The sequence below is a fragment of the Haliotis rubra genome, unplaced genomic scaffold (genome assembly GCF_003918875.1).
Source record: "Haliotis rubra isolate DU_JTF1 unplaced genomic scaffold, ASM391887v1 Scf723, whole genome shotgun sequence".
In the NCBI taxonomy this organism is placed as follows: Eukaryota; Metazoa; Mollusca; class Gastropoda; order Lepetellida; family Haliotidae; genus Haliotis; species Haliotis rubra.
The window spans coordinates 414,732-486,820 of record NW_025767439.1 but is presented as its reverse complement, the minus strand read 5'-3'; the positions used below and the strand labels follow the sequence as shown (position 1 = coordinate 486,820).

The 72,089-nt window shown below is 41.6% G+C and overlaps 1 long non-coding RNA gene across 1 annotated transcript; it reads right to left on the bottom strand.

Annotated features, from left to right (window-relative positions):
- Positions 1–33,834: 33,834 nt before the first annotated feature.
- Positions 33,835–53,741, bottom strand: LOC124259477. The gene is made up of 3 exons (XR_006893846.1): positions 53,657–53,741; positions 40,120–40,125; positions 33,835–33,845 (listed from the first exon to the last, which is right to left on the bottom strand). It is a non-coding gene; the product is annotated as an uncharacterized LOC124259477 (long non-coding RNA).
- Between the last annotated feature and the right edge of the window lie 18,348 nt (positions 53,742–72,089).

Sequence of the window (72,089 nt, the reverse complement as noted above, 5' to 3'; positions counted from 1 at the left end):
AATACAGCTGAATGACGGGCAAAGGTTTCTGGATGTCCTGCTGTTGAAGGTGGGGAGAAGTATCTGGGAAGGAAATTTAGGCTTTTCAATGAGCAGCATAATCGTTTTAGTATCTGTGTGGGGCCATTAGTCTCGTGTAAACGGCTGTCACATAACTGTGTTCCAGTGTCATCGTATTCAAGTTCAGATTACACTGATTTGGTTATTATGACAACCCAATCTTTAAGTTTTCTTTTGCCATGATCAAACCACGGTTCATATCCGATGAGTCTGAAATGAATGGGTAGGGCTGGTTGGATCCACATTTTCGTAAATGCCTTGAATCATCACAAGTGATTCACAAGTCGATGCTTATGACACAGCGGAAATAAGAAGATCACTTCAATACAGGTTTCCTATGGAAAGGTTTTGTCAATTTTATTACTATACGCATGCAAATCCATGCATTGGCTAAACACATTCTACATTTTTACAGCATAATAAAACCAAATAGAAATGGGTATGCATGTCTGATTTTAATACATAATAGACGCGTGAAGATCCGGAATTGAATTGGTCTTCAGCAACCCAAAACTTGTCGTAAGAGGCGACTAACGGGATCTGGTGGTGAGACTCGCTGATTTGGTTGACACGTGTCTTTGTATTCCTATTCTGTAAGATTGATACAAATGGTGTTAATCACTCAATTGTCTGGTCCAGACACGGTTATTTCCAGACCGCCCCCATGTAGCTGGAATATTGCTGATAGAGGCTGTAAACAACAAACAAACAAACCAAAATATACTGTAACATTAATACCTGGTTTATGTTAAGATATTCAGTCCCTTCTCCATGTGCCTGCAGCGGGTACAGGGACCATGTAGCTTTGCAGACCAGACTTTCTACCAGAAATACACAGTTGGTGCAATGGGTGAATTGACGACAATGTTCTCTGCACATAATAGGTCCTACAGGCTGTCTGACTTGGTCAAAGGCCCAGGTGTCACTCAGGCGGAGTGCTGTAAAAACTGTCTGAAGAACACATACTTGAAAGCTGGTCTGTAGCATCTTGCTATGCTGTTTGGTGTGGCTGAAAGAAAGGTGTGAAAATATTGATGTATAGAATCAATAACCAAGTTGGTCTTCTTTGAAAAAGTAATATTAGAAGTTGTAATTAGATCGTCTATTGTATATAAGAAATTATAGTATGTGTTTCATTACATTACAATGGTGGCTACATTGAGACACAACTTGTGACTGGTGGGATATTGCCATCATACCCTCATTATATAGTGTTAAAAACTGGAAGGTTTCCCTATGTATGGTTCACGAACAGAATTGTACTGGAAGGCAATTATTAAATGGAATATCACTTACAAACCACCTCTTCGTACGAAAATAACACCAGACAATGGTTGTTATGTTAAATTTGAATCCAGTTACTGTAATATGGTATTTTGTTTCGACTTACCTTTTGAAACGTCTTTCTTCCTCACGTCTTCAAGCCCTCTATAAGGAGACGAAAAGAAAAGATTGACTTTCAATAATTTATGCCTCTGGCAACTCAGCAGAGAGTGAACTATTACAATGTGAAAATAAACATTCAGTGTACTCATGTTAATGCTTCATGAACCTCCACCTGACTGGAATCCAAATATGTACATGTTAGCGGTCCTTGTCTCAAGAACCCTTGAATTTATATCAAGCCTTTATATTGCATTTAGAAATCATACACAAGGGAAATAATTTACGATGTCATCTTTATTACATAAACTGTAGAATATATTCCATCCGCCTAGGAATGAAGAAATACGCCGGAACTTTGTGTTCTTCATAACTTCAATGCGAGTGTACAGTGACACACGTTCAGACTGTGTATACTTCTTAAATACGTGAAACTTGTTTTATTGTTTCTTCTTTGAAACAACACTATACACAGATTCTATCCTTATGAACAGCTATAGCTTTTAGTAACATTGTCTCCTTTTTAGCTTTATCTGTAACATATGACTGATGGTTTAAATTGTCTCTGAGGTCATCCTTTTACTTCTTTTGTTAATGTGCGAAAGTTGGAAGTTAGAGGTACTGGTTCTCGCTGCGAATGGCTGGATCATTGTTGATGCGGCGTTAAGTTATATTCATTCTTCACAATAGAAAAGTGGACAACCAAAACTTCTCCCCTTTTGTGATTTAAGGTCTGTTTGGTGAATAACCATACATGTTGTCCATAGATTTGCCAACTGTCAACTGTGATGTGTCAACTAAGTGTACATTCATCCTTCCCCTGAGTCATACCTTTCGGAATCATAAACAAAACATCCATTATTCTCATGAAGTTGAGAGTTGAAGTTTCCGTGTTAGATATATTCATAGTCCGATACACAACAATAATCTATGAATCGGACTCATATGCTACAGATACATGTATATCTGGGGACAGAAGATGCCCATCTAACTATGAATAATCACCTTAACATATGTATTACCCCACAAATGCAACGACATACAGTTTGTGAAAAACTGCTGAATCCTTTTTTTAGTTTACTATGCTGGTGTTCCTTGTTTTACTGAAAGCTGAAAAGGCAGAGGACTCGAAGATAAATACATACATTAAGCTTCAGCTGCTTTTTTCAGAACGTAGCTGTTTCATTTGAAAACGTATTTGTATCAAATTACAGCCCCAGGCATTAGACCAAACTGACAGAAATTCATCCTCTGGAATGTTTCTTTTAAATATCCAAATGTCAATTTATGAAAAATAGTACACATCATAATGGCTTACATTGCATATTTTTAATTTTATTTACCTTTTTATCTAATTTCCATAAACGTGTCTTCAGATACAATAAAATACCTCTGTGCGCCCGTGAAGAGCCACCTCCTTTTGGTGGGTGCTTGATAACGCTAATAGCTCATTCCCTGTAAACAGGGCAATCCGTTTGCCGTGGGTTGCGTCCCTGTGTCGGCAGAGGAAGGGAGTCTGGTGGTTGAAGCTGACGGAACCGACAAGAGCCTTTCTTAATCTAACAGACTACTTCGACCCTGACTTCGTTCCAAATCCTTATCCCCGGTATGCAGGTAATGTTAGCTTCCTTGCTGGTGCAAATGTCAGTAATTGCACAATAAACTGCTTCGTTGGACTTAATAAGAAGGATGAAAACAGATGTTGTAAAATGGCGGCAATGTTGTCCAACATAGATATAAAGCAGGCCAAAGCAATGGTGTAGGCCAAGATTGAATGTCGTCACACTCCATAATGACGTCATAAATGTTGTTCTATGTTGGGTCAACAGCCCGTTGCGAGTTGTAAACTAGCAATTAAATTGATGATACTGTTTAGTCTTTTTTTACCAGATATTCCATCCATTTTAGCTACAATAGCAGTAATGCTGTTTTTCAGAGTATTATCTCAAACATCCGCTTTCTCGCATGAGCGGGCATCTCATTGTGATCTGTATCATAAATTGTAACTATGTAATGTCAATAACGAATTGCTTGCTTTTGAAATGAGTGCTTGATATTTTCTGTTCTTAAAAAACAATGTAATGAATATATTTGCTTTGCAAAATAAACTCATATGGACTTTGTACTTAAAATGTGTATTAATTCAGAGTTGATGTCGTCACTATAGGGCTGGAATAATGTCGATGTGACGTAAAACCCAACTCAGCTAAACTCAGCCTGTCTTAGAAAACAACTGACAATTTGATTTTCAGCAATACAGTTGCCACCATTCATTATCCCCACCACATGGTCCCTGGTATAGTGGTCTACCTTCAATTGCTAACGACCTGTAGCCCTTCATTATAATGTATTGTTTTCTAAAGTAATACATTTTATTATAACATGGTTTTTTTAAACCGAATCTGGTTTTATTTAGGTTAAATGTATAGATATTGTTCTCGACGCGGTATTGCTAAACTATGTGATGTTAAATATTAATTCACTCACTCCTATATGAAGTTCGATGACCTTTTACAAACATAGATTTTGCCTCCAGTTGAGTTGGAGACTATTCAGGTGTACTACATCCCAATCAATACCGCCTTAATGGCGATACTTGACCATTTGTGAATATAAATAACTCAATGTCAGTCGGGTTCTCATTAATATAATATATATATTCATCTGAAGGTGAAAGTGGCATAGGTTTTTGGAAGTCAAGTAAAGGCAATCATCACCTGTATGCATACTTTTCTCTATACGTAAGCCTGAAGAAGGAAGACATTTCAAAAGGTACGTCTGAACAAAATGGCATACGACTCTACCTTTGTCTGATGTCATTGTGTTTTAAGGAGGTGCTTTGTACGTGATTTGTTCCTTTAACATTAGCAGGAATAAAAATTCTGTTATGAACAGTCACTTTCTACCGGAAGGTCTGGAATCGTGGTACCTTTATTCTATCAACAGTTATTCACATTTATAGTAATAGGCATAGCAATATTGCACCCATGCTTTGTCTTCATGTTCCACATTAATATATGAAAGGAGAATACCATTTCCTATTCAGTATATAGATGTAATAACTTTTGAAATCAATTGTCAAAGGAGAAAATGTGGATTTCAAATGTTCTCATTTTTTCACAGACATATCCAACAGCATAGCAAGATGCTTCCGACCGCATGCTATGTATATATTCTTCTGACAGTTTGTATCGCTCTCAGTCTGACAGACACCGGAGCCTTTGACCAAGTGAGACAGCCAACTGGACCTATTATGTGCAGAGAACATTGTCGTCAGTTCACAGATTGTACCTTTTGTGTATTTCTGGTAAAGAGGCTCGCCTGCATAGCTACATGGTCCCAATACCCCTTAGAGACACATGGAGAAGAGAATATGTGTCTTGAAATGAACGAGGTACTAATGTATTGGACGGGCAATGTCCCAACAAATATAATTCCCATAAAGAAACCTTGTCTGAACTTATCTGGCATTTCTCATTACCTTATGCATCAGGACATTGTGGAATCTCTTGTACATCACCTTGCTGTATTATGATCATGCGGAATGTGTGTTAGTGAGTTTAGTTTATATTCTAACAATATTCTAGCTGCATGGCGGGGGTCTGTAAATAATTGAGTTTAGACCAGACAATCCAGGTATCAACAGCATGAACATCGATCTACGCAATTGGGATACGATGACATGTGTCAACCCAGTCAGCGTGCCTGACCACCCTACATGCAATATGTGAATTTCCATTTTATTTTATAAGCATGGATTCCTATTTCACATTCTCGAGGACGGAGCCCATAGCTCCAAAACTGGTATTAAAAATATGTGATATTTTAGTTGTTATACCGTCCTTTGAAAATAGATTTTTTATAAAATCTATACAAATATATTTAATGTTAATTTATGAGTTTCTATCGTCACGACATGGCTGAAATATTGCTAGTGTGACGTAACTGTTTTTAACTCACTCACCTATCAATTTAAACAACTACTGTCGTTTCATATTATATAGGACGGAGGTGGAGCTAATTTCACAAGACGAACGCAGTGCCCCGACAGATACTCCAGGATTCTTTGTACAAGAACAAGTAATCATCGGTGTATAAAACGTGAGTAACTTCTTGTTATAATGTATAACAGTTCACATGTGAAGCAGTTTGTGGGGATTCCAGGTATACAACCGTCATTTCCATTACCTGGATGTGTGAAGGGTGTAAGAGATAAAACATTGTTATTGACACAACTGGCAGTAAGTTGATTTACAACATGCTCAGTGTTCAGTGCCCAATAAAAATTAAATATTCTTTTTTACTGCCCTTCGTTGATAGGTTTTATGCAATTCCTTATGTATCTTGCACTTGTTTTAGTCACAATATGGCTGATATATTGTTGATGTCAATTTGATTAATAACTCACTCATGGTTAAGGGGTGATAGGGCAGCCTTGTGGTTTAAGCTTAAAATGTGAAGCCCATTTTTGGTGTCCCCCTTGTTGATATTGCTGGTATATTGCTAAAACCGGCGTCACTCATGTACGGTTTAGGTTTATGTTATAGTTAGTTTCATTTCGGTTCAGTGTGTTCGAGACCGCCTCCTTGGTGTAGTGGTTAGACTGACTGACTGAGTTTGCTTTTACGCCGCTTTTAGCAATATTCCAGCAACATCATGGCGGGGGACACCAGAAATGGGCTTCACACATTGTACCCATGTGGGGATTCGTACCCGGGTCTTCGGCGTGACGAGCCAACGCTTTAACCATTAGGCTACCCCACCGCCCCCTGTAGTGGTTAGAGCGTCCGCCCGAAGAGCGGAAGGTCGCGGGTTAGATCCCCGACCGCGTCATACCAAAAGACGTTAAAATATGGTACTTGGTGATCCCTGCCTGGCACTTGGCATTAATGGGTACAACAAGGACTGGTCGGCTCGGAGTCAGTATAATGTGTCTGAGTTGGGTATTCATGCTTTACTGCAGCATGGTATCTCAGTGGGCTAGCATTATAAAACCAGCTTCAGTCTGGGCTCGTACAAGCAGACGCACATACACATACACATGCATGGACGTCGTTGTATGAGCGAAATATTCTCAATCACGACGTTAACCCAATTTCACCTCACCTCACCTCACCTCACCTCAGTGTGTTCGATACATGTCTGTGTGTACCTGTTTTCTTACAGTGAGGAGGAAAATAATGACGCGACTATTGTTGGCCCCAATCCATAAGAGACTGAAGATGCCCTTCATTGAGATGCACCTTGAAGACGTCTCCACTGAACAGCAACCGTATGTACAAGCCAGTAACGTCATGGACATTGCATATGTACCAAGCACCCACAGAGTTATTGTGGCTTTTCAGACGAAAAGGTACATCCAGTCCTGCTCCTTAAACAAGAACGATTGTGTTATTGTACGACGCCAAATTAAGGCAAGACATATTGAAGTTGACGACGCTCTTAATCTGGTTTTTTATAGCTGTGACATCACCCTATGTAGGTGTAGCTAAGATGAACCCTGATGGTAGATATTTCGAAAACATCGTCAGAAAAGCTGGGTTTCCCGCTGTCTTATGCCTTGATATACCACAGCGTACGTTGTATGTTCGCCTGCCAAAGTCTATTACAGCGTTTTCGTATGATGGAGAGGTCAAGGAAGTTAGAAGTGAATTTGTAAAGTCCTCCTTTACCTTGGCACTGGATGAAAACGTTCTTTATGTGGGCTATATAAGGTCCGTCAAGTACATTCACTTGCCTTTGTCTAATGGATCAGTGTCAACACTCACACACATTATGAAGACCCCTTACAACATTCTGCATTATGGAGAACAACTTTACATAAGTTATGGCTCATTGGCGCCCAATATCATCTCTGTATTTTGTCGCAATCGTCTGAGTACTAGACAAATGAAAGGAGACATAAGACAAGGACATGTGATGACTCTGATACCTTAATCACAGATAAAATATGTGCACTTGCGGCTTCTACCAAACTATACTAGGCACATAAAGAAACTGTGCATACAAAAGTTTAAAATCTAAATTTATCAAACCTGTGTAGACACATAGGGATTTATACTCAGAGATTAGTGACATGTATCCAACATGCATACACGTGCTACGTTCCGTGATGTCAGTGGGTTCGTCCTTGAGACGTGCCATACGTTGTTGCATGTGCATTCCGGGAAAGAGAAACAGAGCAAATGAATGCCACACAATACTGTCACTTTGGAAAGCTCACCACTGCCCTTGCGATCGTTCAAAAAATTAAACGGCTATTGAAACGCATAGCATGCCAAGGCTAACGTCTGCACAACGTCATGAGGCCATTGGGAGGGTCCGTGGGGGAATATCTCAACAAGTGGCTGCACATTTCCACTGCCACCAGAACACCATTTCTGCACTGGTGAGACGCTACCAGAACACAAATGACGTCATCGATCGGCCACGTTCTGGACGTCCACGTGTAACAAAGCCAAGACAGGACCAATGGATAAGGGTGACCCATCTTCGCCACAGGTTTCAGACTGCAGTGATGACTGCAGTGATGACTGCCCAAACCATCCCAGGACTTCGCCGTATCCATCCCAACACACTTCGACAACGTTTACGTCATCACGGGATCAAACCACGACGTCCCGCCATGCTGCCTATCCTGACACAACGTCATCGAGAAGCTCGCCGAATGTGGTGCCGAAATTCCTTTGGTGGAGAAATGTTGTTTTTACAGATGTGTCCAGGTTTAAAATTTACCATAGTGATGGACGTCAACGTGCCTTTAGACGCGTGGGAGAACGTTATGCACAGGCCTGTGTCTTGGAGAGGGATCACTTTGGTGGTGGTTCCGTGATGATTTGGGGTTGAATAACAGCACGCTAAAGACCTCCTTTGGTGATTGTTCAGGGCAACTTAACTGCTGTGGGCTACAGGGATCAGATTCCTCGACCTGTGGCAATTCCTTTTCTGCAACGTCATGGACCTGGGTTAACATTCAAACAGGACAATGCCCGCCCTCATACAGCAAGGGTTGCTATGGGTTTCTTGCAACACCACAAAGTTGACTTAGTGCCTTGGCCTGCAAATTCACCGAATATCTCCCTGGTAGAGCATGTTTGGGACGAGATGGATCGACGTCTACGCCGTCTTCCTCATCCGCCAGATAACGTCCTTGACCTTACAACAGAACATGAGAGAATCTGGCGTGACATCCCACAAGCCTTCCTTGCACGTTTGATAGGCTCTATGTGTCGTCGATGCACTGCTGTTCTCAATGCCGATGGTGGACATACCCGTTATTGAGCTTGTGACATGGTCGTTTGACCCCTGTCCCGCTTGTGGACTCGTGACGTCATTGTGATTGACTTTTCAATTGAAATTCTCCCGGTTTGTTATGGTCTCATGATCCCTCCATTAAAGATTATATGTACCTTTGACATTGTTACCGTACTTATCAACTGGGATAATATTTTGACAATGCATAGTTTCTTTACGTGGCTAATATATATTATGAAAACTTGACAGATCCGCAGAAATATTGATGCACTTCCATGTCTGTATAATCACCACATATATGTCCAATGACTGAAAGTTAGTAATGACACAATGTGTTCGCAAAAACCGTCAGCATGTCCTGAGAGGAAGGAAAGAAAGAAACAGAGAAAAGAATCTGCATTAACATCGGTCACTCAAACCGTTTTGTTTTCGTTATATACGCTATCTCTGAACATCTGGGGTAAAATTGGTGTTTAGCAAACGATGCTTGTCGCAAGACCCTACAAGGGTAGGTTGGTCAGGACCTCTGAATTGGTAGACACATGTCATCGTAACAGTTGTGGTAATATAGATCCATTGGAACTTCCAAGGCAATGCACAAATCAACAGACCATGCGATCCAAAGATGGTCGTCAAATTATATAAGGGTAACGTTGCTCTACCATGAAATTGACGGCAGCATGTTTTATAGAATAAAGAACGTTGCCCTGTCATGAAACAGAAACATCGCTGATCTGGGACGGAGATTTCCACCAACTTTGAGATTCCTGATTGTTGTTCCATAATTAGACCCCACCCAGTGTGGTAATATAGCGTTTTGTCCACTGTATCAAAGACTATATGCCGTTTGAGTTACACAAAGCATCAACTCCATCACGCTTCATTTTATTATTAGTGATTCTAATTTTGGTGTCACTTATGATATAAGTTGGTAGTTTGGTCTGAACTGCTATGTTGGAGAAGTTTTGATGAATATGTTTTGTAAATATATAAATAGCACAATCTCCAAGGGCTAAGGTGAGGGTGTAAATTCAGCTGGGGTAAGTGGTTTTCAGATTGTTTCTAATGTAGTGTTCTTAATAGGTTTTTATATTGTACATGTATGTGTCATTAATGTATAACTTGTTTGGGTCACAGTATGGCTGAAATACTGCCGATGTGACCAGAAATCTTAACTTACTCACCCACTCACTCACTCACTCTTTAACGGGCTGAATCTACCATGAAAATGACGGGAGCATATTTTTGGTGAATAAACAACGTGGCTCCTGTCATGAAACAGAAACATCGCTGATCTGGGAGGTATAATTGCAACCAACTTTGATCTTCCTGATTATTTCCCCATAATTAGGCCTCCTCACGTTTCATAAAATAATAATTTGTCCATTGTATCAAAGACTATGCCGACATGATAAAAGGGATCATTTCAACACATCGAGCAATAATATTCCCACAGCTCCAGTTTTTGGTGTTTACATTCAACAACTTTGTATGTACAATCAAGCATGGGCTCTTTACCAAGATGTGAAGGACTCATCAACCTTTGCTGGGAAATCGTTCCACCAATGCTACAATATTCCAGGTATTAGTGAAGCTTCAGTGGTAGACATGTGGAGGACATCTCAATATCCAAGGTATTGATGAAGCGTCAGTCGTAGACATGTGGAGGACATCTCAATATTCCAGGTATTAGTGAAGCTTCAGTGGAAGACATGTGGAGGACATCTCAATATTCAAGGTATTAGTGAAGCTTCAATGGTACACATATGGAGGACATCTCAATATTCAAGTTATTAGTGAAGGTTCAGTGGTAGACATGTGGAGGACATCTCAATATTCAAGTTATTAGTGAAGCTTCAGTGGAAGACATGTGGAGGACATCTCAATATTCAAGGTATTAGTGAAGCTTCAGTGTTGGACATGTGGAGGGCATCTCAATATTCAAGGGATTAGTGAAGCTTCAGTGGTAGACATGTGGAGGACATCTCAATATTCAAGGTATTAGTGAAGGTTCAGCTGTACACATGTGCAGGACATCTCAATATTCCAGGTATTAGTGAAGCTTCAGTGGTAGACATGTAGAGGACATCTCAGTATTCAAGGTATTAGTGAAGGTTCAGTTGTACACATGTGGAGGACATCTCAATATTTGACGCGGCAGTGGCATTAATCGTAAAGAGGTTACATTAGTTGAGTTGAGTTTACGTCGTATTGGCATAAAACAGCGACAAGTTCGTGTTTGCGTTCGTATACATTTTATGTATAAAGTAAATGAGTTTCTTAAAATACATATGTGGCAGTGTTGTATATGTATATCTGTATTTTACATATTTGTATATGTTTAATGTTCTATTGAAATAATGTACTAACTTTTACTGTGAAGTACAGAATAAAATAAACCTGCTTTCTAATTAGTTACTAACTACAACGGTCTTTATTTCAGTTAATATTATTTAACTGCCTTTGAGTAGCTGTCGGGTAGGATTGCATAGCTTGGTTCACTCCTTTGTTAAAGACAGCTTACGCCTGATTGGCCTTGCTTAAAACACTAATGTTGAGCACTTCACCAGCATAACACACAAGCCATTGTAGACTAACACTGACCATTCCTACAGGTAAGTTATGTATTTTGTATGTTTTAACAATTATATATTGTTTATAGTGCTTAATCAGTTATAGCAAAATCATGATTTAATATTTTCACAGTGTTTTGCACACACAGATTCTGATCTACTTAATTTTGAAAAATACCTTAAAACAGCAATTAATACAGAGTAATTAAGCTGCTCACAGACGAAACTATACATTGAATCCTGGAAATTCCCATTGTAAAAAAATAGAACGTATCCTGCAGCCAGATGGCGCTTTGTTGTAACAGTGGCTATGACTGGTTGACACATTGTTTGAACAATTTACAAGTGAAGTGACACCACACAATCATCATGTCAAAACAACAGGCGTCCATGTTACGGTTTATCTCGACTGGTAGATCTGATGCCGATACATGCACTAAGAAATACACAGCTCTCAGTGCGGACAGTGTAGATGATAAATCTAGTGACGCACTCACCGATCCTATATTAGCGGGCCTAAATCTTCATCAAGTTGTTCAGAAATTAAAAAGCCTCGAAAATTCCCTGACTTTGTGCCAAATGGTCAAATGAATTTCAGTGGTTGTGACAAACATCGGATTGTCATGTTTTGCACAGCGTGTGAAAAAGCCGGCATGTCTAATACCTTCAGAAGAGTGAGTGATTGAGTTATGATTAATAGTCACATCGGCAATATATCAACCATATCGTTTAACAAATTATTATTTCATGATCATAGTACTTGCAATTAGATTATTAATAAAATATCGACGATGGACAGTAAAATTAAAAGTAGCATGTACTTGTAGAAATAAAGAAATGTTATGAACAATGCAATATAAGAACGGGCCAAACATGACTAACAACTGAAGATAGGTCACCATGTTTGGGACCATGGGGACTGTGACAGACTGCTGGGAAAGTTCCTGGACAATTTGTTCCTCAGTCATGTCAGACAGGCATCGAGGTTTGTCACGTTTAAGGCCTGAACACGTCTTCAGTGTTCCACTTTTGAGAAGTGAGGTTGACCAAGTGAAAACCCAAGTGCACCTGGCTCAGAATGGTCTTCTATCAAGAGACAACACACAAAACTCCAAGAAGATCCACGAGAAACTTCTGGACACAGTACACGGACTAGGAACTCTCCACAAGTTCATTCCTGTCCAAGGCAGCTACATGCTTTGGTCACTGAATGACTTCACCCGATCCACCACAGTCAATATGGACTGATACAATTATTCAAACAATATGAATATGCTGTTTATATATAGATGAATATTGAAACAATTTTATAGTTGATAATGATAATAATTATTTCCTGGGGAGGCTCGTTGTTCATTGCATCAACTACTAGATTATCTGACCCAGTCTCAGACATTTACAGTCGCTGGTATTTTGCTGAAGACAAGAACGAACAAACTATCATGATATTCGTGACACGCATGTCATATCGTCCACAGTGTCTTGAAACAGAGATCGGACAGGATACACAGGGTAGAAATGATTAGAATCGGTCTACAGCAACCCATGCTTGTCGTAGGAAGCGATTCACGGGAACAGGTCTTGGTTGACACATGTCATCGTATTGCAATTGCGAAAATCGATGCTCATGATGTTGATAATTAGATTGCCTGGTCCACATCCGATTTATTTACAGACCGCAGCAACGTGAATGAGGGAATTAGTTAATATTTAGCGTCGATATTTCAGCCAAATTGTTCCAAGAACAAATTGTTTTTATAGATTAAAATCTAGAAATGTAAACCTTTCATGTATGGACAGCATATAGATGGAATATTACTGAGTGTTATAACATTAAAATAAAAAAAACCTTTTCAAATGACTATAAATTTTAACTCACTCACTCAGATTTACACACATAAACAAATGTATTCCCACCGTCTGACTTCAATGTAAGTCAGAATAAACATGTCATTGAAGCGGAACTGAAAGCGATAATGAATTCAGCGTTAATGTTCCTTGGATCATTTAGTATTCCGAGACCATAATTAAAAAATACCTAAATAAGCAACGCCTGTGTTTATGGAATGTCAAATATGTCTTTAATGGCCATTTGTACAGATATATGGAGCTAAATGTAGATCTGTGCACTGAAACATGTATTGAAAGCCGATATGTCTGAAATATTGCCGATGTGACGTTAAATAATAACTCACTCACTCACTGTATTGAAAGCAAAAAAAGGAATTCTGTTTTTGTCATAGAAGTATCCACCAAGACACTTCAATGATTTACAGATGGCTAAATGCTGTAAATACGATCTAGAAACAGGTTGTCCATGTAAGAGCGAACAAGTGGGTTTTCTTATCCTTGGCGACACATAAACTAAGTCACACTATCGGTGTCAGGTATCTTTGCCTGTGATAAGATTAAACAAGTTAACTGTCTCGAGGAGCTCAAGGATAGAATTGATCCCCAGCAACCCATACTTGTCAGAGGAGGCGATTAACGCGACTGTGTGCTGATTTGGTTGACACATTGAGTTAAACAAACTATCGCTCTGAAACATATCCTGAATGACAGTGATGTACAATGCCCATTTGACACATCGTGGCTGGGTTGCTGAAGACAAATCCAAACCCGCTTGAATAAGCAATGTTGGGTCACAAATGTTTCTCTCGGTATTCAGTGATTATGCAAATATTACAGTGCATATATTTCTTCATACATTTTTATATTTTGAACACATTATTCATAACAGAGAAAATTCGTATACGTGCAAGTCGCAGTGCATAGTGTGTCTTGTTTATAGCCCCGCATGTCAAATGCAGTAGTAGGCAATTAGCAAACGCATCCACGCCAACCTAAACTAAGTAATCAAAGATGAAGCTAGCGAGCTGTGTCGGCTCCAGCCTTTCTTCTCGGGTACATCCCTTGTTCAAGCACAGATAAGTAGTCCCATCCCAGCAGGAGCATGTCTACCACCAACTAAGTCGTAATCGAAAATCAACTTTTGTTGAACAAGATCGAGATTACCATCATGCCATCCTCTTTGTCCTGTCGTAAATGCCATGGTCAAGCGCTGACAGATATTTTGTTAAGCAGCTGGCGCAAGCTGACCGTGGCTACACCATAAAGAAAATCAAACCTTGTTAGGTAATCATCTTCTTACCACCTACCTCGTGTAGTAAACCTTGTCAGCATAGGGTAGATAACGCATATGAAAACTTCAACTTTATAGAAACTTGATAATGACAAACGAGTAGAGCTGTGGGGTATAAAATCATGGGTTCTTCCATCTCAGGCACACTTGCTTGAATAAACCCTGGATCTCACAGCTCTGCCTCCTTTCTTGTTTCAAGGTTTCAAGGCTTGCTCCCTATAGCTAATTCCCCAAATCGAGGCCTGACAGCACCTTTAGCACACATAGCGCTAAAGGTCGTCCTAAAGACACAAAAATAAAAGCTGTCTTAATTGGTGGAGACGTTCGATCCTCGATGCCTTGAGCCAACCCTGAAAACTACAAGTTGAGACTGCGCAGTTTCCGTGAGAAGTTCCAAACACCTAAGCCCCCAACACCATCTCCACAGCCCAATACAAGCACACTATGTCAGACGACACCATCACCCACTTTATCAACGGATGAGACAAGGTCAGATATTCACCTCACAGACCCTTGACAGTTCGCCTCAATGCACCCAGCAACATCCCACAACAAAGGCGCAAGTACACCTTCCAAAATACAATGGACAACAGGATGCTGAAAGTTGGTGGGCAGATTTTGCCAACTTTAACATCCTCCATGGACATTCAGACTACATCTCCTGTAGAATTCTGTCATTCTACTTGGACGACGCTGCAAAGGTATGGTTTCTCTGCCTGCCTGAAACCACACAACGCGACATGCAGTCACTGAAGGCTGCCTTCAAACAACGTTTTCCGCACTCCTTTGACGTGGGTCTTCTACACATGGCACAGAAGGAGCAGGAAACGATAGAAGACTACATCACCAGGGTGCAATCATCCATGTTGCACTCCACATTTCCACAATCTGTGATAGTAGCTATTGCAATCAATGGGCTACTCCCACAGATTAAGCAGTGGGTGTACATGAAGGAGCCAGCAACCCTGGACGAGGTTCGCCACCAGGCACAGCTGGCTGCACAGTTGCAGGCTCCAAGCACAGCAGGGGTCGGCTTGGTCCAACAAGTTGAACAATTAACAAACTTGGTGGCCATGCTGATCACAACAAACAGGGCCTGTGCTGTACAGTCAGCAACTGCTTCAACTGGTCTACAGAACACAACCACAGACAACAGACACCCTTCCCAGCAACACAGCAACAGTAGCAACCACCACAGCTACAGCAGCAGTACCAACCACCACCACAGCAACAGCAGCCGTACCAACCACCACCACCATCACCATCACCACAGCAACAGCAGCAGTACCAACCACCAACATCACCACAGCAACAGCAGCAGTACCAACCACCACCACAGCAACAGCAGCCGTACCAACCACCACAACCATCACCATCACCACCGCAACAGCAGCAGTACCAACCACCACCATCACCCCAGCAACAGCAGCAGTACCAACCACCACCACAGCAAGAGCAGCAGTACCAACCACCACCACCGCCACCACAGCAACAGCAGCAGTACCAACCACAGCAACAGTAGCAGTACCAGCCACCACCACAGCAACAGCAGCCGTACCAACCACCACAACCATCACCACCACCACCGCCACAACAACAGCAGTATCCAACCCCACTTCATCAACCATACAGCTCAGCGCAGCAACACCCACCGCCTAGCCCCAGCAGCCGACTATCGACTCCACAGCATCTTTAAGGCAGATGTCGCAGATGTGGTGAGTTTTTTCGGTTCCCTCACAATTGCCCTCATAGAAATACAATATGCAGCTACTGCTGTATAACTGGTCACCATACTAAAGTTTGCATGTGTGCATATTATGCTCAAGTCAGTCACAAAAAGTATGCACGCCTGATTCTCAACATTCTGGGATCAAGCAAGAGTCAGATTTTGTATCTCTTGTGGCACCCTTGACAAAGAACACTGTTCATGTCAAGGTGAAACAAGTTAGAACTATAGCTCTTGTTGACACAGGTGCCTCAGTTAGCTGTGTCAGCATGGGTTACTTATCAACATCTATCTCTCTCAAACCTTTCATGTCTTCCATAACCTACATCACTCACACATCTTAGTCATTGACTTCCTTGAGTCCAACAAAGTCACCATAGACCTGCCCTCAAAGTGCTTACACAGAGGGCACTTCAGTTTGCATGAGATTACTTAATGCACGTGACAGCCATGTCACACTGTTTTCTAAAACTGTCATTGCTGTTGCCTCAGAGATTGACCCTACATCTGTCCTTGACATCCCTGACACGTCTGATTCTGACTCTCCTTCTACAAGTGCTAACACAACACATTCAAAAATTTCGAGTTTGATCTCAGCGATGCTGATCTCACACAGGAACAACAAAAACATTTACATGCATTTCTACACTCACAAAGGTCAGTTTTTGCCACAGATTTGTCAGACTTAGGACACACTCACTTACATAATTACAAAATAGATACAGGTGATGCCAGACCCATTAGACTCCCTTTTTACAGACAAAATGCAGCCATTAGGAAAGAATGCTCTAGGCAAGTACAAGAAATGTTAGAAGCTAATATCATTCAGCCTAGTTCTTCTGAGTGGCACTCTCCTGTTGTCATGGTTAAAAAACGTGACTCTTCTTACCGTTTTGCCGTAGATTATAGACGCCTCAATGCAGTTACCAAGCCCATATTTTTTCCTCTACCACGTTTTGAAGATGTCGTTGATGCTGTAGGCGATAGCTATGCCAAAATTTTTAGTGTCCTTGACTGTGCTAGTGGCTTTTGGCAAATACCACTTCACCCCGAAACAAACACAAATCAGCATTCATTACAACTGATGGTGTGTTTGAATGGAATCGCCTCCCCTTTGGTCTCAAAAATGCCCCAATGGCTTTTCAGCAAACAATTTCAGAGGCACTAAAAGAAATGAATTGGCGTTACATATTGATATATGTTGACGACATCATAATAGTTTCCAAAACCTTTTCGGAACATCTGAGTCACCTCAAGGCAGTATTTCAAAAGATCAGAGAAGCAGGCCTCACTCTAAAATCCAGCAAGTGTAAATTCTATTTAGGTCATATCTTCAGCAAAGACGGCATCCATGTTGATCCTTCAAAAATAGATTCGGTCACACAAATCCCACCTCCTAAAAATGTCCATGATGTGCGCCATTTCTTGGGCTTGGCATCATATTATCGCAAATTTGTGGCCAACTTTTCTGGTATAGCCTCCCCACTGTTTAACCTTCTAAAAAAGATGAGTCATTTGAATGGTCTGACCATTGTCAGCAGGCATTTGAAAAGCTGAAACAAGCTCTTACAACTGCACCTATCCTTGCATACCCTGACCAAACAAAGCCCTTCACACTCACAACTGATGCATCACAAACTGCAATAGGGTACATTTTAGGCCAACTTGATTCACAGGGCAGAGAACGAGTAATCTGTTATGGCAGTCGCTCTCTCCACACTACAGAAAAGAATTGGGGAATCACACATTTAGAATGCCTAGCCGTCCTAGAGGGTATCAAAAACTTCAGAGTGTATCTTGCCAATGGTTCATTTTCTGTCTACACAGACCACAAGGCTCTTACTTGGCTAAAGAAAACGAAGCATGACTCTGGTCAGCTTAGAAGATGGTCCCTGATGCTGCAAGAATATGATTTCGAGATTATACAAAGACCAGGCAAATCAAACATAAATGCAGATACCCTATCTCGCATTGCACATGCAAAACAGGTACATGAACCCAACACTGAAGACATACCTTCCCCACCCATTTCAACAAAACCAATCTCTTCACCATGCCAATATGCACACGTAACTGCCACTGCTTCCTCCCCACTCTTACCCACTCCATAACTTCACATACCACATCCCAGTCAAGCAACCCCATCAAGCAAGTGTCATTTCCACACCAGAGCAACATGAGGTCTACACCCTCGACTGCCTCCTCTCAACATTATGCTCATTCCAATGCAGGCATCATGAGGTCTACACCCTCGACTGCCTCCACTCGCAATTCTTCCCATTTCAATGCAGGCAACATGAGGTCTACACCCTCGACTGCCTCCACTCAACATTCTACCAACTTCAACGCAGGCAACACGAGCTCTACACGCTCAAATGCCCCCCCTCATCCACATGCTCATTCAAAACCAGGCAACGTAAGGTCTACACCCTCGATAGCCTTATTGCACAAACATCAACAAGGTCGACAATTCATGTCTCGTCCCTCCAGTCAACTAGTGTCTACATGTTCAGACAAATCATCTCTTTCCTCTCAAGAGACCATTCTACAGCACACTCATCATTCCAAGTCCAAAACTACATCACATTCAAATACAGACAATCCACGACTTCATTCAGACAATATTTCTACAGAAGGCACCTGCATAGATGACGTGTCATCCTCTATATCTGTAGACTTTGTCTACAAATCAGGTCCAACCCCCCCTGGTCCTATGGTTTTCACTATAGGCACTGATCTAGACGATGAAGGCTTGGCAGAAAAACAACGTAAGTCATCAGACCTTCGTCCAATCATTGACTTCATTGAGAAAGGTGAAATTCTTTCCACCTATACAGATGCTCAAGTAAAGGGTCTTGCAGGCCTTTCCCAGGAGTATGACATTCGTGAGGGTATTCTGTACCATTTCTATCATGCCAAGCATAGAGGTCAGAAAAACAACCGCCCTCCCATGGTCACGCAGCTAGCTGTCCCCGTTTGCTGTCGCAAAGAGCTTCTTTTTGCTTACCATGATTCCAAAGCTGGTGGTTGTCACTTTGGACGAGATGCTACACGTCAAACAATACTCACTAAGTATTATTGGCCAGGCCTATACCAGGATATTGAGAATTATATCAAGTCCTGTGATGACTGTCAATGCTCCAAAAGAAGGACAAATGCCAAGCCAGCACCAATGGTGCCTATGCCTATTGAGGACACATTCTCTCGTGTCCATGTTGACATCCTCTGTCCACTACCTGAGACTAAATAAGGCTACAAATATGTTCTCCTTGCCGTTGATTCCTTCTCTCGCTGGACTGAAGGTTTTCCAATGCGCACTCAAGAAGCATCTGAGGTTGCATCAATCCTGTTTAATGAGGTGTTTTCACGATTTTGTGCTCCTCGTACACTTCTTACTGACCGAGGTAGGCAGTTCACGTCCAAGTTGGTTAATGCCCTCTGTGAACTCTTGGATATCAAACACTATTACACTTCATCCTATCACCCCCAAACCAATGGCATGTGTGAGAGGAGAAATAGTGTAATAGAACAGGCTCTCCAAACATATGCTGACCCTGATCAAACCAACTGGGCCAAACTCATTCCATGTGTTATGATGGCCATGCGCAATGTACCTTGTCAATCAACTGGGTATTTGCCACACTACCTTCTGTTTGGGAAGGAAATGAATCTCCCTTTTGACACTACCTTGCTGCCCAAATCTACTCTTGGCAAGGATGCACAGGGTCATCTGCAAGATCTCTTAAACCTCAGTGTGGCTAAATCACTTGCAAAGGACAACATGTCTGCTGCACAGAACAAAAGCAAGGGTCTTCAGGATATCAGAGCCAAGGAACCTTCCTACTCTGTTGGCGATCAGGTTCTAATGACTGATCCCACAGTCAAAACTGGCCTTTCACCCAAACTATCAACGAAATGAATAGGGCCTTACAGAATCATTCGCATTGGTCTAAACCACACATACAAACTCATGAATTCAAACACAAACAAGGAACATAAATCATTCATACATGCCAACAGACTCAAGCCTTATACACCTCCCACTCCTCGTATGCAAGTGTCACAACCCACCCAGCATCTGGCAACACCTACTCAGTCAACATCCTCTCAGCCTGACAATGCACATAGACAAGGCTCACAAACAGCTACTCCAACTCCGTCAACATCCTCACAGCCAGACAATCCTATCACAACACAGCACATGTCAAGCCAAGAACCAGATAATGAACCAGACAACACCCACCCATCATCTTTCCAACAAGATGATCAACTGTATGCAGTAAAACGAATTCACAAAGCCAAAAAGCGATCAGGAGAAACCATTACTTAATTGAATGGGAAGGTTACCCACAGCGTACCTGGGAACCAGCCTCTAACCTTAGTCCTGAATTGATAAGTGATTACCACACTTACAGAACCCGATCAGGTCACAGACGAAAACGGAAACCCAGATATTTTGCAAAATCATAGGTCATGACCTTCCAGGGTATTCCTCCTGACGACATGTCATCTTCAGTCAAGGCAGATGAGCTCTGACCAACCCTTACAGGTAATCAGATTACCTTGTGTTTTATAAGTGCTACGCTGTGAAATGTTCTGGCCACAACTGTCCTGCATTATGGTCATCCCATCTGACTTGTCCCTTGGTTTCTTGTTTTGTCTTAGGTCGATCATGGGGAGTCACCATCCTTTCGTAACTGCTGATATCTGTGCTTCCTGTCCTTTTGCCAGCAATTCTCATCTTTGTCTTTTACACGCAACTTTCGACATAACAATTGTCTACTCCTAGAACTCACTTCTGGTCCTGAGTATGTCACTATTGCCTATTTCTTTTCGCTCACACCGTGTCTTTCCTACTTGCACACCCAACCGCCTTATGTCAAAGAAAATGTTCATCTCTCATTATATCTCTTTCCCACTCTAACTAATTACGCAAACTCTATCAGCAACCGTTTGCCGCATATATTTGACTAGTAGACCATGGGTATTTTCAAGTTTTGGAACCAACTGGCATGGTCTTTTAAAGGTCTTTTAAAGGGCAAATTGTTAGGGAACGCTAAAAACTCCCTCATCATTCAACCTGTCTCAATTATATACTATGTATCTTTTCACCTTTTTGAGGTTCCTTTTGACTTGTCCATCTTTTTAAATTGTACCTGATTTCTTCTACTGCAGTGTGTATTTGTATTTCAGGTCAAATAATTGTATTTCAATCCTTGTACCATAATGTTTTTAAATGTGCCAACCTTATGTCCATCCTATTTTTTGTTTTGATCATTGTGTATACGTTTGTCAAACGCTATCATGCGCACCTCTTTGATTCTCATTGTACACCTCGGTATTTGTAACCCTTTTTCTGTTTTTGTAAAAGCTTTTGAGGACAATAGCTCCACGACGCATAGGGGTATTATTACAATGCATATATTTCTTCATACATTTTTATATTTTGAACAAATTATTCATAACAAAGAAAATTCCTATACGTGCAGGTGCATAGTGTGTCTTGTTTATAGCCCCGCATGTCAAGCGCAGTAGTAGGCAATTAGCAAACACATCCACGCCAACCTAAACTAATTAATCAAAGATGAAGCTAGCGAGCTGTGTCGGCTCCGGCCTTTCTTCTCGGGTACATCCCTTGGTCAAGCACAGATAAGTAGTCCCATCCCAGCAGGAGCATGTCTACCACCAACTAAGTCGTAATCGAAAATCAACTTTTGTTGAACAAGATCGAGATTACCATCATGCCATCCTCTTTGTCCTGTCGTAAATGCCATGGTCAAGCGCTGACAGATATTTTGTTAAGCAGCTGGCGCAAGCTGACCGTGGCTACACCATAAAGAAAATCAAACCTTGTTAGGTAATCATCTTCTTACCACCTACCTCGTGTAGTAAACCTTGTCAGCATAGGGTAGATAACGCATATGAAAACTTCAACTTTATAGAAACTTGATAATGACAAACGAGTAGAGCTGTGGGGTATAAAATCATGGGTTCTTCCATCTCAGGCACACTTGCTTGAATAAACCATGGATCTCACAGCTCTGCCTCCTTTCTTGTTTCAAGGTTTCAAGGCTTGCTCCCTATAGCTAATTCCCCAAATCGAGGCCTGACAGCACCTTTAGCACACATAGCGCTAAAGGTCGTCCTAACGGACACAAAAATAAAAGCTGTCTTACAAACATGAAAATATATGAACATTTCTGTGGATATGACACGGATTATATATAGTTTAGTAGAAGCTGAAAGTGCAAATATCCTATCTGTGTTTAAGGTATCAGAGTCATTACATTACTTTGCTTTCCGCCTGCTTTCATTTTCCTTTTACTCCAACGATTGTGATGAAATACAGAAATAATATCAGGCCCTACTGGGGTATAACTTACATAAAGTTGTTCTCCATAATGCAGAACGTTGTAAGGGTTAAGCTTAATGTATGTAAGTGTATTCAATCCTGATCCAGTAGACACAGACATGTACTTGACAGTCCTTGTAAAGGCAACATAAAGAGCATCTTCATCCAGTGCCAAGGCATAAGGCCGTTGAAGGAAACTTGTAACTTCCCTGACTTCGCCATCATATGAATATAGTTTAATATTTCTTATGCAGCTGACGTATACAATACGCTGAGTTGTATCAAGGCATATTGCACTAGGGTACGCAACGTCTGTGGTTATGTATTTGAAATGTCTCCCGTCAGGTGTCATCCTTGATATACGGAACTGAGGTGACACCGTAGTTAGAAACACCAGATGTAGAGCATCGTCAACTTCAATATATCTTGCCCTGGTTTGGTCTCGTACTGTGACACAATCGTTCTTGTCTAACGAGCAGGACTGGATGCACCTTTTCGCGTGTAACGCAATCAGAACTCTATGGGTGCTTGGTACATATGCTATGGCGTTAACGGAACTGGCTTGTAAATAGGGGTGCTGTACAGTGGAGGTGGTGTCAAGGTGCATCTCAATGAAGGGAGTCTCCTCATTCTTTTGAAGAGGTGCCACCAGTAGTCGCGTCATTGCATATCTCCTCACTGTAAACACGAACACATTTAGTAAAATACTAAAGTACTTGTCATACATAAACACGAATGTTTTAATAATACCATGAATCAGGGGAAATCTGGAATACGTTCACAAGTTAATTAATTACAAGCTCAGTTTGTGCAACTTGCACCGCATTAGTATAGTTTCAGTTTACTGCTGTTCTGTATGAACCTTTCCTGGACTTTTCCTTACATAATACTACTAACAAATTGTTCTTCCAAGCTTATAACTGGCACATCACAAACACTGTTATCTAATTTCTACTTTTATTCATTCACACATTTTCTAAAATACCGCTGACTTTTTTGGTTTATAGCGCATCAGTTGCTGTCCCATGTCCAAGTAAAAAAGTTCAAATGTCAGTGAGAATATATACAAAGTTGAATAAGTGAAGGCGTCCGTTCTTATTTGGGTTTCGTCTTCATTATCTGGCGTGATCACCATGAGGATATTGACGACTATTTTCAAGGCATTGTTCACCCATGAAGATATCTTTGAAATCATAGTGATACTGTCACACTCACGTTTTAGGCACCGATAATTACATGTTCTTGTACGAAGAATCCTGGAGTACCTGTCTGGGCACTGTGCTCGTCCGGATAAATATGCTCCGCCCTGGTTCTATATAATATGAAACATCAATCTCATCATTATAAAACAATGGAAACAAAACAACCACCGTGACCAATACACACGATAGCAATACAGCTGGACGATGGGCAAAGGTTTCTGGATGTGCTGCTGTTGAAGGTGGGGAGAAGTATCAGGAAAGGAAATTTAGGCTTTGCAATGAGCAGCATAATCGTTTTAGTATCTGTGTCGGGCCATTAGTCTCGTATAAACGGCTGTCGCATAACTGTGTTCCAGTGTCTTCGTATTCAAGTTCAGTTTGCACTAATTTCGTTATTATGACAACCCAATCTTAGAGTTTCTTTTGCCATGATCAAACCATGGCTCATATCCGATGAATCTGAAATGAACGGGTAGAGCTGGTTGGATCCACCTTTTCGCAAATGCCTTGAATCATCACAGGTGATTCACAAGTCGATGCTCATGACACAGCGGAAATAAGAAGAGCACTTTCTTCCTATGGAAAGGTGTTGTCGATTTTATCACTATACGTATGCAAATCAGTAACCCACACTTGTCGTAAGAGGCGACTAATGGGATCGGGTGGTGAGACTCGCTGATTTGGTTCACACGTGTCTTAGTATTCCTATTCTGTAAGATTGATACAAATGGTGTAAACCACTCAATTGTCTGGTCCAGACACGGTTATTTCCAGACCGCCGCCATGTAGCTGGAATATTGCTGAGAGAGGCTGTAAACAACAAACAAACAAACCAAAATATACTGTATCATTCGTACCTTGTTTATGTCAAGATATTCAGTCCCTTCTCCATGTGCCTGTACCGGGTAGAGCGGCCATGTAGCTTTGCAGACCAGACTTTCTACCAGAAAGACACAGTTGGTGCAATGGGTGAATTGACAACAATGTTCTCTGCACATAATAGGTCCGATAGGCTGTCTGACTTGGTCAAAGGCCCAGGTGTCACTCAGGCGGAGTGCTATAATAACTGTCTGAAGAACACATACTTGAAAGCTGGTCGGTAGCATCTTGCTATGCTGTTTGGTGTGGCTGAAAGAAAGATGTGAAAATATTGATGTATAGAATCAATAACCAAGTTGGTCTTCTTTGAAAAAATAATTTTAGAAGTTTTTATTAGATCGTCTATTGTATATAACAAATTATAGTATGTGTTTCATTACATTTCAATGGTAGCTACATTGAGACACAACTTGTGACTGGTGGGATATTGCCATCATACCCTCATTAAATAGTGTTAAAAACTATACTTCTTAAATACGTGAAAATTGTTTTATTGTTTCTACTTTAAAACAGCTCTATACACAGATTCTATCCTTATGAACAGCTATAGCTTTTAGTAAAATTGTCTCCTTTTTAGCTTTATCTGTAACATATGACTGATGATTTAAATTGTCTCTGAGGTCATCCTTTTACTTCTTTTCTTAATGTGCGAAGGTTGGAAGTTAGAAGTACTGGTTCTCACTGCGAATGGCTGGATCATTGTTGATGCGGCGTTAAGTTATATTCATTCTTCACAATAGAAAAGTGGACAACCAAAACTTCTCCCCTTTTGTGATTTAAAGTCTGCTTGGTGAATAACCATACAAGTTGTCCATGGATTTGCCAACTGTCAACTGTGATGTGTCAACTAACTGTACATTCTTCCCTTCCCTGAGTCATACCTTTCGGAATCATAAACAAAACATCCATTATTCTCATGAAGTTGAGAGTTGAAGTTTCCGTGTTAGATATATTCATAGTCCGATACACAACATTAAGCATTTGTTCTATGAATTTGACTCATATGCTAGAGATATATCTTGGGACAGAAGATGCCCATCCAACTATGAATAATCACCTTAACATATGTATTACCCCACAAATGCAACGACATACAGTTTGTGAAAAACTGCTGAATCCTTTTTTTAGTTTACTATGCTGGTGTTCCTTGTTTTACTGAAAGTTGAAAACGCAGATGACTCGATTATAAATACATACATTAAGCTTCAGCTGCTTTTTTTAGAACGTAGCTGTTTCATTTGAAAACGTATTTGTATCAAATTACAGCCCCAGGCATTAGACCAAACTGACAGAAATTCATCCCCTGGAATGTTTCTTTTAAATATCCAAAGGTCAATTTATGAAAAATAATATACATCATAATGGCTTACATTGCATATTTTTAATTTCATTTACTTTTTTATCTAATTTCCATAAACGTGTCTTCAGATACAATAAAATACCTCTGTGCGCCCGTGAAGAGCCACCTCCTTCTGGTTGGTGCTGGATAACGCTAATAGCTCGTTCCCCTCATGAACGTAAAGAGATAGGTGTTTGTTGGTTGAACAACACTGTCCTTTTTGAAAGTGAATCGTTTTACGGCTGTGACGGACTGCTGAGAGAGTTCCTCGACCATTTGTTCTTCAGTCATGTCAGACAGGCATCTAGCTCTGTCTCGTACAATGCCTCTACACGAGTTAAGTGTTTTGTGCGCTGAGACAGCGACCTTGATGTTGACAAATTCTTGTATTTTGAGGAAATTCAAGGATTGTTGTTTCCGGGTACATTCTATCAGGAGAGAGCCAGATCGGAGCTTTGTAACATTGGCAACCTCTCCGCAGATACCAGCAATACCTTTGGAGATTGCAAATGGGTTCAATTGCAAAGGTTGCTTGTCAGAAGCTTCAATGATGAGGAAGCGTTGCCAGTAGTCAGGTCGGAAGGGCGTACTCTCGTCAGACGAGGAGTTGTCAGTATCCATGTGTCCAATCCAGTATCCAATTAATGTGGTTCGGCATCCCCTCTCCCCACCCACCGTGGAGTGTCTACAAGGACGATCTTATATTACAGCGGATCTCCAAGCTGCAAAGACCAGGGATAAGGGGGTGTTATACTCCAGCGAATTTGACATGAAATGCTGTAGCTGCCTACCAGATTAAAGGTCAGGATGGTTCTGTCCATGACAATCAATTGGAGACGTACAGAAATCACCAGATTGGCCCGTGAGCCACCGCCTTCTGTGCATGAGTCTGCGAGGCTAGTTTGTTTTGGTAGATCATTTTGAACATGTCCAAAAGTGTTATGTAATACCAAATTTGTATAGACATTCCATGCACAGGGCAAGGCGTGACCAGCCGATTGGTAGAATTGGGCCTATTCTACCACCTGTCTAGGCAAATTTAGGGTCAAAGTTGTGAGTTGGATTATTGAACACTATTGCCGGTTCCGTCATCCTCAACCACCAGACTCCCTTCCTCTGCTGACACAGGGATGCAACCCACGGCAAACGGGTTGCCCAATTTGGTCGCCTCTTACAACCAGCAATGGGGTGCTATGGACCTATTTGACCCCGGGTCCACACGGGGGCGAAGAGCCATTGGCGTTACCCAGCACCCACGACGAGGAGGTTACTCTTCAAGGGTGCCGAGTTGCACAAAGAAACGGAAGATGACTTTTTAGATAAAAGCAGCCAGTAGACAGGTTTGCTGCCATTTAGACTCGGACCACCATGCAGTAAACAACTTGTCCCGTGTGCAATCTCAACCTTTCCAGAAGGGATGCAATGCTTAGACATCTTGATGAAGTCTTCTGATCTCGAAAATATTTCATGCCGTGGTAAGAACATGCAATCCAAAAATGGGCCAATGAAAATGGTTTTAAGTTTTCAAAATCCAAAACAAATTGTATTCACTTTTGTCGTAAATACAAACCACACAAGGATCCAAACCTAACTTTAGATGGTGGTCCCATCAAGGTAGTAGAAGAGGCCAAATTCCTTGGACTCATATTCGACCGCCACCTGACATTCTTACCACACATAAAATATTTGAAAACAAAGTGCTTGAAGGCTCTAGACTTGCTAAAAGTAGTTTCAAATACAGAGTGGGCAGGGGATCAGACCACCCTCCTTCACTTGTACGGATCATTAGTTCGCAGTAAACTAGATTATGGCTCCATTGTCTACGGTGGAGCCTGCAAAAGCAATATAGAAAAATTAGACTCTATCCACCACCAAGGACTGAGGATCTGCCTTGGAGCTTTTAGGACCTCTTCGGTAGACAGTCTATATGCGGAGGCCAATGAACCTTCCCTTGAACAATGCCACATTAAACTCTCACTGCAGTATATCACTAAATTACGTTCAAATGAGCCCAATCCAGCATACAATTGTGTTTTCAACCCGCTCTATGAAAACTTATTTCCTAAACTGCCAAACCTGGTTCCACCACTTGGAATCAGGATCAAACCACACATAACTGCAGCTAAAATTGATCTCGACATCATTGCACCATACCGATTTCTGTCCTCACCACCATGGCAAATGGTGAAACCACAGGTCGATCTTACCCTCACCAAACTCAAAAAGTCTGAAACAAATCCCTTGGTGTTCCAACAGGAATACAACCAGTTACGTTCCAAGTATAACACTCACAGATCCATCTTCACAGACGGATCCAAGGACGATGGCCAAGTTGCCAGCGCTACAGTCATTGGAGCCAAGACTGTCTCCTCTAGGATCCCCGACAACAGTTCCATTTTCACCGCTGAAGCCAAAGCTATCTTCTCAGCTTTGACCTACATTCAACAGCAAAATCAGTCCAAAAACTTCATCGTATTTACAGATTCATTATCCTGCCTTCAAGCACTTCTAAACGTGACTTCAAGTCACCCAATCATCCTCGGCATATTATAACTGTACAACAACCTTTCTACTGGCCAATATGACATCATCCTCTGCTGGTTGCCGGGTCACGTCGGCATAGCAGGTAACACTAAGGCCGATGCTGCAGTAAAAGCAGCTCTCGAAAAGCCCCTATCTCCACTGCTAATCCCGTACAGTGACTTCAAACCCACTATCAAAAGCTATACTCGGCACCTGATGCTAAAAAGGTGGGACACTCAAGTAGGAAGAAACAAACTCCATGAATTGAAGCCAACAATCGGTTATACATACTTGGGTTGTCAGTCAAGACGCGATGAGGTAATTTTACGACGATGTCGTATTGGCCACAGTCGATTTACACACATGACTATCTGCTGAAAACGGATGGGGATGGACCCCCCATGTGTGTCTCTTGCGATGAGGTGTTCACCATCAAGCATATTCTGCTTGAATGCGTGGACTTATCGCCTGCAAGGGACTCACATTATCATGCAACAAACCTAAAAGATCTGTTCTCCAGCGTGAGCGCCCATCTGATACTGAACTACCTGAGGGAAGTTGATCTGTATCATAAATTGTAACTGCGAAATGTAACAACCATAAATTGTAACTATGAAATGTAACAAACCGCCTGCCTTTAAATTTGATGCTCTGACTTTTTCTGCTTTTGAATGACAATGTAATCAATAAATGTCTTTGAAATAAAACTCATTCCGAGTATGTACTTACAATATTTACTAATGCAAACTTGTTCTCGTCACTTTATGGCTGGAAAAATGCCGATGTGACGTAAAGCTCAACTCAACTCAACTCGAAAAGGATGCGTTTCTGGACCCCAGTGTGGTAAACGTGGTTATCCTCGATGACTTAATGTCTAGTGCCAGCAAAGATCTGCGCATTCCAGATCTGTTTACAGACGGAAGTCATCATTGTAATCTCTCAGTGATAGCCTTGCACCAGAATTTGTATTTCAGTAAGGATCCCACACAATGAAGAAACTGTCATTATCTGCTTCTGCTCAACAACCCTATCGATCAACAACCCTTCATGACTTTGGTGAAGCAAATGTATCCAGGTAACACAGACCAATTTCATGGAGCCATTTCAAAGGGCTACCCAGAAACCAAATGGCTACTTGTTGGTTGATCTAAAATCCCAAAGACCACATTTACAACTTCGTCCCAAAGCATTCAGTTTAAAAGGAGACCTCCAAGCTAGGACCATTCAGTCCGAGTGTGCAGACGTGTGAAGAAAACCTCCAAACCATGCCATTTTGTGATGACTGTGGACTCATGTGTCAAGATCCTTCTGACTTGCAAAAACACAGAAGAAACTGGTGTCCCGTAAAGTCTTCAGTGGGTCCACCGGGAATCCCCCAAGTTAAAAGGAAGTGGGAGGAAGACGACACCTTCTCTCCTGTGAAGGCACCACGTCCACTGTCAGATTGTGACTATTGTGGTCAATTGTTTAGCAATAACCACAACTTACAAAGACATTTACACGATATCAAACTTGTACAAATACATGTCTTGGGAGCAAGGCTTGCCTGAAGATGAAGACATAACATCTGATGAAGAGAGTGAAGGACAGGACGACGATGCAGGCAATGTACAGTAGACTTTTGGGATTGCTCCTATCCTAAACCCTACTCGTTTGAAACAGGGCTAATACAAAATGAAATCAGTATATCTTGTTTTTTTTGTCATGTATACCTCGTTAGGATGGGAAAGCCACATTCACTTGGTGCGCCTAGTGGCAGCAAGATGATCCCCGAGGAGTTGAGAATGGTAATATGACTGAGATTGACATATAAGGGAAAATTTACCAGCGCTTTGAGCATGCATGCGGGATGGACTATAGCGCTATATGAATACCCATATAATAATAATAATAAAAATAATAAGGGCCTGATGATGTACGCCTCTTCGTGGTGGGCCTAGATAGGGGGAATTTTATTCCCTGAACTGAACGTACATCACCCAGTTAGGGCTGACCCCCCGAAGCTGTTTTTTCACTGGGTTACAAATAGCCAAGAAGAATTTTATCTTTCAACTCCGCAGCCCAGTCAGCCTTCCTCCGGTAGTGACACTAACCATACTGGAGATGGGACTTGCCCCAGGGGAAGGCACAGAACCCGACCAAGAATATCTTGGTCAAACCACCTTAAAACCACACTACTTGAGTGTGCGAGAGCGACAGGATGGCCTGAAAATCCACGTATCAATGGCAAGTCGCTGAAGCTGCATTGGGACAATGCCATGCCCATGTATGCTTACCTGACTGAGCAAAATCTCCGAGATCAATTCCGGCGGCTTAAAAATCTCTTGCCCCGTGAGCCAGTTCAACCCACAACTGGTGCCCGTCAGGAACCTTTGCATGAACAGAATGCTCAAGTGGCAGCAGACCCAAAACTTCTGATGGACGTCCGTGTTAACCTCTTTCCTCTTGCTGATGGAAACTCTTCCGACAAAGAGCTAATTGGCCCCGAAATTTCACACCCTCACTCTTCCTCTTCTTCAGTTGCAGATCTTTCCGAAAACCCTGTGTATATTTTGTTTCATTCTATTTATGATGAAATATCTGGCATACCTTTAGAAAATCGGAGGCCAATTAAACAAACAAATGAATCTTTTCCCAAAAATGAAATCAATTTATTAAATGATATTATTTCTATGAAACTTTCATCGGACTGTTCATTACATGAAGTTAATTGTTGTGTCTATGCTGCAGCTCGAACCTTGGAGGAACTTCACACAGTTTCCAAAGAATAATCATCTAATAATAAGAACAATACACCAAAGAAAAAACGGTTTCAAGTAAAACTAACGGAAACTCGAAAATACATTTCCTGGATAGAGCTGTGCCTGAAGTTAAGATCATCAGGAAGTCCAATGTCAAAACGGCAAAAGTCAATTTTGAGAAAATTAAAATTACAATACAAGACAACAAAAGAAAAGGTACTTCTCCAAATTGTCGATTCCCTTAAGGCAAAAATAAGGGTTTGGACTGAAAGAAAGAAAAAATGGGAAAAGAAAAATAAATTTATCAAACAAAATAAACTTTTTAGAAATAATGAAAAGCACTTTTACAGGCAATTGAAAACAAAGGGTGATGGTGAACATGATAAACGGCCTCCCATGGATGCCAATGAAAGGTTCTGGAAACAGTTGTGGTCTGTACCCGGCAACTGTAACCTTGAGGCACCATGGGTCCGTGATTATTACCATGCAATGCATGAGAAAGTAACTAGGTCGTTTGTCTGTTACATCTCACCAGATTGCCTGAAAAGTGTTATAAAAAAGTCCAAATCTAATACAGCTCCAGGGCCTGATGGCATTCGAAACCGGTATTAGAAACTGTTCCCCAGTGTCCAAACACCATTACTACACTGTTTTAATACTCTCGTGGACACAGGTGATGTTCCTCCGTGGTTCTGCAAAGGTCGAACAATACTCCTTCCAAAAAAAGGAGACTTGACTGATCCCAAAAACTTCCGCCCTTTCACATGTTTGAATACACAATACAAAATATTCACAGGGTGTTTGACAAACCTCGTGTCATCTTACTGCTCCTCCAATGATATCATTTACAGAGAGCAGAAGGGAGCAAGAAAGGGATGTTGGGGGTGCAAGGATCAACTTCTTGTACAGAAAATGATTTTGGAAGAGGCTAAAACATATCACCGCAACCTCTCCATGTGCTGGATTGACTACAAAAAAGCATACGACTCTGTTCCTCACGAATGGATTCTGAAGTCTCTTCATTGTATTGACCTCCCTCAGCGACTACTTGATTTACTCAAGTCTTTAATGAGTTGCTGGTCGACTCAATTTGAGATGTACTCACAAGGGCAGGTGCAGACTTCGGAATCTATTCCTATCAAAAGGGGAATATTTCAGGGGGATTCCTTTAGTCCTTTGCTTTTTTGTCTTTCTCTAAATCCTTTGAGCTTTCTGCTCAATAAAGAGGAGGGTTACCATCCCGGACCTCCTCAACACAGATCCCCAACACCTCTTACTCATCTCCTTTACATAGATGACATCGAACTCCTTGCCAAAGGAGATTCCAATTTGAAAGAGCAGGTTCTCCTTGTCGAGTCCTTTTCTAATGATATTGGCATGACATTTGGACTCGACAAATGTAATACTCTTCATTTGAAACGTGGCAAGGTAACTAATGATGGATCGGTCAGGTTACAAGGGGGAGGAGTTATTGAGCATCTTGTGGAAGATCAGGCCTACACCTATCTTGGAATGCAAGTTCGAGATAAGCTCCAGGATGCCCAGATTCAAGACAAACTTCGGGCCGAGTATAAATCTCGTTTAAAGAAAATCTGGAGCTCAGAGCTAAATGCTCGAAACAAGGTCAAAGCCACCAATACTTTTGCTGTGCCAGTCCTTTCCTATTCCTTTGGAGTAGTTGATTGGACGAAACAAGACATCCAGAGTCTTGACCGTCTGACCAGAAGGATCATGTCTGATAACAGAGCCCACCACCCTCGTTCCTCTCTTAACCGTTTATACATGCCAATCAATTCTGGAGGTCGGGGTTTGATTAATGTGGAGGCTCTTCATGATAGAATTTTATTGTGTACTTTTGCACATATTTATTTATCAGATGATCCTCTGGTGATGCATGTGAAGACTCATGATCAAAGCAAGGAATTCCACAGCTATTTTAAGCGTGCCAAGGTTGTTGGACAGAATCTGAAATTTGAGGTTGACTTTGTTAATGGCGATGTACTGCTGGACGGTACAGTGATGGGAGTAAACCAGGTGAAGTCCTTCACCAAGTCTGCCCAGAGTCGGTCATTTGTGGAGAAGCTTTCTGAGAAGCCATTGCATCGTGTGTACATGCAGTGTGTTGAACAGAATAGCAATCCCATCGACTCCTTCGCCTGGATGAAGTCGGCTGGTCTTAAATGTGAAACTGAGGGCTTCCTTTTTGCCGCTCAGGACCAGTCACTTCCCACTCGTAATCGCCTAAATGTGATTCATAAAGAGAATATTAATATGACATGTCGACTTTGCAATGAATTTACAGAGACTGTCCAACACCTTGTCAGTGGATGCCCTTCCTTGGGACAAACAGCATATCTTAAACGACATGATGGCATGGCTCGTTGCTTTTACTACCGTCTCCGACATGCCTGTGGCTTTGACTCCGAGGTCCATCCATGGTACGACCCTGAACATGTCCAGGGCGTCATGGAAAATGATACTTTCAAACTTCTGTGGAATAGGCCCATATACAGCCTCAGAAGAATTCCTGCAAACAAACCTGATCTTGTCCTTTTTGATAAAGCCAATGAATTTATTTATATCATTGAATTTTCTGTCCCTTTTGACACCAATGTGATTGGCAAGATTAAGGAAAAGCATGATAAATATGCGGACCTCGCCTTTGAAATGTCTCGCTTGCATCCCAAGTACACTGTCGTCAGGCTCCCCATTGTTCTCGGTGCCCTTGGTTTGTTACCTCCTGATCTCTTGGCGCAGATCAGGAGAGTGCCCGGGTTCTCGACCGGGAGCACAGCCCTTCTGACACTCTGGGTAATGCAGAAGGCTGCAGTGTTGGGGAGCCTTCATATTCTCCGGAAAGTTCTTGGTGGGTTCGACTAGGCAGCGTTTCCTGGGAGAAGTCCCATTCGCTGTCTGGGCTGCGTGTAGAGGGGGCAAGGGCCCTGAGCGGATGATGAGCCTTACCAGCCTGACTGTGCCAGGATCACCCGAACCCTTTCTGCTGCATACAATTTTTAATCTGTAAAACATAATAATAATAATAATAATAATATACACCAATGCGTTGTCATTCATTGATTTATGATTACTCTTTCATGGTGGATTTTTAGATGAATTCCATGACAGTTGCATTCCTAAAGTGAGTTTGGTTTTATGCCGCTTTTAGCAATATTCCAGCAATATCACGGCGGGGAACACCAGAAATGGGCTTAACACATTCTACCTATGTGGGGAATCGAACCCGGGTCTTCGGCGTGACGAGAAAACGCCTTAACCACTAGGCTACCCCACCGTCCCTCATTCCTAAAGAGGTTGGGAAGCGCACGTACAATGTCCATGAACAGCCTGCACATTTCTAAAGCCACAGCTGACACGCCCTAGCTAGTGTTTTATCTAACGAGCATATAGTGTTATATTTATGGATGTTTTTGGTTTTAAAATACACCAAGCAATGTCATATCGTGATGCATGCATGCAATACAAAATCATACTGTTTAGTTTGAGAGTAGGGAGTAATTCATGGGCTGCTAATTTCACCATATTAACATAGGCTGTTTACACTCGCGAGAAATCTCGCCAGGCTTACCGTCGACAGAAACTCCTTCCTCCCCCTGCCCCAGCAGTCCCCCCACCCTTCATCCCTCCCCTGCCCCCCGCTACAGCATAGTCCAACACACGCAAATGTGGGTCACCAGATCGCGTCTCTCTGCTTGCACTGAAGGAGAGAGGGCGCGGAACGACACAATCCCAAATATAACATATGTTATATTTACATGGAAGGTGCATCTCAATATCATCCCTGATTCCTATATTTATCGCATTACAAGGCAGGATACAATGACAATATGGATTGGATATTGGATGTTCAAATATGGAAGGTCAATACCGGTAAGTTTGAAATACATTTGAAATTCTTTTTAGTTGGGTTGTTTTGGTGATGGTCAAGACAAACTCAAACAATTTTCATGTGGCAATGAACGCTGGTCTATATTGCATTGAACAAATGTGTTATAAAACCCGTGAACTGATCCCATATAGTTTCTTTTACACATATGTGTGCACATGTTAGACTAGACTAATGTTTAGTCTCTGAATATTTAATTTTGATAGTAACAAACAAACTTTTTGAGCCCAAGGCAGGCCTGGGAAAAAATCTAGACTTCATTTAGAGCCTTAGCACTGCAGGAAGGGCTACGCTTTAGAGAAAATATTTATGGTTCAGGGACCCTGAGACAGGCTAATGTTAGACCCACGATTTTGAGTACATTTTGAGGAGGTATCATATCACACCTTGGCTGGGTGAGACGAGGGAAGTGTGTGGAGGCAGCGAGTGTAAGTCGCCATGCCTCAACGGCGCGCGCTTTTAGACAACAGCTTTTCTCCACAGGCGACAGAAAAGGTTATTGAGTATGAAAATTATGAACATTTTGTAAAACGACAAAATGATAACCTCAACTCACTGTCAGAGGGGGTTTATATAGGTAGAATTGAAACCGGATGAAACCAGTTAGTGGTCAGTGGTCCAGTGAGATCGATAGTCGTTCTACGCTGATTGGTGCGAAATAATGGCGTGATGACATGGTGTGATGCAATGATGTGTCATCCGTTTCCAACGGGGCGCGCAGTCATTGACCCCAGTCAGCGTGAGTCACACCGGAGTGAGTACGCTGATTGGTCCAAAATAATGGCGTGATGTCATGGTGTGATGCTATGATGCGTTTCCCACGGGGTACGCGGTCATTGCCCCCTGTGAAATGAGGTCAGCCAGGTGTTCGATGACGTCATTTGGGACTATTTCAACCCCTCTACCCCAAGTGTATATAATATAGGCCAACTTATTGTCGAAAATGTGTGACATTGTGCCTTTAGTCGCAGGTAGCAAAAGCACTGTAAGTCCCCATGGTCCCTAGCATGGTGATCTACCTTCAGTTGCTGGTGATCTCCAGTCCGTTTTTCTATTGTATTATCTATTCCATTTGTCTAATTTCAAATGTTACCTGCTAGTTTGAATTCTGTAACTGTGATAATCTAGTTATTTTACCGGCTCGTTGTTGATAGGTTCTTATAATTAAATTGCATTTATTGTTAAATTATATCTTTTTATGTCACAATATGGCTGGAATATTGCCAATGTGACTATAAATCTTAAGTCACTCACTTACTACATCATAATTCCTGAGTTTAGAAACAAATGGATGTTTCACATTTGTCAATCATGGTCACAGCATGACAATATTTTAAGCCACTTCACGCCAAAGTACCAAGTTCGATTCCCGCATGGGTACATTGTGTGAAGCAAACTTATGATGGTGTCTCCTACGGAGACATTACTGTATGTACTTTTCTGTATGAATGTTGCTGTAAGCTGATGAAAGCATATTCAATCATCCCTTTTGGACTTTAGGTAAAGTGATCGAAAGGTAGTACATAAAGACACCACTCGGAAACCCCTCAGCCTCTCATACACACACCCTCTCATAAACACACTTTTCTTCTCCTACCACTTAATACCCCGTCATGAAATCAGCAAAAAGGAGCACAGGTACGTTCTTGACGTTGGCAAGGTTGTATAACGTGTCAGACCCGCAGAAATATTAATGTATTTTCATGTTTGCTCAACAAAAACCCCAGCGGCTGTAAATGACTGAGACTGGGTCCGATCATCTTGTGGTTGATGCCATGAACAACGAACCTCGCCATGAGGTTATAACGACACACGGTCAGCCACTTCACGCGAGCCTCACCAGTCAGATTTATATGATCTTGGTTTTTTTCAATAAGCACTTATCATTGCTATTGAAATTATCACAGTATATTCTCTCTCATCATATATCATATCGTTAACCTGATATGACTTGATTAAAACATGGTTAGACGGGTGAATTTGTGTGCTGGCGATAAGGTGCCTGACTCCTAAAGAGAGTAGGTTCGAATCCCGGAAGGGAATGAACCCAACAACTGCACAAGAATCTTTACTTTACTGAGAAAGTGTAATTCTGAATACAACATGTATCACATTTAAACACTTTCTGGCATTGTGTATTCGTATTGTTAAATATAGATAGTGACTCGTAACATTTAAATAGTTAAGCCAACGTGATCACTGGTGTTTAGGTCATATAGGAGAACAGAATTATGGGGGCAATAATTCAAAGAGATATCAGCCAGTTTAAACCCACATAAAACTGTTATCAGCGGGCGTGACTTGCTACACGAGTATTACTCATGACAGGGGTAAACTGACAGGAAGGTCAAAGAATCTAGAATGGTTTCATAGTTGAGATTAGTCTATACCTTGCAATTACGCAGTGAGCGAGACCAAATTGATAATCAGTTCAAATATATTATGAAGTGGAATGTCTGTGTGCGTGCGTGCGTGATGTTTTCATTTACCACCGTCAGCATAATGACCAATTTCTCAACTTTGGCGATCGCCGAATGGTTCCAATACATATACTCATGTACAAAAGTATGTACACACCTGTTGTTTGGGGTTTACTTTACAACACGTTGTTAAGCAAGGGGATTGTCAGATCATCCCTGCTTCACAGCATTACAAGAATTTGTATGGAAACGTCACACTCATATAATATAGAAGTTGTTATCCATAACCTTTGTCTATATTGTACTTCCCAACTTCTGAAATGCAACCCTAAAAACATGGACTGATTCGCCCACTTTAGGCTGTTAACGCAAGGCACTGGGTACGTTGCATTTTGGTACATATGTGTTGATTTGCCTCGATATTGTATACTCAAAACAGTAAAATATGTACGTCTCGACCTTAGGTATATATTTCTTTTTTTCTAAATTTGAACTGTCATTGCAATTCAGTCTTTGTCTTATTTTGTATTCAGCGACGTTATCATGAGAGGCCTAGTGAGACACACATGAACATGAACATGAACTCTTGTTGCAATCGTATTCATAATTCTTGAGTATAGAAAAAATCGATATTTCATGTTTGTCGATCATGTTCACATCCTTGGCGGATAGACTTTCAAGACTTCCCTTGAATGTTTTTCAATAAGCTATTTCTTTATTACTGTTTTTGCATATTTCATACACTAAGACATTCATGTCAAGGTCAAAGTGAGCCTTTATAATATTTGTGCTTTTGAACAACTACAGAAATATCAAGAGAGGTTGACTGGTCATGTTTTTGTTGACATTTAACTTTATCTTAAATGACGACCTTCCCTTTCATTACTTTTTAAGTTTGATTTGCTAATTTGCGGCGGGGGATTATGTAACCTCAGATTTCGGATATAAGATCTGATGATAGCTTTGTAATGAGACAATGGAATAAGAAGTGGTGTCATAGATTTATTTAGTGCTGCCTGAGCAGCACTAATGGCCATTGTGTTCTCAGCAATGCCAACGTGGCTGGGTAACCAAAAACAATGATGTCGCATTAGCCAGTAGCAATGATATAATTAAATGATTTCAATTAAAAGTGGATGCTTGCCAGAACGATTTTAAATAGCCTGAAGGCTATGTATATTCCTTATATGTGGGGTGTTTATTAATAACATGCTTCGGCTGTGACAATTGACCTGTGATTCTGTAATCTGGAATATATTGTTCTGTATCCAAAGACAGTGGCACAAGCAACAGCGCCACCAGCCCTGGAACCATCTGTAAATAAGGATTTCTATGTGTTACATTTATTATTTAATTTAATGTTTTTGTCTATATTGTAATTCATTAGTTTCAGATGTTTTTAATGTGGTCAATGTAAGGTCAACTAGTGCCAAGGAGGACAAGAAAGCACACGGGAAGGAGATATATTTTCTAGCTCAGCCAGCAGCAGACATGAAAGATTTGACTCTTAGCCCAATAGGCGGAACAAGAGAAGACTTCTTATTGTACAAATCCTAATAGAGGGCATTGGAGACAGTTGGACTTATCTGAATATTGTTTAGCCAGATACTGTAAAGAGAAATTTATACCGTGATGCCTATGAGATGGTTCGACGTAGAGACTATCAATAGGAGAAGTTCTAAAAGTTCCAAGACAAAGTTTTAGACCTTGTGGTGGACAGAATCTAATAGTATGAGATCGCAGTTACATACTACGATTGAACCATAATCAAGTTTCGAGTGGACAAGATATCTGTATAAGTGTAAGAGTTGAGTTGAGCTGAGTTGGGTTTTACGTCTCATCGGCATTTTTCCAACCATATAGTGATGAGATCAAGTCTGAATTCATATACATTTGAAGTACAAAGAACAAATGAGCTTTATTTTGAAAACATATATATTCATTACATTATTAGTTAAAAGAAGAAATGTCTAGCATCAAATTCAAAACCAGTCAATTTGTTATTCACATTATGGTACTGGTCAACTTCCCTCAAGTAGCTAACAATGAGATGATCGTTTACGCGGAAAAAAAGTCTTTCATATTTATCGCTTCATAATGCGAGTCCCTTGCAGTCGACCATTTGGACTCATAGTCATATGCGTTTGACAGACTATTGGCATTGACACGTCTGTGTGAATGTCGAAGCAAACTATGGTGATATCAGGTGATATCCTGTTCAGCACTTTGAATATGGTGGTGGTTGGAATTCGGCCTCTGGGGGTGATCCTAATGCGTTTGGTGAACAACAACAAACTGCAAAGAAATAAACATAATCTTTGAAATACTTAAATACTTCCTCAAGATTCCGAAATTCCTTTAGCGCGTCTTGTTGAGAGCACCGATCAGCAATTTTTCAGCTATATTCCATCGATTTGAATAATACTGGATCTCGACCACGCAACCTGAAAGTCTGAAACCTGAATAATCAGTCCAATATGACAGGTATACTTTGACAACAAGCCATATATTTGTGCAGTGTTTTAAACCTACTCTCGGGAATAAGAGGTCTTGCACATCACGTGTATTTTATGTTGAAATTAACCAACACTTATAGAACTCATGAATTTAATTACTATTACTATTGGCTGTCTCTTTGTCATTAGCCATAACGAGATTTTACCTTTGCCTTATGAGAGTTTCATCAACGGGAAGCTTAAGATGATTATTATTCAAAACGTAAACACACAGTTGTGATAGAGACCAGGCCAGCCTACTCTTGACTCGGGTCATCAATGACAATCAGCAGTTGAGCTGTTGATCAACAGTTAATATGTAATACCCGTAGTCGCATATGTGACAAGTAGAAATGCATGGTTAGGTTAGGTCCGATACTGCCTACAGTTCCAAACTGCCTACATCCCAACCTGCCAATAAAAACATTGTAGGCAGCGTGGGAAAAGATTTTTTGCCCTGTAGAATAATGGAACAACCCGAGTATCAATGAAGAAGGGGTGGTTCGTTTGGAGTAAGGGATAATTAGGGGGTATATCTGTGTATAGTATGTTGTGAGTCTTCTCATCCAATAAAGACTACAAGACAAGTACAATGATATTGTTTTATTTTGTTTTGGGAAGCAGTTAGCATGCTTATAATGTAACCTCCAAAGCAGGATTAACTTAATCCTATTTGATCAAGTTCGATTGTTTTAACTATGTTCAAGATGACATTCGACTCCTTAGCAGACTGCGTCAGCGTGTACAGGAGGACGTCACATCCATTCGGCAGCTGTACGATGAAGAGTTTTCCGCGGTTGCTGACCCAGCGTCTGTACGATCGTTCTGGAGTGTAAAGTCCTCCCTCTACCGACACAGAAGCAAAGTTTTACCAAACCTACCCAAGTCTCTAGCTGATGTTCAACTCGATGGACCATGGACTCAGACAGAAGATGGACAGCAATTCTCGTGCATTAATGATGGTGACGACGACGACAAGATACTGGCTTTTGCTTCAGAGGACATGCTAAACACGCTCAACAGTGCCGACAAGTGGTATATGGATGGAACGTTCTATGTTGCACCAGCCCTATGGGATCAGCTGTATGTCATTCACTGTATGGTGAATGGGGATATGTATCCATGTGTGCATGTGTTGTTGCCAAATCGTACGAGGGCTACCTATCACGTTGTTGAATGATGTTGTTAGGGACTAGGTAGGGGGTGAACATGCGCCTGGTAAAATCCAGATAGACTTTGAGGTGTCAGCCATCAGTGAGTGAGTGAGTTTCGATTTACGCCGCACTCAGCAATATTCCAGCTATATGGCCGAGGTATGTAAATAATCGAGTCTGGACCAGACAATCCAGCGATCAACATCATGAGCATCGACCTGTGCGATTGGGAACCGATGACACGTGTCCCGTTAGTCGCCTCTTACGACAAGCATGGGTTACTGAAGATACATTATAACCTGGACCTTCACGGGTCGTCAGCCATCAGGGCAGTGGAAACAAGTAAAATACTGTGAAACCACTAAAAGACTGTAAAGCCTATCAGTTTTTCATGATAAATACATGTAAAGATGTCCTACCAACCAACACTTGTCATTGTTTTAAACTTTTGTAGACAGAATGGGAAGACACTATAGAATCAACCAGCTAACTAGTCAAAGTTCATTTTAGCAGGGGTAGAACAGGTCAGATCGGTGTATTCACTTCCTGATAACTGGACCGTATCATGTTGTTTTAACCTGTAGGCAGTATGGGAATACGCCAAATGCATACGAATCGGCTCGTTAAAGCGTAATCACGATGATAAGTAATTACCTGATATGAATGCGGCAATGGATAATCCATATTCCTAAAAACTGAAAAGCCTAGCCGGTGGTGTTTCAATCCATCGCTAGCTGTGATTTGTCAACCCCTGATAATATGTTTGATGAACAATTAGTAACGTTGAAGTACATGCTAGTATTGCCAAACTTAAGACGAATAAAACGACTGAGTACGTGTACATAACTGGAAATTATATTCTATTATTTTTACAATAAAGACATATTATCTATGTTCTGGTAGAAAACTATCATTGTCACATTTTATTAAAAGGAAGATAAAACGTTACATGAAAATTACCGTGCTACTTCTCACAGATTTTGGTATACTATATGCTAATATCTTAAACAATGGACTTGTATTCTGTGCTAAGTGTTGTGATAAAATTAAAGAAGAACAAGTTGGTGCAGAACAGGAAAGTCTATCCTTGATGATATATAGTATGACCAGAAATTATTGAGAATGTTAGGAATATGTTTAATTGGATTTCTAGTATAAAAACCTTGACCAGCTATCAAGTGCTTGGTTTCATTCAAGAGAGATAATTCCGTTAATCCTTTTTCATTAGTTTGTGAAGAGTTATCCCCCTTTGTTTACTTGCTAGCAGACGACATTTTCAGTGATCCTCAGTATTGATGATTTAGAGAAGACGAAATTGATTTTAGGGTATTATAGCAACGACATCAGATCAGCTAAAGTGATTTCAAGTAGAACAGGCATCCCTTAGTCCGCTGTTTATCGTGTTTTGAAAAATATTGCAAATGGACATGGCATTGAGCACCAGGGAGGCGCAGGTAGGCCTAAAAAACTGCCGATGACAGGAGGCGGCTTGTTATTCTTGTTTCTAAAAACTTAAGGCTGGATATGATTGATAGAGGAACTGTGGCTGTCTGTAAGGAGACAATTAGAACTGAGCTGCATGCAATGGGTTGGCAAAAAAGTCGTGGAATTCCATCACAGATCATGAAACCTGAACAAAAGGAGCGAAGGTTGAACTGGTGCTTACAGCATAACAATTTTAACTGGGACAATGTGATTTTCTATGTGGCTGTTTCCTAATACACTGAAATTCTGGACAAACTGAAAAACCTTTGTATCAGCGCCCAAAGTACGGTCCGAAATTTAACGTGTGGGGTGGCATATCTGTTTTCGAGGCAACGCCCCTCTGTGTATTTGAAGGGAATATGAACAGTGAGCGGTACACAGATATTCTCGAGGGACATTTACTTCCATCTGCTCATATGTTCTATGGAAATTTTAGGATTTTCCAGCAGGACAACGACCCAACACATCGTTCAAAGCAAAGCCTGGTTTTTGACCCAAAATATGACATTATTAGATTGGCCAAGCTATAGCCCTGACCTAAATCCAATAGAAAATGTTTGGGGACTTATGAAGGAAAGTGTCAATAAGAAACATCTCTCAAATATTGCTGAAGAGGTGGTCCGATATTGGGACAGCATGGACCACGACTTCCTAACTTCATTGCTGCCCATGGTGACTTGACAAAATACTAGCTGTTCACCTGTCTTTGAATCTGGAGTTAGGTTCTGCTTATATTCACATTTAATACGTGAGTAATGAGTGAAGAAAATGAAAAAAAATTACAATTCTCAATAATTTCGGGTTCTACTGTATTTACCTTACTCTCACTACTAATATATTTTCCTCAAAAAAGGTTAAAACTGTATGTCTGTTTTAGTTTTTATTGATTTCTGGAAAGCGTTGGATTCCGCCAACAGACACATACTTTATTATTTATTAAAAAAGAACGGATATGCTTCAAAAAGTGTTGAGGTCTGTATATCAGAATATGAAGGTTTGCATGCGTACATCGAATATTATCTTACCTCACACATAAATGTCGCTTTCTGATTGGCTGAGCGCTCTTCCATTATTTTCATTGTACCCCGCTTACAACCAGTAACTTTTCAATGCACCGCGCTGTCAATGGCAACTTATTTGGTACTTCCTGGTAGTAATTCTTTATCTCGACTAACATTGAATCACGTATGATGTACGGAAATTACCGATATTTTGCAAATGCAAATTGAAGGAAGGGCAATAACTCTCAATCTCTTTTTCTTGTCAGCAAAATCTAGCGATGGCTACAAAAAGATTTATACCCGTGCTCCAAACAATTCAAAATTAACATTAAGGTGTTCGTTAAGATAAATACGTTTTTCACTTGTCCCTCGGGGCCCATGGGGTCCATGGGTTGATGTACCCTCGATGTCTGTTTGTGTTCCCCTCGCCCTTCGGGCTCAGGGAACATAAACAAGCATCCAGGGTACATGAACCCATGCCCCCCTTGTGACCAGTGAACAACTTGAACACAGAAGGATGTCGAATGTCCTATAGGGATATGGCAAGGTTGTGTTCTTAGTCCGTTTCTGTTCTCATTTCATTAACTGCTGGTCGGCGAAATCACGTCCACTTGTACAAATGACGTTCAGTTATTCCCTGACTTACTGTTTTCTGATACTGAAGTGATTGGGAGAGAGGGTTAAATATTACGTCGATTCTGTAATTGGACTTAAAGCAAAACTGTATTTTAGAAATTACTACAAAACACTGTGTTTTCCAGCAAATCTAAACAAGACAAGAATAGTTGTATTTAAACAAACGGACAGAATTTGTAGAGTGAGTGAGTGAGTGAGTTTAGGTTTACGCCGCACTCAGCAATATTCCAGCTCTATGGCGGCGGTCTGTAAATAATCGAGTCTGGACCAGACAATCCAGTGATCAACATCATGAGCATCGATCTGCGCTATTGGGAACCGATGACATGTGTCAACCAAGTCAGCGAAACTGACCACCCGATCCCGTTAGTCGCCTCTTACGACAAGTTAGTCGCCTTTTTATGGCAAGCACATGGGTTGCTGAAGACCTATTCTACCCCGGATCTTCACGGGTCCAGAATTTGTAGAAAAACGTGGATATACAAACTTGCTACAATTAAAGTTTGGTCTTCGTACAACTACCTTGGGATGCCATTTTCCAGAAATCTCATTTTGCAGGCAGCTTTAAACAATCTAACTCTTAAAGATGGCAAGGCTCCCATTACTGTTCAACGCAGTTGTTAAAGTTTGAAAATCTCTCACATCAACTATGCTATAAAATCTTTCACACGGAAATCCTGCCAATTCTACTGTATGGTTCTAAGGAATGGGGTATGCATTGAAAATATACAAATGCAAGCATGTTAATGTTTTCTGTTGATCCGCGGATGCGAACTAGTGATATTGTACTGGGAGAATGCGGAAGATACCCAAATAATTCACATATTGGTTGAAACTCATGTTTCCTCATCTCTATCCATTGAAATCATGTAAGATGGGTATTTTTATTTGACTGAAAATATAAGAGTTACTAGAAATAAATTTATCTGAGCTATGTTAATTAAAACTACACTGTTTCAACTGGGTCCTGGATTTGCATGCACTGGACAAGGAGTTGGAAGATATAAATTTTTTATCAATTGCTCAACAAAGAATGAACAACAAGGAAACAGGCACTCTAGGAATATTCTAACAGGAAAATGCTCATATTCCTATTCTCTGTTTAAACGACATTTTTGTGTGAAAATATTTAACAGATGTAAGTGTAAACGAATTAATGGAATAATTATCGCGATTTCGTGGTTTTTTATGATCTAGTGTAATTTTAAAATATGTCATGCTACTTGGAACCAATCCTGCAAAATGAGTCAGAATGAAAGCAATAATATTGATGATGAATATCAACTTCTTCTCATCTGACCACAATATGAAGATCTAAGGAGCCATTATATCCTGTCTAAGTATATGTCCTGTCCTACAATTTACAAATTCTGTAAACTATTGTCAACAGAATATGCCTACAGAATGGGGCTACGTTTATACATCAAGCACTGTCAAAACGTAAATTTGCATGTACCATTATAACCGTTTTTACTTCGAGCTTCTGGCCTACAGTTCCGAAATTACTAACATGAAAATGAAATACAAATATGTGATACTCCAATAGTTTTATTGTCATCTGTGGAGATATTTTATAGTCTAAATATATTTATTGACTGTGTTTAAATAGTTCTCGTCACGATGTCTGAAATGGCTTACTCACCCGCCCCCAACTCCTCATTTGCCAAACGATTTGTTGTTTTACAACGAATACCTACGCATGGGAGCAGATACCCGAATTGATCATCTGATTGGGAGGGATCAAAGTATTCTTTTCACAACTGGTTTCTTCATAACTGTACGTAGTCTCATCATACCTTTTAGCAGTGTTATGCTTGAAACATATTTGATAAGTTGGTGAAATTTGGCACTTACAAATGTCGCCTATGCTGATTCTTATCCCTTGATCATCTCGATCCTTGCAGTAGATAAGACAGAGGCAAAGACAGGAGGAAGCGACAGCAATGATTCCAAACACAATAGTTATAATGCCGGCGCTGGAAAATATTGAATATATCCTTGAAACAAACATGTGCACTCAAACATACATCCTTATCTATTCGACACAAGTAAACTTTTTTTCAGATTTAACCTAATGAATTGTTGAGAAGCATTAACGTATCTATGTCGTCTGTTATCAGATAAACAATAACACAATGGAATAATTGCTCCAGAAAGAGATGATTTTTGTTTAAAATCATGTTTGCATTAAGTTATGTTCTGCCTTTAATGCCATCATCATGGTTACCTCTTGTATCTACCCACACGACGTATTAAATTTGGGACAAACCTATTACTGATCCTGCATTCTCCATGCGGGAGACCCTCTTTGACTCCAAAAAAACAATGGTCTGCATCATCTATAATAGACGAGAAAAAATTATTTTTTTCTGTTTGAAAGGATATTAAACAATGTAAGTAACATTCCAGATTTTAGCAGCGCTGAGAAAGAACGCTGGATGAGTGAGTAATATCTAAAGTCACATCTGCAATATTTCAGCCATAAACAAACGACCAGAATGTATACATTAAAATGAATTAATTTTAATGATAAAATCCTTTCGTCTAAGAACAGTGAGTAAGTTCAAATTTAATGTCTAATCGGAAGGGTGAGTGAGTGAGTTACAATCTAAAGTCACTTTGGCAATATTTCAGACATATCGTGACTAAATCAAGTTTTAGATTAATTATAATTAAAGGTAACTTATACTCCTCACAAAACATAAAGCAGCAAGTTATATCTTTATCCATCTGTATAGAGATTTTTGCCGACCTGTTACTGAAAGGTAAATATTCAAAGAATACAGAAGACTGTCAAAATTGATTTCTCTGATAACATTGATAAAATCACCGGACGGCATGACGAGCCAACGCTTTAACCACTAGGTTACCCCACAGCCCCGAATATGATGAGAAGAATCCATATTAACTTAACATGCTGTAAACGTCCAATGTGACAACAAGAAGTAAAAAGAAAAACGGTAAACACTGTATAAGATTAGAAATGTAACTCCTGTGTACTCAAGAGTTCGGTTGTCATGGAATTGCACAGGTACGCGACCTAGTGCAAATGTGTTGAAGGAAAACAATATCTCTAATGCATTTTGGAAATGCCATAAGTACGTTTTTTATGTCTTTGTGTAGAGAGAAAGCTTACCTTTTGTTGATGTTGATGCTGATGCTGATGTTGATGTTGATGATGATGGTAAAGGGCTTGTCGTTTGATTGTCTTGACCGTGGACACCTGAAAGGGTAAATGACACTAAGTCCACATTGGGAGTACGTTTGGAGCATATATGGATATATACAATGTCTTGATCTACTGGATATACAATTCCAAAAGGGATATCTTAAAAAAGAAATTGTCTCAACTATTTGCCAAATCCACTGCAAGTAATATCTTCTAAGTGTAGGACATGGCTTCCACACCTTCATGTTTACCCCACTGATACTGCCAACCTTTTGAATGCAGTTCAATGAAAAACGTTCAGAATTACGTCATTTATCTCGACACTGGATGAGAAAGCATGATTCATCACAGAGCACTCACACTGTGTGGTGTTACCTTATCGAATTTGTTATTGTCAACAGAGAGGTATAGTGGTTTTAAGTTACACTTCTCACAATATGGCATCATGATCATCGATGTATGCAGTTGAGACATTGTGATTGATAGTTCAGTGACTGAGAGAGCTAAAATCTGTTATCACATGTAGACAGTTAAAACAACCAACAGCTCACAGATGCAAATGTTACCAGGAATACAACTGGCTTAAGTAAAGAGTAACGTGTTCAAAGAATTCTCAATTCAAGAAATCCATAACAAAAATCTATGTTGATGAATACCATGGTTGAATGTCGAAGTTGCTGAGGATGGAATCAAATAGCTCTAAAACAATATTATAGTGAGTGAGTGAATGAGTTTAATTTATGCCACTTTAAGCAAAATATTCTAGCAATACCAGGGCGAGGGACACCAGACATGGGCTTAACACGTTGTACCTATGTGGGGAATCGAACCCGGGGATTTGGCCTGACGATCAAATGCTTTAACCACTAGGCTACCACACCAGCCCGTACGATAGATTCATATGCAGCTGAAAATTTAAACTGGAGTCGAAAATAAGAGAGAGGACAGAATATGATGAGACTGACTGACTGGCTGAGTTTGGTTTTACACCACTTTTAGCAATATTTCAGCACTTTCACGGCGGGGGACAACAGAAATGGGCTTCACACACTGTACCCATGTGGGGATTCCAACCCGGGTTTTCGGCATGACGAGCCAACGCTTTAACCACTAGGTTACCCCACAGGCCCGAATATGATGAGAAGAATCCATATTAACTTAACATGCTGTAAATGTCAAATGTGACAACAAGAAGTAAAAAGGAAAACGGAAAACACTGTATAAGATTAGAAATGTAACTCCTGTGTACTCAAGAGTTCGGTTGTCATGGAATTGCACAGGTACGCGACCTAGTGCAAATGTGTTAAAGGAAAACAATATCTCTAATGCATTTTGGAAATGCCATAAGTACGTTTTTCATGTCTTTGTGTAGAGAGAAAGGTTACCTTTTGTTGATGTTGATGCTGATGCTGATGCTGATGCTGATGGTAAAGGGCTTGTCGTTTGATTGTCTTGACCGTGGACACCTGAAAAGGTAAATGACACTAAGTCCACATTGGGAGTACGCTTGGAGCATATATGATATATACAATGTCTTGATCTACTGGATATACAATTCCAAAAGGGATATCTTAAAAAAGAAATTGTCTCAACTGTTTGCCAAATCGAACTGCAAGTTATATCTTCTAAGTGTAGGACATGGCTTCCACACCTTCATGTTTACCCCACTGATACTGTCAACCTTTTGAATGCAGTTCGATGAAAAACGTTCAGAATAACGTCATTTATCTCGACACTGGATGAGAAAGCATGATTCATCACAGAGCAATCACACTGTGTGGTGTTACCTTATCGCATTTGTTATTGTCAACAGAGAGGTATAGTGGTTTTAAGTTACACTTCTCACAATATGGCATCATGATCATCGATGTGTGCAGTTGAGACATTGTGATGGATAGTTCAGTGACTGAGAGAGCTAAAATCTGTTATCACATGTAGACAGTTAAAACAACCAACAGCTCACAGATGCAAATGTTACTCCATCATAACCAGGAATACAATTGGCTTGAAGTAAAGAGTAACGTGTTCAAAGAATTCTCAATTCAAGAAATCCATAACAAAAATCTATGTTGATGAATACCATGGGTGAATGTCGAAGTTGCTGAGGATGGAATCAAATAGCTCTCAAACAATATTATAGTGAGTGAGTGAATGAGTTTAATTTATGCCACTTTAAGCAAAATATTCTAGCAATACCAGGGCGAGGGACACCAGACATGGGCTTAACACGTTGTACCTATGTGGGGAATCGAACCCGGGGATTTGGCCTGACGATCAAATGCTTTAACCACTAGGCTACCACACCAGCCGTAAGATAGTTTCATATGCAGCTGAAAATTTAAACTGGAGTCGAAAATAAGAGAGAGGACAGAATAGGATGAGACTGACTGACTGACTGAGTTTGGTTTTACACCACTTTTAGCAATATTCCAGCAACATCACGGCGGGGGAATACAGAAATGGGCTTCACACACTGTACCCATGTGGGGATTCCAACCCGGGTTTTTTTTGGCATGACGAGCCAACGCTTTAACCACTAGGTTACCCCACAGCCCCGAATATGATGAGAAGAATCCATATTAACTTAACATGCTGTAAACGTCAAATGTGACAACAAGAAGTAAAAAGAAAAACGGAAAACACTGTATAAGATTAGAAATGTAACTCCTGTGTACTCAAGAGTTCGGTTGTAATCGGATTGCACAGGTACTCGACCTAGTGCAAATGTGTTGAAGGAAAACAATATCTCTAATGCATTTTGGAAATGCCATAAGTACGTTTTTTATGTCTTTGTGTAGAGAGAAAGCTTACCTTTTGTTGATGTTGATGCTGATGCTGATGTTGATGTTAATGGTGATGGTGATGGTAAAGGGCTTGTCGTTTGATTGTCTTGTCCGTGGACACCTGAAAGGGTAAATGACACTAAGTCCACATTGGGAGTACGTTTGGAGCATATATGGATATATACAATGTCTTGATCTACTGGATATACAATTCCAAAAGGGATATCTTAAAAAAGAAATTGTCTCAACTATTGCCAAATCCACTGCAAGTAATATCTTCTAAGCGTAGGACATGGCTTCCACACCTTCATGTTTACCCCACTGATACTGTCAACCTTTTGAATGCAGTTCGATGAAAAACGTTCAGAATTACGTCATTTATCTCGACACTGGATGAGAAAGCATGATTCATCACAGAGCACTCACACTGTGTGGTGTTACCTTATCGCATTTGTTATTGTCAACAGAGAGGTATAGTGGTTTTAAGTTACACTTCTCACAATATGGCATCATGATCATCGATGTATGCAGTTGAGACATTGTGATTGATAGTTCAGTGACTGAGAGAGCTAAAATCTGTTATCACATGTAGACAGTTAAAACAACCAACAGCTCACAGATGCAAATGTTACTCCATCATAACCAGGAATACAATTGGCTTGAAGTAAAAAGTAACGTGTTCAAAGAATTCTCAATTCAAGAAATCCATAACTAAAAATCTATGTTGATGAATACCATGGATGAATGTCGAAGTTGCTGAGGATGGAATCAAATAGCTCTCAAACAATATTATAGTGATTGAGTGAATGAGTTTAATTTATGCCACTTTTAGCAATATTCTAGCAATACCAGGGCGAGGGACACCAGACATGGGCTTAACACGTTGTACCTATGTGGGGAATCGAACCCGGGGATTTGGCCTGACGATCAAATGCTTTAACCACTAGGCTACCACACCAGCCGTAAGATAGTTTCATATGCAGCTGAAAATTTAAACTGGAGTCGAAAATAAGAGAGAGGACAGAATAGGATGAGACTGACTGACTGACTGAGTTTGGTTTTACGCCACTTTTAGCAATATTCCAGCAACATCATGGCGGGGGACAACAGAAATGGGCTTCACACACTGTACCCATGTGGGGATTCCAACCCGGGTTTTCGGCATGACGAGCCAACGCTGTAACCACTAGGTTACCCCACAGCCCCGAATATGATGAGAAGAATCCATATTAACTTAACATGCTGTAAACGTCCAATGTGACAACAAGAAGTAAAAAGAAAAACGGAAAACACTGTATAAGATTAGAAATGTAACTCCTGTGTACTCAAGAGTTCGGTTGTCATGGGATTGCACAGGTATGCGACCTAGTGCAAATGTGTTGAAGGAAAACAATATCTCTAATGCATTTTGGAAATGCCATAAGTACGTTTTTTATGTCTTTGTGTAGAGAGAAAGGTTACCTTTTGTTGATGTTGATGCTGATGTTGATGCTGATGGTGATGGTGATGGTAAAGGGCTTGTCGTTTGATTGTCTTGACCGTGGACACCTGAAAAGGTAAATGACACTAAGTCCACATTGGGAGTACGTTTGGAGCATATATGGATATATACAATGTCTTGATCTACTGGATATACAATTCCAAAAGGGATATCTTAAAAAAGAAATTGTCTCAACTATTTATCTTTTATTACCTTAAGGAGGTTATAAGTTAAATAGTTTAACATAGACCTCTGAGACAGATTTGCATTGTTTGGTGAACGTCAGGTTACTCTTGATTTTTCAGGTGTGATACTCGGTTGGTTCCGGTTATAGTTGGTCTATGAAACAGCAACCCAGGTTTGTTGTAAGAGGCGACTAACGGGATCGTTTGGTCAGGTCAGGATGTGACCGTATCCCTCACTACAAAAATGACTTGGTTTCCTGAAATCTGGAAACCATCCGTATACTGGGTAAATGGGGAATCCAGTTGGTTTCCATTCACTGAAACTAAGTGACTGAGTTTCCAACTAGATTCCATTTTGGATTCTTTGATTTTTGCATTTCAGTAAATGGAAACCAACAAGAAACTAAGGTTATAGGTTTCTTTTTGGTTTCCTTTCCTGGAATTTGCAATTGAAGGTTTCACGAAATGGAAACCAACATAAAACCAGAAGATGTAGTTTCTTGTTGGTTTCCTGTGCACTGTTTTAAACTGAGTAACTTAAAATTTGGAAGTATTTGGCATGAAGTTAACCATCCTGGCATCCAGTTGGTATCCATTCATTGAAACTGGGTAGCCTAGTTGGTTTAAACATATTTTTATTCCGTCAATGCAGAAACCTTGATAGGCGAACAAGCCTAGTGGCTTATATAAACGCCGCTCCAGTACATGGTTCCAATATAGCTGGATAGATATTTGAAATAGACGGACAAGAAAAGAATAATATTGAGACAAAATTACACTCAGAAAAATGATTGAATAATAAATATTTGGTTATGTAGTTGGTTGTGCCTAGTAACGAAAAGAGCTGCCACAGAAAATCAAGTTATAAAAATCTTGTCTTGCATTGAATATACATGGATATGTAGAGATGATAATCACTGGAAGCGCTTACTTTTAGAAATGAACTGGTGTAATGAGGTGAGAATGTCACAATTTGTTGAGTTATCCAATGCGCCGTTACCGTATAAGGTAGTTTTCACATCGTATCCTTGAATATAAAAATACACCGTTGTTCTTAAATTTTGATAGTTCCGACATGTAAAAAGATAGTGAATGACGTCTTCGTTATAATGACCACATGAACACTAAGCTGTTTCTGATATATGTCGATTATATCTGTCTGCGTTCAGATCACTACAGCCGAGCTTGAGGCGACAATGGATGATTTGACAAAATCTAGTCCCAAAATTTAAATCAAAGTAGTTGTCAGTTTCTGTTGGATTTATCATGGTTTTAAACTGCCTCACGGAAATAGCGTTAACAGGTCCATCGGGCAATGAATTCCACGACATAATCGCGCTCGGTAAGAATGATTGAGAATATCTTTGTGTTCTACAGTTAATAGTTTGAATGGAAGTACTATCTCTAAGATTATAGTTGTTTTTTTTAAATACTCTACCTGGTACAAGATCATTCAGATAATCAGGAGTCAGACGCTGATACACTTTATAGAAAGTTATAAGTTTAAGCGATATCGTCTTTGATTCAGTGTGCTGTAATTGGTTTCCTTGTATATTTTATCATGACTGGTGCCACGAACCGCACCGCATATAGGTCTTAATGCGCCTAAGTGTAACTTTTCCAGTAAAATCGCCTGTTCAATCGTACAATTATCCCATATATGACAGCAATAATCAAAAAGTGGTAAGATAAAGGAGTTATATAAAGTATTTAGCGTTTTCCGAGATAAACGATTTTTCAAACTTCTCAGACAATTGATCATTGTTATACCTGAGTGTTTATGGTTATCAACTTCTTAAATAGTTTCGCCATTCATTAGTAAGTTCGACCTGGCATTATTTTTCGTTTTACGAGTGAATGTTATACTCTCAGTCTACTAGGAATAAAACTTACCTGCCACTTTCTGGCCCAGTCTGATTTTTTTGCCAAATCATTGTTTATAATTGCGGCTGCTGTAATATGATCATCTGTTATAGCATATATTGATGTATCATCAGCAAAAAGGCGAATGTTACTGTCTATACCATCTACAATGTCATTAATATAAATGAGGAACAGAAGTGGTCCTAATACGGAACCATGGGGTACACCAGCTTCCACAGATTTGATACCTGAACTGTATCCATTTATTACCACTTTCTGCATTCTACTATCTAAATAACTTTCAAACCACTCCAAAAGCTCTCCCTGTATACCATAAGCATAAAGTTTATGAATAATACCTTTGTGCCAAACTTTGTCAAAGGCTTTACTTTCATCACAGAATACCGCTCTGATTTTCCTTTCCTTGGTCTACGGCACTTGCGATAAAATTATAAAGATAAGTTAGTTGATTTAGTGTAGAATCACCAGGCCTAAATCAAGATTGTAAGTTTGATAAAATATTGTTATCCCTGAGGAAGTTGAAGACGTATTTAAAAAGGCCTTTTTCCAAAAACTTTAGCGACACAGCTTGTTAACGCTACAGGTCTATAGTTTGAGCAGTCGTGTTCATCACCATTCTTATGAAGCGGAATTACTGAAGGTAGTTTCCAAGAAGTACGATACGTTTTATTACGAAGAGAGATGTTGAACAACTTAGCTAACAACGGGGTTAAAGAGGTTGCAGTTCGTTTCAGTATGATGTTTCCAATGCCATCAGGCCCCGTGGCTTTCGATGTATCTAGACTCAGAAGAATATCGCGAACATCTCCATTACTTATTGTGATAGATGACATAGGATGATCGATTTCACGCGGTTCGAAATCAGGCAGATCGGCGTTAGGATTAGCAACTTGCGATTGTTCTGAGAAAAATGAGTTGAGTACATCAGAAATATCTTGTTCATTGTCATAAACTATGTTATTGCTGACAATTGATGGAAAGGACGATTTTATGGAATTTGTTTTAACATAATTCTTAACTAATCGCCACCACATGTTACTACCATGTGTGTTATTTATAGATTCATCAACTCTTGCATCAAAAGCACGTTTTGCATTTCTAACTGTTGCTACTACTTTGTTCCTAAGTGTTCTGAACTTAGTCCAATCATCAGGAAGGTTTCTGTTTTTTGCAATCTAATGAACACGATTTTGTTTTCTTATTAAGGATCGGATTTCGTTATTCATCCACGCGGGAACTTTGGTTCTAATTGTTACAGTTTTATTTGGAATATGTTCATTCACGATATTCAATAACAAGGATGTAAGGTTTCCAGTGTTATTATCTACGTTCTCCGAAGAGAAAAATATATCTGAGTTTATCTCTTTGATAGTTTCATTCATACCATTAACATCCATTGAAGAATAATCATAGATGTTCCTTTTGAATGAATTCTTGTGCTGCATCATTTCTGCTATGTTAACAAATACGGGGCAGTGATCGCTGCATATGGGATCTAATACACCAGAATCTTTGACAACGTCGACGCGAGAAACAAATATCAAATCGATCAAAGTTTTACTACTTGCGGTTATTCTAGTAGCATCCGTAACTATTTTTTTAAGGCCGTAGTAACTTTGTATAAAGTCAATCTTTTGATTATTGCCATGAAGAACGTCAATATTGAAATCACTGGTTATAATTGTCTGCATATTAAGATCAACTGCGTTACCTATTGATTCATCACCTATTAGCGATAAACAGTTCCAATCAGGTAGTTTCTTGTTTTACATTTAGTCTGTATCCATATCGCCTCAAGTCCGACTATGTCTAAATCAGACATCAACAACGCACAAACAGTATCTTTCACATAGACTGCTACACCGCCATCGCGAGTTTGTCTGTCTTTACGGTAGATGGAAGCCAGGACTTTTTATATCAATGTTATTTGTATCCGAAGTTAACCAAGTTTCGGTTAGACATATCACATCATAACATCCAAGTTCAACTCTTAAAATATCTAATTTCTCCTTAAGACTACGTACATTTAGATGGATTATCCTTAAAGCATTTGTGCATTTCTAAAGGTCCTGGATTAGGATGAATATCTCCACAGCACAGTAACAAAAGTGAAATCATTATGGAAACACAACTGCCATACAGACAACGAAATTTGAATAGATGTTGATAAAGAGCAAATTTACCTGAGTGTTTAGAATGAAGTGCTGCAGCAAATGTACCCACTGCCTGTCTATATTGTGATATTTCACCCGCCATCGAAAATTAGAAACTGGTGACAGATATAGTAGACAGTGGGTCTTGAGGATGCAAAACTGCGTAGGCACACACCAACACCATAACTAAATGATATAATACGTAAACAAAACAAGGGCATTCTTTTCTTGTCACATTCATAACAGAAATAATCAAACGAACAGAAGTGGAAAGGGTTAAAAAGAAAATACAAAGACAAAAACATTCGTCTATTTAGTGAAAGGAAAATTCGAGAAAAATTTCATATATTATAATGTTTTCAAATTGCCTATAAATGAAAGTCATATCAATTGCCCAAAATATCTACATCAAAACATAGTTAACAGTAGTGAGAAGATTTGTATCCGTGTCGACGCATGTGCATGTGCGAGAGAACACGATGTGGGCGCTTAGCACGAGAATGTGTGCGTGTGTGTGTGTGTGTGTTAAGGATGCATGTTCAGGGCACGACCAAAACGGACTGGATACCTGTGCGAGTAAATCCATGGTGTTGTGAAACAACGTGAGTACTGTTGTTTGTTACATAGACATATTCAATGCTTTACCATAGACGGAAATATAAAGGGTACTGTAAAACATGTATAATAATGATTTGTATTGAACAGTAGTTGAGACAAGTGTTAATTGACACAAATAGCTTATTGTGCACATTGTATGAATGCAAACTATTATAAATGTATTGAACGTATCACGACCACTCATGAGAATGTTATTCAGATCATGGTGACCTCTTATGTCATAATTTTCAGATCAAAACATAGCGTCCACGCGCTTTAAAAATGAAGCCGTAAACGTGTCAATTTCATTTAAGCAATTGTTTAACGGGTTGCGATTTAAACACACACACACCCATATATATATATATACACACACACGTATGTACCCGTGACCATACACACACATACATATATACATGTATACACATAAACATACATACAAATACACACACACACACACACACACACACACACACGTGACCATACACACACATACATATATACATGTATACACATAAACATACATACAAATACACACACATACATACATATATATACATAGAGAGAGAGAGTTAACCATTGATCATATTCATATCAATTGCCCAAAATATCTATATCATATCATAGTTAACAGTAATGAGTTTGTATCCATGTCGACTTATGTCCATTGCGAGAGACCACGATGTGGGCGCTTAGCACGAGAATGTGTGTGTTAAGGATGCATGTTCGGGGAACGACCAAAACGGATTGGCTGTCTGACGTGTCTCGGAGAGCTCCCGTCTAGGCATGTAAGTTTTTCTACTTTGGTGGATAATGGAAGTGAACCAGCTGTTTTAAAAGTCATTATCGTAAACATCACGACCATATTAGTCGACCTGTGAGTTTCATTAAAGGATGGAAAATCTTTAAGACGATTTTGGACAGATTGTCTGCAAGCCAGGATTGGTATCATTTTCCAGGTTCAGCGGCCATGTCAGTCATAACATGACAGGACAACACGATCTCAGCTGTGACAACGTTTCATATACTGCATTCTGTCTGTTAAGGTGAGAAGCAACCACTATGCTGGGTAAATAAACTATATCCATATTGTGCACGAACTACTAAAATATATGGATAGTTCTACACCTAAACGACAACGAGACGAAGTGTCAACATCGCCAGAACAGATTGACGTCGACTATAAACGCCAGTGTCAAGCGAACTCTGTATCGGATATATCAGACCCATCTTTTAATATGAGTGAATCCGAGACATCGAACACTTCTATGAATATGGATAATTTTGCAGAAAAACTTGTTCAGGCCTTTCAAAATGACAATGTATTGAAAGTGATAGGCTCAATAGTAGTCGAAGCGCTGCACCCTATGATTCGAGAAGAAATCGAACAATTGACAGCCAAAAATCTGGAACTGGAGGGAAAGATTGATGACCTAAATTGTAAACTTAAAGAGAGAGATACTGTTATTGAGACATTAACTGAGAGGTTAAGTGAACAGTACTCTCGCAGAAATAATCTACGGTTCAGTGGTATCCCTGAGGTAGAGGGGGGAAAATACCGATAGGATTATAGTTTCACTGTCAAAATCAATTGGGGTTGACATAAGAGAATGTGACATTGACATCAGTCATAGGGTGCCCAGACGTCCCACCATCCCACAAGAAAGTCCACGACCAGTGCTTGTGAGGTTCATAAGCAACGCCACTAAGCGTCTGCTATTACAACCCCGGTCAAATCTGAAGAACGTAAGAGCACCGGGAAAACCAAGAGTCTTCATAAATGAAGATTAAACTAAATCACGGGCCACAATAGCTCGTGATGCACGTCAAATGTTTAATGACCGCAAGTTTGAATCTTCCTGGGTCACAGGAGGGGTCATCTTGATAAAGCTCAAATTTGGCAGGGTGAGAAAGGTCGCAAACCCCACTCAGTACAAGGAAGCCTGCGATTCCACGAAACTTCTAACAGCTATTAGTCTTAGCCAAGAGAAGGGCGTGAAATCATAAATAAACGCTCATTGGCTCAAGAGATTTCGTGCTACGTTGTATAGCTAACATATATGGGGTGCTTTGCCTCAGCATGCTTCTAGTTTGTTAGTGCATGCAACGTTGACATGATCTATGCTCAGCATGTATAATGATCATTTCAAATGGGTAACAATTTGTCATGTTTTATTTTAACGCAACAAGTCCAACGTCTTTGCCTACACGCAGTCAAGATGATTTGCATTATTCCCACGTGCAGTTAGCAATGTTTTCACTCGCTGATGAAGCGTGTCTATATGTCAGATATGTATATGTCTGTGTATGCATGTATATATTCGCAGGTGTGTGTGTGTGTGTATGTATGTATGCACGTATGTATGTATAGATGTGGGTATCTATGTGCATGTGTGCATATGTGTGTGTGCATGTATGTGTATGCATATGTATATATGTGTGTATGTATGCGCACGCAGTATGTGGAACACAAGTCCAACTTATGTTGACTAAATGTTATGAATCTTTCCAAGGAATAATTTGTCATTCTGTATTCAATCCAGTTATACTACTTCTATGCGTAGCTGTCATAATTCATAAAGAGTAACTTACTTCAAAGTTGTTTGCTATCCCTTGCATACTTATCTCATACCGCTATCCCTCTCTAACAATATTTTGTCAGGTATAATCCGTCCTCGACATTTGTCTTACGTAAGAGACGCTCGTGCATCCTGAGCTGCATGCATAGCCGAGATTAAGACGGGTCACCATACAGGTTCAGTAAGACGGGTCACCATACAGGTTCAGTAAGACGGGTCACCATACAGGTTCAGTAAGACGGGTCACCATACAGGTTCAGTAAGATGGGTCACCATACAGGTTCAGTCAGACGGGTCACCATACAGGTTCAGTAAGACGGGTCACCATACAGGTTCAGTAAGACGGGTCACCATACAGGTTCAGTGAGATGGGTCACCATACAGGTTCAGTAAGACGGGTCACCATACAGGTTCAGTAAGACGGGTCACCATACAGGTTCAGTAAGACGGGTCACCATACAGGTTCAGTAAGACGGGTCACCATACAGGTTCAGTAAACAGATGATGTTCTTTGTTGTTCTATTTTCCACTGTTCCCTATTCTGTTACAGATGAAAGATTCCACCTGTAATCTGATTTTATTTTCGTTTATTTAGATTTTCTTACCTTAGTCGGACTATCTACTTGGATTTCTGTCAGAGAGATACATTGTTCAAGTTATCTACTCATTAGCAAACAGATATGTTTGCCTTTTTCTCTTAACAAATCAATAGCTTTAAATACACAATTAAACTGCTTTTCAGTTGTATGTCGGAAATTAGATCAGTTCTATTTTCCCACCCAAGCTATTATGATTAACTTATTCGACAATGATTGATATTGTACAGTACAGACAAGTGGTGGGTTCTTTTGTTTGTCATATTCAAAACAAATCTGCCAACAAACTTAAAAATATTTCCTATTCTTTACTACTTCTTTGCCTATACAATGCCAGAGTCACCTTGGTAGCTTCTCTTATTCTCTTGATTTGCGGTGATATTCATCCTCACCCAGGTCCAATTAAAAATAATGAACTAAACATAATACACTTAAATGTGCGTAGCCTTAAAGATAAAATTGACATTCTTGAGGCAGAACCTACGACATCATATGTCTTACTGAGACATGGTTAAATGATGGTATAAGTAGTAATGATATTTTAATTCCGGGTTTCCATTCACCTCTCAGAAATGATAGACAGAGCAGGGGCCGGGGTGTCGCAGTGTACGTTAAAAGTAAAATGAGTTTTGAACATATGGAGAATTTAACTTTAGCTGGGCTTGAGGCGATGTGGATAAAAGTAAGAAGTAGTATATATAATGGGGGTATGAGATCAAGTCCAACAAAAGCCTCTGCAAAGCCTTATTTCACAAATAAAGCTTTTGTCAGGCCCTTAGATCCCGCCCCAGTATATCTACTACTTTTGAGCACCCAGTTAACTTCCCGGCCACACTTGGCAGTACTGTACCGCTATGACCTCGAATATACCTATAGGAAGATAGAAAGGTTCTAAAAAGTAGTAAAATGTCCCCGGTAGCCACAATTCCCCAAGGGTGAAATCGAAAGATGATGTTGCGCTTCTCCCAAGGGGAATTGCGTCGGCTGCCTTTCTCTTGCTATGAGAGTGCCCCACTCAGCTAAGTCCTTTTCAGCGACCCAACTGATATGATCTTGATTCCTTACCGAATTACCTCACATCACACAAAGTTGCAAGGAATCTCCACTGAGGCAACGGTGGGATACGAACCCACATGTATAGCTCACGCAAACTATACATAATGGGCCGCACCACTCAACCGATTGAGCTACCGGGGACTTAGCTGAAGAATCTCAGTTTAACGGGTCTATCCTGGGATTGCATCATCCAAAGCTGGGCTCCGTCTATAATAGCGCAAACCAGTTCATGGCGTTATTCTTAACTCGGCTCCGTCTATACTTGCTACAGTAGGTTTTTAATCCGGTTACTGTTAACAGGATATATACAATGCCGACTTTTGAAATTATTATAGTGTGTAATCTCGCTATGTTTCGTGTGTATCGGGTATTATATTGTTAGAATTAAAAATCGATTTATTTGAATCCCAGTTAACTTCCTGGTCACTATGACCGTGAACCAGCACTTTCCTGATCATGTGACATGTCGTGTTGACAGGATACTATTGGGATTACTTGGTAAGTGTTAAATATTTTGCTTGGGGGGTAGCATAGTGCCGTACGGTATGATCAATAATTCTTCTCTAACAAACCCTCTACCTGGCCCGTCTCTCAAGTAGTACAAGTTCGGCTCGAGTCGGCTTTTGTCCACTTTATCTATGTTGTAAGTTTTGACTGACCATCGTGGATCAGGTGGCTCTCTTACAGCTATCACCCTCGTGTTCCCCTGGCTGGTATAGGTACCTCACTAGGGCCCTATCTGGTATTTGTTTCTCCTTCCCACGCAATGGAGCAGTAGACTCAGCCACTATTGATTTTTAGTTTGATAGCGTCTGCTGGTTTCTTGCCAGTGAGCCGAGTGGCTTCATGGTTGATGGCTGACACCACCTGAGGTAGCCGTGCTACCCATTCAGTCGATCTTTACCCCGGGTTGGCCATCTCTCTCGCATACTGATGCCCAAATAAGAGCTCAGCCAAAGTCCTATTGAATCTTTCAACTATGGCTTGGCTGCGATGGGCTCCGGCCGTGCCACACCTGACCTTAGTATCGTGTTTATCCAGCAGGTGTGAGACGACACCCATGAACTCCGGCCCCGGGTCAACTTGCAGATCTGTGGGCCATGTCAGCGGACTGCGTTTGTATATGCGTTTGAATCCGCGGGCTACCTGGGCCGAGTCTTTCGCGGTCAAGGGTTCGGCTTCCTTGTAGCGACTGGCCACGTCCACGACAGTTAAGGCATACTTGTACCTCTTATCATGGGGTAGGAATAGGAGGTCGGCCTGGTGAACGCTATTGGGTATGTTAATACCGAACTTCCTTCTAGGCACGTAGCGTGGTGCCGGTAAATAGGTCTGCCACAGGGCTTGTTTTTCAAGCCATACTTTGGCCTCGTTGGCGGGTACTCGCGCCATTTTAGCCAGCTTTTGTATGACGCTAACTCCTTTCCAGTACCCACGCGGGCTGTAGTCAATAGCCTCAAACTTTCTCTGGTTCCGTGACATGTCGCCTATATAGACCTATGTTCTTGGTTCAATTTTCTCATGCCCGTACGCGTACGTGTTTATCCCATCAATAGCTATCCAACGTTTAGTGCCCATCGGCGACAGGGACGTCTTGTTTATAGTCAGTCCGTATATCCTATGCCCATCACTTCTAAGCATGTTCATTTTATTCCTGAAGGTACGGGTCTTGAACAGGGCTTCCTTGAATATGACGTGTTTGATTTGTTGTTTCACAACGTACTTCTTAAAATCCTTAGCCTTCCGGATCTCACCATTGTTGGCCTTCAGGATGGAGTACATCTTAGGCCTCGAACCTATGTACTCAGCTATGGGCGTGCCAGCACACTCGTCCTTCATCTTACCTAGGACCTTTTTATTTACCGGGCTGTGTATGGCATGGTCCTTGGGGTAGTCACTGGTGTCATACAAATCGAGTCGTTTTTTCATGTCCTCGTACATGTCCTCGGTTCAAATCTCTATCAGCAGGGAATCCGTGTCAGTGTACAGCACTTCACACCTGTCGCCGTACTGTTTCTTGAGCTCATTGTAGTAAAAGTCGTACATCAGGTGTTTGGATAAATCGAGGATGCTCATCCCCACGTAAACAGGCCGGTTGAATTTTATGTGGCTTTTCTTCATGTGTAGGGCAGCCAGGTCGTTGGTGGATATTTGGCTACGGTTGAATGCCGGGCTGGCTACCAGCCTCCTGAGCTTGTCTTCCTCATTCGACCGAACCAGCTTCACAGTCACGCATTTCCTCAGGTTCTCCATAGTCTTACCAAACACCGAGGTGTTCATGAGCTTGTAGAGATTTTTCTCAAAGTCACTGGTGGCAAGCTTTTGCAGATCCGTGTTCATTCTGATGTATGGCTCCATCCAGGGGCTCTGGTTGAACACGAGCACCCTGTGTATTTTGGTCAGCCTCATACCCAACGACAGGTACAGCTGTAGGTTGCGATAGTGAACGATGTACTTGGTCTTATTCATTAAGTTGGGCACGAGTTTTTCAATGTCTGCCACCCGCCCACCTAACAAGTTATGTTGGTACTCAGACATCCAGTCTGGGTTAACCCTCGTACGTTCGGGGGCCAGGGGGTAGCTGTTGTGTGATGTGTGTAATGCCTTGGGGTATTCCAAGTCAACTTCGAGGATATAACCTTTGTTCGAATCTGGCGCGATGCTCATAACATCGACCTCGTGCAATGACCATTCGAATCCCTCTGTGGGTAGATACTGGCTCATGGCCCAGCCGTACAGGTTGTTGGCGTCGAGGTAGAGAATATGATTGTTGGCTTGCTGGGGTCGTAGCCCTTCACGTATTTATTATTTGCTTTCGCGTATCGTTTGGTTGTCATGGAAATCCCACCTCGCAAGACTTTCTCAATGAATAGGTGCCATTCGTAATCGGTGAGCAATTCCAACTTAACTCCGGTCTTTTTCAGCAATGCATCCCACGACAGACCTGGGCTGGTGTAGTACCATGCGGGGTCGAGTTTATACTGCTTGAAACATGTCCGCCTAAACGTCTCAAACACGTCGGCTAGCAGCAGTACATCTGTCCTCAAGTACAGGTCGTGATAGTCACCCAGATTCTTACAGCCCAGTTTATTCCATACGTTAATCGCGTGCGAGTAATCGTCATGGGATATTGCCGAGTTGGTCAGATTGCTGTAAAATTCTCTGATAGGGGGTAGTCAGGTCTCGGCGAACTTGGCCCAACCGTCCATGTACTCATAGGGGTACACACCCTTCCTCATCAGCAGGGGTCGAGTCTCGGCGTCGGTATATCGATCAGTGATGGGAAAGGTATCGTTGGCCATGACCAGACTGTCGAGTGACGACAGTAGGAACTGAACCGAGTCAATGAACCTCAAGCCATTTAAGCTGAGGGAGATGTATCTCTCCATGTTGTTGGGGATGCACGTGAGGTTGACATCGACTTTCGCGATGGCCTGCATGATCAAGTGAGAGTCGTACCCTCTCAAGTTGTGAAAGACCACGGGGATGTTTATTGTCTTGGGGGTGATTCTAAGCTTGAGGTTACACGCGCTGTGAGCGGCTCCTCTATACTTACCGGTGACATGGTAGTGATCTCTCACCGAATCACGGTTCAGTGGTGAGTCACACACGTGGCAGTTAGTGCTATAAGCGTGAGCTAGCCAGTCGGCTTGGGTCATACGCATGGGAGGGACTGTATACAGTGCATTCCTAATAATTTTTTCTTCCTCCTGCAAACACTTTAGAAACTTTTGAGCCGCGTCGGGACCGCTATACACAACGGGAGCTTTCGTTTCCCCATCACATCGGACGACCACATATCCAAACTCACAGGCCTCATGCTCTTGTGTTTCGTGTGTGAAGCTCTCGCCTGTGGGTAGAGCATTGGGGATACCCCCAATATCAACAGGTTTGACCAAAGCTTCAAAGTCGGCGTATATGACATAAGGCACGGACATTTGGTTCTTGTGGTTGCCGAATTTTAGGATATTGTCACCTTCCTTAGGCATGTCGACTCGTATGGCCGTCTGCCCCACACCTTGGCAATCCTCCCGGTGGGATTCTAATAAATCAGCTCGTCGGAAGCCATGTAGGCATCGTTCGCAGAAGTGACTCTTTTCTCGGTGTGCCAATTTGTCATACAACAGCCTGCTTAAATGTTTTATCCACGTGTAGTGGTACTTATCACCTCACTGGATCATGAATATATTGATAACGCGGCGGGCTCCCCCCCCAACGGACTGACCCTGTGTACTATTGTTGTGTTACCTTCGTGCCCAAAGACGTTTATGGCTATATCATTCTGTTTTTCTATTTCAGTTATCTGGGATATGGGGGTCGGTTCATCTATAAGGTATCGATTGATGTGTCTATGGTCTCTGTATGAGTCACGACCTCCTGTTTACCTCGGAAGTAAGGCTGAACGTACTCAGTGACCCCAGCGTGGGTTCCCCCTACCTGTTTATCGAGTGACATTTTCACTGTGATTTGAAACTTTATACTTCCCAGATTGTTAGTTCCTGATTGACTTTATCAGCAATTAGAGGCTTCATATCGGCGATATCTATGTTCCTATCAACATGCATGTGCCAGCCTCTCAAATAGTTACCTACAGCGCGCTCAGTGGGTATGAACTGTAGGTCAATAGCTCTATTCTGCCGTAATAGTTCTTCAAGCCGTGGCTTCCTCATACGGGAATAACCACCCAAACCCAAATTGCGTGCCTGAACTGTTAGTTGTTTTACAGTGGGGAGCTGAAGGTGACCGTTCAGCGCTACGGGGTAGCTTAATAATGCAACTAACCCAGCTCTCCCCAGGCGGGAATAACCCGTCAACCCTAGCTCTTTTGCTCTAAGTTTTAGTTGTTTTACCGTAGGAGGGGCTTGCAGGCCTAGTAATCTCAACAACTGTGGTTTGGTCATTCGAGAATAACCAATTACACCCCCTGTCTCGCGATCTGCTTGAAGTCCCGAGTAGTAGACATTGTGTACACTCCTAAGTATATCAATCTCTAATTTGGATGCCGGCAAGGGAGGTAACTCCTCCAACCTTGATAAAAAAATAGTGAGGCGCCCATGAAATCCTTTAGTAAATATCTAGATAGACCTTATCGATTATACCCTCAACCCACCCGGAACATGCTCAGCAAAGTAGGGTGTTTTGTATTACTTGCAACGAGTCGCCAACAAGTATATCTATCTCCCCATGCACATCTACTCGTCCCCCATCAAAGTAATTCCAAGGGTGCCCAGCCCACGGTACATGAAACCCTACTTTCACCATGATTGTAAATGAGCACCCCTTATATAGTTCGCTAACAATCATGGGTTTGAGGACACTGATATCTATACTTTCCTCCACATCCATCTGCCAGCTTCTCAGGCAACGACTTTCCCTGGGCTCAACTTCCACGAACATTGTTATACCTAGGTGTGCACAGTCTCTAATTGGGTCACTGGCAAAGGGACCAGCCTTACACTGCTATCCTGAGGAGGTGCCCACATTCTTTTCTGTAGTCTTTTTTCTTCTCGTAGATACGATGATGTCTGACTACGTTTGATCCGTGAGCTTTGCATTGGCAGTAGTGACCTTTCACCCCGACACCACACACAGAACAGGTGTAGTTCATACTATTTATATGAAAACAACAGTACCCCTCAGTCCTGCAGTTCTACCACAGACCTCAGTCTTCCCCATAAGTATGTATGCGCATTGGTACGGGGCGGGTCTCATCTTTGGTATACTCATATGAGTACTTAGTCTAATTGTTTCTCAACCAATGCAGTCGCTGCTAGACCCAGCGCGATAAAGATCAATTCCCGGTCCTTTTACCACGGGGATGGTGTGTAGTTCTGAGCGAGTGTGGGTTTATTGAGTGGTTCAAGCTGTTTACCTGTTAGTAGGTATAATTCTTGCTGCGTCGTCGACATCATTTAATGTTTTAACGGCATGGTTCTCACGCCTGAGTTGTTCGTTGATATAATCAATCCTCTGTACACGTTTTTTCGCGTATTCGGATTGCGCTGCTCGTAATTTCTCCACAGCGAAGTCATGCCACTTACGCTCTGCTTGTATTTCAGCCGCGTGTGACTCCTGTAGTTTCGAAAAGAGGAAATTACTCCCGGAAAATGCCAGGGCATATACTAACGCCCCGCCAACCATCATGGCGATCGTAGCCATCCTATATATAATTACATTTACTTCAAAATATTTTCCAGTAGGATCCCTTGTTTTATTAAGATGTCCTTGGTGGCCATCGCCATACCCAGGTTCATTATGAGCATACCCATATCCTGCAGGTTGAAATCTAGCTTGATAGTCGGTTGTTTAAGTACCATTTTGGTCAACCGAGCGTACCCTACAGCTAAACTTGCGACCACGGTGGCGTGGTATGCATCGTTGACGAACGTTTTCCCCTCAGACATTATGTATATGATATAAAAATATATATTTATAACATGATATGTGGGTTGACCTCTAATTGCGGGGGGCTCCTCCCTGGGTGGTTGTTTATTATATAACCATGAGATAGCCATGGCAGCAGTTGTGCCTGCAATCCACAGGAGTGGAGCCCGGCTCCACAATGGAGTGTAGCTACTGTTATGTTGGTTAGACCACCTTTTTTTTTTACCAGCAGCTACTCTCTTAGGGTTCTTCTGCCTGGTGACTGTAGGGTTCACCTCGGGAGTGTTCACCTCCAGTTGGGGTGGGGTCACCTCCTGTGTCATTTCTTGGGCAGCATCCATCTTGTATACTATTATTATTATTTTTACCCTCCTTAAATTGGCAATGCTTCGCCGTGATAACCGCCGCCATCACCGGGGCTAAAAACATACCATATTTGTGGTACAGCAGACAGCTGACGGCGCTCAAGGCGTGTTGGATAAATGGGTCATTCTCGAGGTCCTCCCACAGGTAAAGCCGGCGTTCCGGGGGAATGGGGGAGAACATACGATGCCATACCAGTGTAGATCTGCGTCATTGTTGAGCCTATAGTCTTCATCATCTCGGCCCCGAGCCAGGACTCGTATCTCGCATACAGCTTATCGAGCTCATCAGCTGACAGTTTCTGGATTTTATCAGGGGTATAGTCCCCAAAGTATTGTTTGGCCTTGCCACCGACCGCCAGTGCTACCAGTTTCTCTCGCTTGTCATCACTCTTATCATCCTGCGGCCGCTTATCACCCTCCAACAGTTGTTCGAGCAGTTCATCACACTCCATCTTATAATATATCAAGCGATTTTTAACTCTAATGATATAATAACCGATACAGGCAAAACACAGCGAGATGAGCGATGAGCACTTCACAAACCACTGTTTCGCTTCGCTTAGCTTTGCTTAGCTTTGCTTAGCTTTGCTTAGCATTTACTTAGCATTGCTAAGCTAAAACACCCTATAGGCCACGGGTTGGTCGGTCTTGAGAACAAGCTTAGCATGCTTAGTTTCAGCGAGCTGTTTCTTCACACGTTCCCTATCATGTTTCCTCATCACATCGTTCTCTCTCAAACACTCCTCGAACGAATCTCTGTCCTTGCAGTGGAACAAGGCCACCCATCGTGTCTGCTCCCTTAGGTCTTTCAACACCGAGTTGAACTTCTGCGTTAGCACCGAGATGCTGTGATTTGCGTGTCGGCCGGAGAAGGCCAGGTACGATATCATGTCTCTCCTTTTTGTTATCTCACGATTAGCGCTGCAGTCGTCCAGTATGAACAGCGTCGACTCCCCTTTAAATTTGTTGTGATAAGCTTTCAACCAGCCCTGCAGACGTGTCCCCGGGTCGACTCCGGGTACGCCGGGTCCATCATCACCCAAGGTCTTTCCGTGTAATCCCCTCGCTGCCGTTGTCAATGCGGCGACCGCTACCGTGCAGTTTATCGTCATCCGTGGATCGCATGTCCAACCGTAGCGCGTACTTGGTGGTCAGATATTCACCAATCTGCACAGAGGATAGGTCCAGGTCTTTGGTTATGTATGGGTGTTGTTTGATGGCCGGTAGCTTTTTTATCTCATCCCACTGCTGGTATGCCCTCATACCATGACTGAACAGCTGGTTGGGAACGCCCTGGATGGTCACTTCGACCTTTTCAATCTCGGGGTTTGAAACACTGCTCACTGTCCCTTCGGAACGGCTCGTAATCCTCCACGGGGACGACCAGGATGCCTTTCATCGATCGCGCCGGCACGTTCAGGTTGATATTCCACACAGTGTCGCTCTTATCCAACACGACTGATCTATGCCTCAGTATGCGATCGTACAGGATGGCCACCTTCCCAGAGTACTGGCTTCGAACCTGCCTGGCCAGCTCCGGGCTCGTGACCATGTCGAACTCCAGAGAGATGTTGTCAATGGTGTAACTTGCCTCATCACCGTTCTGCGTACGCACGACTTTGCTGTAGTCCTTAAACGTTAGCTCGTATTCAAGCCTATCACCCAGCGCAGCCTGGTAAAACGGCGATGGCCTTTTCACCGTCCGATATCTTATCTAGCTGGTCTTGCGTGAAGCCGTGTCCCACGCGCAACAGAGTCGATTTGCTGATACCTTCTTACACATCATTGATGCGATCTCCCTCGCTTTTCCAGAGGTCCCCATAGCAATAAAACACGTTGCTGTCGTCTATGCTCAGCACCTCGTTACCGCTGATCTTGATAGTAGTTTTCTTGATGATGGCTCGACCTACGTTCCGCACGTGATCACGTTTGTCGTCGGAGGTCAACATGAGGTTGAACGTCAGTCAAACCGTGCCTGGTATGATAAGGTCATTCTCACCCAGGTTTGGGAATCTAACAAGCAGCGTTTGATTCTGGTCTATCTTGCTGGGATTGTTGGTGATGGTCACCGACTGGCGCACTGCTCTGACGCCTAGAGGCTCTCTTGATCTTCTGAAAGGATCTAGTTTCCTACCATACATTTTTATATAGATAAAATATACAAGTTTAATATAAATTATGGCTGAAGGCGGCCATGAGGACATCCCGATGGATGATATGGTTGCTGGTGCTGGTGTGGATTACGATGACATCACATTCATGAACAACCCCTTAAGTGCTGAATTTGTACAACCGGCCATCGACGATTATTACGATGCAGTTGAAAATCACAACATCAAGCCGTTGGTACGAGACTATGCCAAGTTTACCATCGATTGACGGCTCACCCTGGGGTCGATATCATGAAAAAAGATGGGAAAGGGCCATATGCTTTATCAACACTCACCAGTCGCCCTGGTGGGAGTCAACTGATCCGTGTGGAACTGGGCTTCATAGATTACGGTGGCGCACGACCTAAGCTTCCCCCGAAGGTTGTCCAAGATCTGCAAGCAGCCAGGACCGAACTCAGCAATACTGGGGACGTACCCCAACGTGCTAAAGAAACATCAGACAGTATCGAAAAAATATTGGCCACGTACCATGACAAACCCTTGCCGGGGCTCCAATTTCCCCTGAGGGAACTGCAAGGGCTAGATGAAGCCTTGAAACATGTACGCGGAGAACTCGTTAACAACATGGGGAAACTGAACAAAGTCGACGAGCACTTCGCTCGCGAGAAAATAAAACTCGCCGAATCGGACGGTGATATGAAACGTTGTATCGAAGAGAGTATAAAAAACTTGGAAGATGAGAGACGGACTTCCGCTTCCTCAAACCGGGAAGCCCTCCGATCACAGATCAATTGTGTATGGGAAACCATTGATCGAGTCCTAAATGAGGACACCACACTAGCTGACAGGATCCGAATCCTCTTCCGAGAGCAAGGGATTACCATCGCCAGCATTCTGACTGCATTGGGCTTCATCATATCAACCCTGGTGGTGTTATTGACAGGGGGTACACCAACACCAACACCACCAAGTGGTGGGAGCGGGTGAGACTGGATAAAAAAACACCTGAAATCCCTCGGGGGGGGGGGGGGCCCTTGCTAAACTGGCTGGTAAGGCCGCCGAAGCCCTACCCGGCATCCTTGGTAGCATCGTCTCCTGGCTGCTGAGCGCTCTGGCTAAAACTGCCACATGGCTCAGTCAAAACCTGCGGGCAGCCATCGTCGCCGTTGCGGGTCTGGTGTATGTAGCGGCTAAGGAATTTTTAACCAATTAACTGCTACCCCGCAAACCACCAGGGCTGTTTTACGGTCGATGTGCTGCTGATGGGGCTGTGGGGGTGTTGGTTGAACCATAGGCTCCGGGGGTGGCGACACTATACCCGTTTCACCGGTCGAGGGTGGTGGGACGTGGGGGACGTTGACATCGGGGTTGACGTGCAACTTTTGGTCCGCCGTGGCTATGACTATTTCGTTGTTGTAGCCCACCACTTTTTTTACTCTCAGTTGCATATCACTCGGAGCCATGTACAGTCCCATGTCGAACACGTAGTCGACTTTCGACCTGGCGTATTCCAACACGTCTTGATAGCGTTTGATGGCACTCGGGAGATCAACTGGAGCATTGATAGCATTCTCAACGTTAACAACGAACTGTTTCTGAGCGTCGTAAGCAGTCCCCTTACTGAGGATGTTGGAACGCATTTGCGTCTGCGCACCCAACAGCGCCCACACGTACGTTCGAATCGAGTCGTTCAACCTGATAACACAGGCACGAGTGAACCCTCTCGACGTGTCCAACATGAACTTTTTCCAGTCATCCGCTGCCCTCTGCTCAACCTCCAGTCTTGGTAATCCTTGCTGTTGTCGAAAGCCATGTAACGGTCATCCCACTCGTTTGTTGCGAGGTGATGATACGACTTGTAACCCCATTCTTTCCTCTCTCGCTGGCATCCATGAGGGGCATGTTGTGAACGATGGGGATACCCAACCCGTGGTTCGGTCCCGGCAAACGCCAATCCGTCTTTGGGTCTAGTTCGAATTTGTTGCAAACGCGTTCGTAGGCCCATCTATCGTACTGGCCAAAACAAAGGACTTTCTCGGGAAATGAAAACTCTGTGTTTTTAGGACCACCCAGGAAAACCTAACAAACATTAAAATTGGCCAGTTTTAATGTGTCAATACTGGCATTTTCTGGTGGCAAAACGCCAATCCGTCTTTGGGTCTAGTTCGAATTCGTTGCAAACGCGTTCGTAGGCCCATCTATCGTACTGGTTGTTTACTGCATCCCACGCCTTGTCCTGTGGGAGCGGGCCGCTGATCTCATTGAGGATACGTCTGATCTGGTAGTACACGTGGAACATGAACACAGACTGACTCAGCGGTCGCCACCGAGTGTCAGTTAATGTCAAGCCACACCCGTTGTAGTGCACCACACGGCGAAGTTGAGTTGATTCTGCCAGAACTGCATCGGGTTGTTGAACCAAGCGTGGACTACCTTGACGGTAGTCACCGAAAACCTATACTGGTCGAACACATCTAT